A 72,089-nucleotide genomic window follows, 5' to 3' on the forward strand; every position below is an offset into this window, starting at 1 on the left:
AGCTTTTCATGAAGATGAAGCTGACTATAACATGAGGAATGGTTTTAAATAGAGGGATGAGAGTTCTGAGCTAGAACTCTGGAAAAAAATCCAAAAAAGTTAATGAAGCAGGACTAGATTTAATATGGGGGCATGGGAGATATAAATGCCACAGATGATTTCAAACTTATAAGTCTGAGTTACTGGAATAATGATAGTTTCATTGATAAAAATGGAAATTTTGTTCCCTAATATAAATTATTTCCATACCAGTTTTACCACTTAGAAAGAATACACTTGGTGAATGTCACTGCAACAGAAATATTTCTAAGTGACTTCCGAGTTAAGAAACTACAGAAGGTTTGCATAAATCCAAAGCCTACTATGCTCTCATCTATGCTCCTGGTCTAATAGCTTAAAAATAATAGTTCCAAAGGGTATAACTGACATATTCCCACATGCTTTCCAGTGCCCATATTCTCTGTTGGCTAATCAATCCAGGACAATTTTAGAGACTTAAGCCAGACCAGACAGTGCTGCATTATCTGATTGTAAAGATCCCAAACTCTCTCTTTCTTATCTTTTCACTCATTTATTGAAACTTAAATGTTTTGAGCTCCTTTTAGTAGCATTTACCAGCATTACGTCAGTGAGAAATAATCTTACATTGTAAGGAATTTCCAAAACTATAATGAAAAAAATGAATTATAACAGACGATCTATTTTAGAAAGGGCTCATGGTCAAATAAGTTTTGGAAATACTACATATTTTACCTTACACTTAGATTACTACAGGGTCTGAGAAGTCCCTAACTTGTTACATTTTATTTGAACTATTGTTTCCCAAGCTTATTTGTAATTTGTCATAGAATAACTGTTTACAGCTTGTGAATATAGTGTTCTAAATGACACTTTGAGAAATACAGGCTTGTTATGTTGCCTGCCGTCTTAGTCCCTTTTGTGCAGCTACAGAAGAATATCTGCTACTGGGTAATTAATAAACAACAGAAATTTTTTCCTCACAATTCTGGAAGCTGGAAAGTCCAAGATCAAAGTGCTGGCATCTGGTGAGAGCCCTCTTAATATGTTCTCACATGACAGAAGGAAGAAGGGCAAGAGAGGACAAACGTTGTGTCCTCACATGGCAGAAGAGCAAAAGAGAAAAAAAAAACAACTCGTGCAAGTCCTTTTTATAGTAGCATTAATCTCTTCATGAGGGCAGAGCCCTCATGACCTAAACACCACCCCGAAGGCCACATCTGTTGCACTAGGGATTAAGTTTCCAACATATACATTTTGTTTATTTAAAACAATTTCAACTTTTATTTGAAATTCAGAGGTTGCATGTGCAGGTTTGTTATATGGATATTGCATGATGCTGAGGTTTGAGGTCCAAATGATCACATCACTCAGGTAGTGACCATAGTACTATCAAGTAGGTCTTAAGCCCTTGAGCCCCTCCCTCTCTACTTTCTCCAGTAGTCTCCACTGTTTACTGCTCACATCTTCGTGTCTGTGTGTACCCAATATTTAGCTCCCACGTTCTAAGTGAGAGCATGTGATATTTGGTTTTCCATTCCTGTGTTAATTTGCTTAGGATAATGCCCTCCAGCTGCATCCAGGTTGCTGCAAAGGTAGGATTTCATTCTTTTTATGGCTGTGTAGTATTTCGTGATGTATATGTACCATATTTTCTTTATCCAATCCACCACTTATGGTCACCTAGGTTCATTCCACATCTTTGCTATTGCCAACATGAATTTTGGAGAGGACACATTCAAACCACAGCACCTGATAACACAGAGTTTTGTATTTTAACAAGGGACAATGCCTAATAAAATTGAATAAATCCTAATAGTATAGTTTATTATTACATATCATAAGCAGAAATCGTTTTGGTAGAAAACCACTCCATGTAGATAGTTGGCCAATTATTTTACTTACACATAAGGTTAGACATGCTAATTATTGTTAGCATGAGTACTACTCCACCAGAGCCCCGGGACTGATTCTTCTTGCACTTGTTAATAGTAGATATGTGTATATCCCTAATTTTGGCTTTTTGCCAGGTCCTAAGTCATTATTTCTAATTGTCTTCTGGACATTGCAACTTAGAATATAAGCTACTGCTTACAACAATAGATAAATTGTAGGAAAACATTTGATAAGTCTGTTACAAGGTTTGTAAGAACCTGTTATCTGTTTTCTACTAAAAAAAGTACAACTCTGTATTATAAATGAAGAATAAATTGTGGGTGATAGAGAATTGGTGTTGTGATGGGAAAGAAGCAAGAGAGAAGAGGATAATTTTTAGTATGTTTATGGCAGGGTAATACAGAAAGTTTTCCTTTTTGCTTTTGAATATAGTAAAAATTCAAAAAGATGAATGTATAAAATCACACAAATCTTGTTTCATTGAAACTAAGCCATAGCTATAAACTACATATCAAAACATGATGTCTGCATAACACAACTTAGATTGGTGCAGAGTTCCTGCATGTAAAGTACTACAATAAGTTGCCAGGGCTCAGTGAATAGAAGTCCAACAGCAGCATATCTTTGAAAACATTGGCAAGATATACATGCTCAGATGCTAATCAAAGGTCATAACTCTATCACTCTTGCTTACAAAAATTGCTGTCGGTTTGAGATGAAAGGGAGTGCCAAGAGGTCAGCTATGGTACAGAAGCCACATGGAGTGAGGTATCAATAAGACACAGAAAGTAGAGTAAAAGCACCCAGGGGTGGTCAGTATCAGAAAATGTCAAATAAAAGTACATTTCTGAATGCACTTCCTCCAATTAGGTGGGCTTGATTAATTCTAACACATTCTAAAATGAAAGTAAGTGATAGCATTAGTATAAATTAAGGAAAAAGGTGGAAAAAAGCAGTAGCACCTTGTGGAACCAGAACATTCACCAACAAATATTGCCGTGGAACACCAAATATTCTCCTTCATTAAATATACATGTCATATATGTCATACAGAACATATAATGTATATGACATATACATATGATGTATGATATATGTATGTGATAATATAAAAATGGTACCACTGTAAAACTTTGGAAATACATAAAATGAAGTCTAAATCTGTGAGGTCTAAAACTAGAAAGCTCTTAGAAGAAAACACAGGGGTAATTTTTTAGTAACTTGGGTTAGGCAGTGATTTATTGGATATAACACTAAAAGTAAAAACAACAAAAGAAACAAATAGCTAAACTGAACTAAATCAAAAAGTTTTTAAGATGGGCTACAAATTATACCATCAACAAAGTCAAAGTACAACCAACCCACACAATGGGAGAAATTATTTGAAAGTCATATATTTAAGAAGGGACTAGTATCCAGATTATAATAAAGACTAATAAACCAATAATAAAAGACGACTAAACCAATACAAAATATGCAAAGGATTTGAATAGACATTGCATATCTCCAAATAAGATACTCAAATAGCCAACAAGTACATGAAAAGACGTTCATCATTAGGCATTAGAAAAATACAAATCAAAACCACAGTGTAATATCACTTCATACCCACTAGGGTGGCCATAATTAAAACACAAAAACCAAATAGGAAATAGCAAGTGTTGGAGATGTGCAGAAATTATTGAATTCATACACTGCTGGTAAGGATATAAAATGGTGCATCCACTTTGGAAAACAGATTGACAATTCCTCAACATGGTTAAGCACAGAGTTACCATCTGACTCGGTAGTTTCACTCCTTATGTATCTAACTGAAAATATTGAGAACGTATGTTCATACAAAAACTTGTACACGAATAATCAGAGAAAGATAATTCATAATAGCCCCAAAGTGGAAACAACCCATATATCCATCCATTTATTTATTTATGTAAAAAGTATAAATTTATTGTTTATCCTATGACTAGATAAATAACATGTTCTATATCCATAAAATGGAGTATGATTTCATAATTAAAAAGTTAGGAAGTACTGATACAAGCTACAGCATCAATGGAACTCAAAAACATTATGCTAAGTGAAAGAAACTAGGTACAAAAGGTCATATATTATATAATCTCATTTATATAAATGTCCAGAATAAGCAAATTCGTAGAAACAGAAGCTAGATTAGAGGTTTCTAGAGGTTGGGATGGAGGAAGAGGGAGAAGGATTGCTAACAGGTACAATGTTTCTTTTTGGGATGATGAAGATGTTCTAAAATTAGACTTTAATAATATTTCTAGAACTCTAATATAATAAAAGCATTCAACTGTAAATTTTAATTGGGTAAGTTTTATGATAATGAATTATGTCTCAAAATGATAATGAAAAACAATGAGCAGTCAAAGTTGGAAAGAAGATGGGAAACAGAGTGTCTCAGAGTGTCTCACTGACTGACTTATCTAAAATAATTAGAAGTTACCATTGTGCAGTAATTGATTAAAGCATGTAACAGTAAAAAAGTAAATGCTAATAAAGAGAATAGTTTTGAGTATTGAGTGAAAAGAAGGAAAGAACGGAGAAATAAATTACTTATGTTGTTTTCATTTAGATATAGTCTAAATAAATAGAAAGCTAAGCATTGCACATAAAGTTATTATTATAAATTCAAACATCAGAAAACAATAAAACATTTCCTAAATAGCAGAAAAGCAAATACAAAACTGCACACATACACATAAACCCCAAAAGTAAAAGCAAAGCAAAGCAATTCAGTAAATATGACACCAGACTCTTATGTCCCAACACACACCAAAATTAATTATTGACAATACATATAACTAAATGCAAAACTAGTTTATTATAACATATATTATATTGTTATTATATTACTATATAGAATGTATATTATTATAGCATATTATATTTATTATATATAAAACTATATTATAAATCTTCTAGAAAAAGTAAACAAATGGGCCAAAGACCTTAACAGACACCTCACCAAAGAAGAAAGACAGATGGCAAATAAGCATATGAAATGATGCTCCATATCATATGCTATCAGGGAAATATAAATTAAAACAACAATAAGATACCACTACACACCTCTTAGAATGGCCAAAATCCAGAACACTGACATGGTGGCAAAGATATGGATATACAGGAACTATCATTCGTTGCTGGTGGAAATACAAAATGGTGCAGCCACTTTGGAAGATACATTAGCAGTTTCTTAGAAAACTTAACATACATTTATCATATGATCCAGCAGTCACACTCCTTGGTATTTACCCAAAGGAGGTGAAAATTTATGTCCACACAACAGCCTGCAAACAAATGCTTATAGCATTAATTAATAATGTGCAAAACTTGGCAACAATCAAGATATTCATCACCAGGTGACTGGATGAGTGAATTGTGGTATATCCAGACAATGAAATATTATTCAGTGCTAAAAAGAAATGAGCTACCAAGGAATGAAAAGACATGGAGAAATCTTAAATGCATATTACTAAGTGAAAGAAGCTAATCTGAGAAGATTATATATTGTGTGATTCCAACTATATGACGTTCTGGTGAAGGCAAAACTGTGGAAATAATTAAAAGGTTTGTGGTTGCCAGGGTTTAGGGGTGAGGGAGGAATCAATAGGTTGGAGCACAAAATTTTTTTTAATGGATCATGGAATTAAGCTAAAAGAAGCTGAAAAGAGAGATTTAGAGGAGGAAAAGGAGAAGAAAGAGAAGATAAAGAGGAAAAGACAAGTACACCCAGCAGCTATTACTCACAAAAGCTTTCTTGGAGAAATATTTTCACTACTTCACCTTTTTTTTCTTTTTTTTTTTATTATTATTATACTTTAAGTTTTAGAGTACATGTGCACAATGTGCAGGTTAGTTACATATGTATACATGTGCCATGCTGGTGTGCTGCACCCATTAACTCATCATTTAGCATTAGGTATATCTCCTAATGCTATCCCTCCCCCCTCCCCCCACCCCACAACAGTCCCCAGAGTGTGATGTTCCCCTTCCTGTGTCCATGTGTTCTCATTGTTCAATTCCCATCTATGAGTGAGAACATGCGGTGTTTGGTTTTCTGTCCTTGCGATAGTCTACTGAGAATGATGATTTCCAATTTCATCCATGTCCCTACAAAGGACATGAACTCATCATTTTTTATGGCTGCATAGTATTCCATGGTGTATATGTGCCACATTTTCTTAATCCAGTCTATCATTGTTGGACATTTGGGTTGGTTCCAAGTCTTTGCTATTGTGAATAGTGCCTCAATAAACATACGTGTGCATGTGTCTTTATAGCAGCATGATTTATAGTCCTTTGGGTATCCATCAGAGAAATGCAAATCAAAACCACAATGAGATACCATCTCACACCAGTTAGAATAGCAATCATTAAAAAGCCAGGAAACAACAGGTGCTGGAGAGGATGTGGAGAAATAGGAACACTTTTACACTGTTGGTGGGACTGTAAACTAGTTCAACCATTGTGGAAGTCAGTGTGGCGATTCCTCAGGGATCTAGAACTAGAAATACCATTTGACCCAGCCATCCCATTACTGGGTATATACCCAAAGGACTATTTCACCTTTTATGAAACTGTGGCAAAATCTCAGACTCACGTTGTATTTCCACATCTGCATACATGAGTGGAGATAATATCCCTCAAAGTTTGCCTTGGAGACCAGGTCAGAGAACATTAGTCCTGGCATAAAAGGAATGTGAAATCCAGAATACAGGCCACCGGAGGACATGAAAAAAGTCTACATTTGGAAGTACCTGCCTGAGTTTGCATCCTGGCGCCATCTCCTGTTAGTTGTTGACTGTGACAAAAATTACTTAGCCTTTCTGATTCTCCATACCCTCCTCCCTAAAGCACTGTTTGTTTTATAATATACTTTAATTTCAAAGCCTCAATTTTTAAGCGTTAGGTTCACAGCAAAACTGAGAAGAAGGTACAGACACAGAGGATTTTTAGGGCAGTGAAACTGCTTTGCATACTATAATGATGGATACATGGCATTATACATTTGCCCAAATCCATAGAATATACAACACCAAGAGTGAATCCTAATGTAAAATATGAACTTTAGGTGACAGTCATATGTCAGTTTAGGTGCATCAATTGTAATAAATGTACCATTGTGGTGTGGGATGTTGATAGTCCTGGAGACTATGCATGTTGCAGGGTGAAAGGGGAAATATAGGAAATCTCTATACTTTCCTCTTAATTTTACTGTGCACCTGAAACTACTTTAAAAAAAAAATCTATTTAAAAAACAAGTAAACAAAGGAGAATATTTTTGTGATGTTGGGATAGGCAATTTTTTTTTTTTTTTTGAGACGGAGTTTTGCTCCTGTTGCCCAGGCTGCAGTGCAGTGGCGCGGTCTTGGCTCACCGCAACCTGCGCCTCCCAGGTTCAAGCGATTCTCCTGCCTCAGCCTCCCGAGTAGCTGAGATTACAGGCATGTGCCACCATGCCCAGCTAATTTTGCATTTTTAGTAGAGACAAGGTTTCTCCATGTTGGTCAGGCTGGTCTCGAACTCCCGACCTCAGGTGATGTGCCCACCTCAGCCTCCTAAAGTGCTGGGATTACAGGCATGAGCTACCGCACCCGGCCAGGCAAAGTTTTTAGAACACAGAAGCACTAGCTAAAACAAAAGTAAATTTGATTTCATCAAACTAAAACTGAAATAAAAACCTTTATTTATTGAAAAACACCGTTAGTAAAATGAAAGAGGCAAGCCATATATGAGGGGAAAATATTTGCAATACATATATTTGATAAATAACATGTATGCATAATATGTAAAGAACTCCTAAACACCATAATGTACAAACAACCCAATAAAAATGGTGAAAGGCGTCTTGAAATGCATTTTTTAAAAAGACATACAAATGGCCAATAAGCACATGAAAAAGAGCTCAGTATCATTATACATAAGAGAAATGTAGATTAAAATCACAGTGAGATACCATTTCACAGTCACTAGAATGGCGAAAATTAAAAATACTTAAAATACTCAACATCAGCATGGAGGTAGAGCAATTGAAACTTTCGTACATTCCTAATGAAATTGTAAAATGCTATAATTACCTTAGAAAACTTATTTGACAATTTCTTAGAGTGTTGAATATATATCTGTTCTACAATCCACTCCTAAGGATTTACTGAACAGAAATGAAAACTTCACACAAACAAACACACAAAATGTGGTGAATGCAAAATTGTTCATAGCAGCTTTATTCGTGTAAACCCCAAACTGGACCAACTCAAATTGTATCAACAACTGAATGGAAAACAAACTATAATATATTCATACAGTGGAATACTATTCAATAATAAAAAGGAACTTTAATGACGTAAGCAGCAGCATATATAAAACTCAGAATCACTACATTGATTGATAGAAGTCAGGCACAAAATGTAATTATTTATAATTCCATTTATATGAAGTTTCAGAAGCAAAACTAATCTATTGTGGTAGAAATAAAAACAGCAGTTGCTTCTGCTACCATTTGAGAAGTGGGAGATTAATTGGCAGGAAAGAGACCCAAGCGAACTTTCTGAGGAGATAAAAATGTTTTATATATTGATTTTGTTGGTGGTTACAAGAGTGTTTATATATTTGTCAAAACTCATCAAACTGTATATTTAAAATCATGTTTGGTATTTTATGTAAATTATACCTTGAAACACCTCACAATGCATAACTAAAACAAACACACAGACACAAAGCATAAAGAAAAATTTCTTGCAAAAGAGCTCTCACTCAGGCAGACTCCTAATAGGAACATAGGGCAAGAGTACAAATGGAGACTCATATATCATATGCCCAAATATTTACAATCAAGCTTACAAAACTGCTGAATAAAATATGTTCTATCCTCCTACATTGACAAGTATACCTTTCTAATAATAAATCTAAAATATGTGTAAAGCTGTGATTTCCATATGACTGAATGTTGACAAAATCACAAAGATGACTAAATTTAGTTGTTATTGCGCATGTCTGCATGATCCCTTCATGGTCCAGGAACGTTGGTTGAGTCATAAGATGAACTTGTATAAAAATGATACATCTATATATTATTTATTTCATAAATTATTTTTTCTACTTTCACTTCAGCAAAATCATTAATTATGATTTTATAATCAAGTTTCTTACACAAGTTGGGTCCTATTGACTGTATTGAATCAAACGCTTAAAAATAAATATAGAAAGTCCTAACCAAAGCAATCAGACAAGAGAAAGAAATAAAAGGTATCTAAATAGGAAAAGAACAAATCAAACATCTCTCTTCAATGATGATATGATTCTATACCTAGAAAACCCTAAAAACTCTGCCAAAAAGCTCCTGGAACTGATAAATGACTTAGGTAAAATTTCAGGTTACAAACTCAATGTGAAAAATTCAGTAGCATTTCTATACATCAATAATGTTCAAGCTCAGAGCCAAATGAAGAATGCAATCTCATTTACAATATCCACACACAAAAATAAAATACCTGGAAATACATCTAACCAAGAAGGTGAAAGATCTCTACAAGGAGAACTATAAAACACTGCTGAAGGAAATCACAGATGAGACAAACAAATGGAAAAACATTCCATGCTCATAGATTGGAAGAATCAATATTAAAATGACCATACTGCTCAAAGCAATCTCCAGATTCAACACCATGCCTATCAAGCAACCATCATCATTTTTCATGGAACTAGAAAAAATTATTCTAAAATTTATATGAAACCCAAAAGGTACCTGAATGGCCAAAGTAATCCTAAGCAAAAAAGAACAAAGCCCAAGGTATCACATTACCCAACTTCAAACTACACTATAAGGATATGGTAATCAAAACAGCATAGCACTGGTACAAAAACAGACACATAGATCCATGGAACAGGTTAAAGAATCCAGAAATAACGCTGCACACCTACAACCATCTTATATTCGAGAAAGCTGACAAAAATAAGCAATGGGGAAGTGATTCTCTATTCAATAAATGATGCTGGGAGAGCTGGCTAGCCATATGGAGAATAATGAAACTGGACTCCTACCTTTCACCATATATAAAAATTAACAAAAGATAGATTAAATATTTAAATATAAGGCCTCTAACTATAAGAATCCTACAAGAAAACCTAGGAAACACCATTCTGGACATCAGCCTTGAGAAATAATTCATTACTAAGTCCTCAAAAACAATTGCAACAAAAGCAAAATTGGCAAGTGGGACCTAACTAAACTAATGAGTTTTTGTTTCTTTAAAAACTTTTATTTTAGGGTCAGGGGTACATGTGAAGGTTTGCTACATAGATAAACTCATGTCACAGATATTTGTTGTACAGATTATTTCAAAACCCAGGAATCAAGCCTGGTACCCAAGAGTTATCTTTTCTGCTCCTCTCCCTCCTCCCACCCTCCAACCTCAAGCAGACCCCAGCGTCTGCTGTTTCCTGCTTTGTTTTATAAGCTCTCATCATTTAGCTCCCACTTATAAGCAAGAACATGCAGTATTTGGTTTTCTTTTCATGCATTTGTTGGCTAAAGATAATAGCCTCCAGCTCCATCCGTGTTTCCCATAAAAGACATGGTACCATTTTTTTATGGCTGTGTAGTGGTATATATGTACCACATTTTCTTTATTCAATCTGTCATCAATGGACATTTAGGTTGATTCCATGTTTTTGCTATTGTGAATGGTATTGCAATGAACATTTGCATGCATGTGTCTTTATGGCAGAATGCTTTATATTCCTCTGGATATATGTCCAGTGATGGCATTGCTGGGTCAAATGGTATTTCCGCTTTTAGCATACTGCTTTCCACAATGGTTTAACTAATTTACACTCCCACCAACAGTGTATAAGTTTTCCCTTTTCTTGACAACCTCACCAGCATCTGTTATTTTTTGAGTTTTTAATAATAGCCATGCTGACTGGTGTGAGATGGTATCTCATCGTAGTTTTGATTTGCATTTCTTTCATGATCAGTGATGTTGAGCTTTTGTCATATGATTGTTGGCTGTATACATGTCCTCTTTTGCAAAGTGTCTGTTCAGGTCCTCTGCCCACTTTTTAATGGGTTTGTCTTTCTCTTGTAAATTTGTTTAAGTTTCTCACAGATGTTGGATATTAGACCTGTGTCAGATGGATAGATTGCAAAAATTTTCTCCCATTCTGTAGGTTATCTGTTTAATCTGTTGATAGTTTCTTTTGCTGTGCAGAAGCTCTTAAGGTTAATTAGATGTCAATTTTTGCTGTTGTCATGACTGATTTTGGCTTCTTTGCCATGAAATCTTTGCCTGTTCCTATGTCCATCATGCTATTGCCTAGGTTGTTTTCCAGGATTTTTATAGTTATGTGCTTTACATTTAATTCTCTAATCCATCTTGAGTTGATTTTTGTATATGGTGTAAGAAAGGGGTCCAGCTTCAGTCTTCTGCCTATGGCTTAGCCAGTTATGACAGCACCAGTTAACTGAATAGGGAGTCTTTTCCTCATTGCTAGTTTTTGTCAGCTTTGTTGAAGATCAGATGGTTGAAGGTGTGCAGCCTTATTTCTGGGCACTCTATTCTGTTCCATTGGTCTACGTGCCTGTTTATGTACCAGTACCATTCTGTTTTGATTACTGGGGCCCTGTAGTATAGTTTGAAGTTGGGTAAAGTGATGCCTCCAGCTTTGTTCTTTTTTGCTTAGAATTTCTTTGGCTATTTGGGCTCTTTTTTGGTTCCATATGAATTTTAAAATAGTTTTTTTCTAGTTCTGAGAAGAATGTCATTGGTAGTTTGATAGGAAATTACTTTGGGTAGCATGGCCATTTTAATGATATTGAGTCTTCCTATCCATGAACATGAGATGTTTTTTTCATTTTGTTTTTGTGCCATGTTTCATTTTGTTGAGCACTGTTTTGTAATTCTTATTGTAGAGAGATTTTTCACCTCCCTGTTTAGCTGTATTCATAGGTATTTTATTCTTTTCATGGCAATTGCGAATGGGAGTTCATTGGTAATTTGGCTCTTGGCTTGCCTGTTGTTGATGTATAGGAGTGCTACTGATTTTTGTGCATTAATTTGGCATCCTGAAACTTTGCTGAAGACATTTATCAAGGTTTTCCAGAAATAGAATTATGTCATCTGTAAACAGAGATATTTTGACTTCCTCTCTTCCTATTTGGATGCTGTTTATTTCTTTATCTTCCTTGATTGTTCTGGCTAGGACTTCCAATATTATGTTGAATAGGATTGGTGAGAGAGGACATCCTTGTCTCATGACAGTTTTCAAGCAGAATGCTTCCAGCTTTTGCCCATTCAGTATAATGTTGGCTGTAGGTTTATCATAGATGGCTCTTATTATTTTGAGGTTTGTTCCTCCAAACCTAGTTTATTGAGAGTTCTTAACATGAAGCTGTGTTGAATTTTATTGAAAGCATTTTATGCATCTATTGAGATAATCGTGTTGTTTTTGTCTTTAGTTATGTTTATGTAATAAGTCACATTTACTGATTTGCGTATGTTGAACCAACTTTGCATCCCAGGGATAAAGCCTACTTGATCGTGGTGAACTAGCTTTTTGATGTGCTGCTGGATTTAGTTTGTAAGTATTTTGGTGAGTATTTTTGCATCAATGTTCATCAAATATATTGGTCTAGAGTTTTCTTTTTTTGTTGTGTCTCCACCACGTTTGGTATCAGGATGATGCTGGCCTCACAGAATGAGTTGGGGAGGACGCCCTTCTCCTCAATTTTTTGGAATAGTTTCTGTAAGAATAGTACTAGCTCTTCTTTGTACATCTGGTAGAATTCAGCTACGAATCCATCAGGTCCTGGGCTTTTTGTTGTTGTTGATGGCGGTGGTGGCAGGCTATTTGTTACTGATTCAATTTCGGAGCTCATTATTGGTCTGTTCAGCAAATCAATTTATTTCTGGTTCAGTCTTGGGAGGGTGTATGTGTCCAGGAATGTATCCATCTCTTCTAGGTTTTCTAGTTTGTGAGCATAGAGGTGTTTGTAGTAGTTTCTAATGGTTATTTTTATTTCTGTGGGGTTAGTGGTAACATTCCCCTTGTCATTTCTAATTGCGTTTATTTGGATCTTCTCTCTTTTCTTCTTTATTAGTCTAGCTCATAGCCTATCTTAATATTTTTTTCAAAAAACCAATTCCTGGATTCATTAGTCTTTTGAATTTTTTTGTGTATTTTGATTTCCTTCAGTTCAGCTCTGGTTTTGGTTATTTATTGTCTTCTGCCAGCTTTGGGGTTGATTTGTTCTTGCTTCTCAAATTCTTTCATTTTTGATGTTACATTGTTAATTTGAGATCTTTCAAACTTTTTGATGTAAGCATTTAGTGCTACAGATTTTCCAGTTAGCACTGTCTTAGCTGTGTCCCAGGGATTCTGGTATGTTGTGTCTTTGTTCTCATTAGTTTCAAGGAACTTCTTGATATCTTCATTAATTTCATCATTTACCTAAAAGTCATTCTGGAGCATGTTGTTTAATTTCCATGTAATTGCATCATTTTGAGCAATTTTCTTAGTCTTGACTTCTATTTTTATTAAGCTGTGGTGTGAGAGCGTGTTTGTTATTATTTTAGCTTTTTTGCGTTTGCTGAGAATTTGTTTATGTCAATTATCTGGTCAATTTTAGAGTATGTGCTATGTGTTGATGAGAAGAATATATAATCTGGATTTGTGGGGGGTGGAGAGTTCTGTAGAGGTCTATCAGATCCATTTGGTCCAATACTGAGTTTAGGTCCTGAATATCTTTGTTAACTTTCTGCCTCGTTGATCTGTCTAATTCTGTCAGTGGAGTGTTGAAGTCTCCCACTGTTTTTGTGTAGGAGTCTATGTCTCTTTGCAGGTCTCTAAGAACTTGCTTTACAAATCTGAGTGCTCCTGTTTTGGATGCATTTATATGTAGAATAGTTATATATTCTTGTTGAACTGAATCATTTTTCATTACGTAATGTCCTTCTTTGTCTTTTTTTTTATCTTTGCTGATTTGAAGTCTGTTTTGGCTGCAGTTAGGATTGTAACCCCTGATTTTTTCTGTTTTCCAATTGCTTGGTAGACGTTCCTCCATCCCTTTATTTTGAGCCTATGTATGTAATTACATGTGAGATGCATCTCTTGAAGACACATACCATTGGCTCTTGCTTTTTTATCCAGCTTGCCACTCTGTGCCTTCACTTAGGAAGCTTAGTTTTGGCAGGACATGAAATTCTAGGCTGAATTTTTTTTTTTTTTTTTGAGTATGTTGACTATTGGCCTCCAGTCTCTTCTGTCTTGTAGGGTTTCGGCTGAGCGGTCTGCTGTTAGCCTAGTGGGGTTCCATTTGCGGGTGACCTGCCCTTTTTCTCTAGCTGCCTTTAAAAATTTTTCTTTCATTTTGAACCTTGGAAAATCTGACAACTATGTGTCTTGGGGATGATCTTGTGTAGTTCTCTGTGTTTCCCGAGTTTGACTGTTGGCCTCTCTAGCAAGGTTGGGGAGGTTTTCATGGATGATATCTTGAAATATGTTTTCCAAGTTGCTTGCTTTCTCCCCTTCCCTTTCAGGGATACCAGTGATTTGTAGATTTTACCTCTTTACATAATCTCATACTTCTCAGATATTTTGTTCATTCCTTTTTATTCTTTTTTTCTTTATTTTTGTCTGACTGTCTTACTTCAGAGAACCAGCCTTCAAATTATGAGATTCTTTCCTCAGCTTGGTTTAGTCTACTGTTAATACTTGTGATTGCATTGTGTAATTCTTGTGTTGTGTTATTCAGCTGTGTCAGACCAGTTAGGTTCTTTTTTATATTGGCTATTTCATCTTTCAGCACCTGTATTGCTTTATTGTGATTCTTAGTTTCCTTGGATTGGGTTTTGCCATCCTCCTGAATCTCAATAATCTTTGCTCATATCCATAGTCTGAATTTGTCTTTTCAGCCAGTTCAGCCTGGTTAAGAACTCTTGTTGGAGAACTGGTGCCATTATTTGGAGGACATGTGACAATCTGGCCATTTGAGTTACCAGAGTTCTTGCACTGTTTCTTTCTCATCTCTGCATGTAGGTGTTCCTTAAACTGCAGTGTAGTTTGAGTACAGTCAATAGACTTCTTTTCTGGATGTTTTCATCAGACTGAGGCTTTGTGCAGGGCTTTTATTTGACACTGAATTCTTTTATGTTTGTTTTGTTTTTTATTTGTTTTGCTTTGTTTCGTTTTGGTTTTTGAGACAGTCTCATTCTGTCAACCAGACTGGAGTGGAGTGGTGCAATCTCGGCCCACCGCAACCTCCGCTTCCAGGATTCAAGCAATTCTCATGCCTCAGCCTCCTGAGTAGCTGGGATTACAGACATGTGCCACCATGCCCAGCTAATTTCCTTTTTGTATTTTTAGTAGAGACAGGGTTTCACCATGTTGGTCAGGCTGGCCTCAAACACCTGACCTCAGGTGATCCCCCCACCTCAGCCTTCAAAAGTGTGGGGATTACAGGTGTGAGCCACCGTGCCCAGCGATGCTGACTTCTTATCTCTGGTTTCAGATGGACATATGTTAGGAAGGAATTTTTGGGTGTTGAAGCTTTGGGGTATGATCCAGTAGGTGGCACTTAGGCTTATTGGTCAGTTGGTAGACTTGCTTGGTTGTGTGGCTCCCCTATGTTTCCTCACAGTTGCAGCCATGTTCCCTCTCAATGCTCTGAAAGTGTGGGTTCCTCTCCCTCTTGAATGTTGGCTTTAGATCACGGCTCAGCACTCCTGGGCTGCCCGCTGCAGCTCTGGGGCAATCTCAGTGTTAATGCTCCTTCCCCGACTTGGAGGCAGCAGAGGAAGGGGACCTTAGTAGTGGTTGTGGCCAGGGGTCTTTTGCTTGTCTCCTGGGGGCTCCACCCCAGAGAGATGCAGGTCAGCAATCGTTTAATGGAATCAGCCCAGGATGGAGGGTTTGTGCTGTGGGCCCAAGCCGGGGTTCTCTGTCTGGTGACAAACAGTGGGGTTTTTGTGGGCCTGATAGGAAATGGAGTGGACTCCTCTTCTTGAGTTGACTGCAGCTTGTTGGAGGTGTGGATAAAGCACTTAGTGTCTTTGCTCCTTCATTAGTCCATTGGTAGCAAGGGCAGTTCCACTGCAGAAGCAGTGACAAAGGAGCTTTCAATTGTCCCTGGAGGCTCTGTCCAGGGAATTGCTGAGTTGCTACTGGCTTGATAGCTCTGGCGGGGGATGGCTGGAGGCTCAGACCTAGAGGATCTGCACAGTGAGAAGATATGGAAACAGGCACCCACATAACAGTCTGACCACTTTTCCATAGGGCTGCTGTGATATGCTGGGGGCCCGTTTCGATCTGTAGTCACCTTGGATTTTCCAGTACCTGGAGGTATCACCATTGAAGGCTGTGATATACCAAAGATGGCAGACTGCTCCTCCTTCTGGAAGCTCCATCCCAGGGAGATACAGACCTGTGGCCAGCCCTAACACACCTGTAGGAGGTGGCTGGAGATCCTAGTTGAAAAGGCTCACCCAGTGAGGAGGAACAGGATTGGGGATCCACTTAAAAAAGCAGTCTGGCCGTGTGTTTGCAAAGCAGCTGTACTGTCCTGGAGGTCTGCTTCAGCCCCCTGTTGCCTTAGACACTTCAAAGGCCAACGACTGAAACAGCTAAGTCACCCAAACAGCAAAGATGGCAGCCCACCCCTCCCTCTGGGAGCTTCATCCCAAGAAAATTTGAAACTTCTCCCAGCTGGAGAACACTGGTGCAGGTAGCTGGAGACCCCAGTTGGGAGGCCCCACTTTAAAAAAGCAGTCTGGTCACATTTTCATAAGAGCAGCTGTGCTGTGCTTGCAGTTCACTTCAGCCCCTGGTCACTCTGGACTCTCCAAAGCCTAAAGGCCAAAATAGCAAATCCACACAAACAACAAAGATGGTAGCCCACCCCTCCCTCTGAGAGCTCTGTTCCAGGAGGCTTCAAATCCCTGTGGGCTGGAGAGCACTGGCGGGGGTGGCTGAAGACTCCAGTTGCCCAGTGAGGAGGTGCTGGATCCAGGACCAGCTTTAAAAAGCAGTCTGGTGACATTTATGCAGAGCAGCTGTGCTGTGCTTGGGGACTGCCTCTGCCTCTCAATCAGCTTGGAGTCTCCAAAGCCTGACAGCTGGAATGCCTAGTCACCCAAACAGCAAATATGGCAGCCTGCCCCTCCCTCTGAGAGCTCTGTACCAGACAAGTTTCAAGACCCTGTCAACTGGAGAACACCAGCAGGGGTGGCTGAAGGTCCTGGCTGGAAGGTCACACCCAGTGAAGAGGAACAGGTTTGTGGACCCACTTAAAACAGGTGCCATCATTTGGAGGACATGTAACAGTCTGGCCAAGTTTTCATAGAGCAGCTCTGCTGTGCTGGAGTGCTGCTTCAACCCCCAGTCAGCTTGGACTTGCCAAAGCCCAAAGGCTGGAATGGCTAAGTCACCTAAACAACAAAGATGAAGGCCTGACCCTCATCCTGGGAGCTCCAGCCAAGGAGGTGCAATACTGCTACTGGTAGCTGGCTGGAATTCCAAGCCAGTGGGTCTTATCTTGTGAGGTGCCCTGGAAGTGGGACATGCAGACTGTCACTGCCCAGCCCTCTGAATTTAGCCTCTTTCTTAGGGATCTAACCTCCCACTTTGCAGGAGTTGCAGTTACTTTTGCTGAGAAGCCCTGAGAGCCTAGTATCTAAGACTCCAGGGTCTCCACATGTGCTTGGGCAGCTTCTCTATTGAGATTCTGTGTAGTTCCGTGTGTCACAGGTACTGGTGGAGTGGGTTCACAAGGGGATCTCCTGACCCAAGGGTAAGAAAGATCCATGTTAGAAACATGGGTTCCTTGGGTCTCACATTCACTTGCCACTTCTCTGGGTGGGGGAGATTCTACTGGCTCTGTGCTGCTCCCCACTGGGCCATCGTTCTTCCTTGCATTTTTCCATTCTCCATGGGTCGAGCTGTTTCCTTGATTAGTCCCAATGCGAGTACTTGGATGCTTCCATTGAAGGTGCTATATATAATCACCCCTTTTGTTCCTCTTTGTGAAAGCCATGCACAGTACCTGTTCCTAGTTGGCCATCTTGGTCACCTGTTTAAAGAGTTTCTGCACAGCAAAAGAAACTATCAACAGAGTAAACAGACAACCTACCAAATAGGAGAAAATGTGTATAAACTATGCATCTGACAAAGGTCTAGTATCTAAAATTTATAAGAAAATTAAACAATTGAACAAGCAGAAAACAAATAACCCCATTAATATGGGCAAAAGACACAAAGACACTTTTCAAAAGAAGACATTGTGAACTCTGAAAGGCTGAGTCAGGTCTCAGTTAATTTAGAAAGTTTATTTTGCCAAAGTTGAGGACACACGCCTTTGACAGAGCCTCAGGATGTCCTGATGTCATGTTCTCAAGGTAGTCAGCACAGTTTGGTTTTACACATTCTATGGAGATGGGAGACATCAATCAACATATCCAAGATGAACATTGCCTCAGTCTGGAAAGGCATGACAACTTGAAGCAAAGGCAGGAAGACTCAAAGTGGGGAGGAGACTTCCAGGTCACAGATAGATAAGAGACAAATGGTTGCATTCTTTTGAGTTTCTGATTAGTCTCTCCAAAGGAGGCAATCAGATATGGATTTATCTCAATGAGCAGAGGGGTGACTTTGAGTAGAATGGGAGGCAAGTTGGCCCTAAGCAGTTCACAGCTTGATTTTTCCCTTTAGCTTAGTGATTTGGTGGCTCCAAGATTTATTTTCCTTTTACGACATACAAACAGCCAACAAACATATGGAAAAATGCTCAACATAACTAATCATCACAGAAATGTAAATAATGAGGCTTTGGAGAAAAGGGAATGCTTATACACTCTTGGTGGGAATGTAAATTAGTTCAGCCACTGTGGAAAGCAGTTTGGAGACTTCTTGAAGTATTTAAAATAGAAGTACTATTTGACCCAGAAATCCCATTTTTGGATATATATCCAAAAGAAAATAAATTGTTCTACCAAAAAGGCACATGCACTCATATGTTCATCATAGCACTATTCACAATAGTAAAGACATGGAATCAACCTAGGTGCCCATCAGTGGTAGAATGGATAAAGAAAATGTGGTATATATACACCATGGAATACATTACAGCCATAAAAATGAATGAACTCATGTTATTTTCAACAACATGGATGGAGCTGGAGGCCATCATCCTAGGCAAATTAATGCAGGAACAGAAGACCAAATACCACATGTTCTCACTTATAAGTGGGAGTTAAACATTGGGTACTCATGGACATAAAGATTGTAACAATAGACACTGGGGACTAGTGGGGATTACAGGGAGAAGGGAGAGATGGGTACAAGGATTGAAAAACTATTAGGTAATATGCTCAGTAGTGGGGTAATAAGATCAATTGTACCCCCAAAATCAGCATCATACAATATATCCATGTAACAAACATGCACATGTACCTCCTGAATCTAAACTAAAAGGTGAAATTATTTTAAAAGAATATATATGTTATATATATACTATATATGTGATCACATTAAATGTGCATAGTATTTGAATTATTTTCACCAATAAATATATAGATAAAATATTTTAAGTAATTATAATATATATTTTCAAAGCTATTTTTCTATTAAATTGCTAGATATTATTTAAAATTCATGAATTTAAAAATAATTCAAAGCTATTTAAATAAAGCTATAATTCTTATTATCAAAAATTGAACTAAATATATTAGTATGCACAAACAAAACTAATGTCTGTCTAATTGCCAATGTATACAACTGGTATCAATGATTCATGCATTATATGTCTAAGTCTACCAATATATACTTTGAAGAGTATAAATTGTTAGATAGTGCAAGACGTTCTTCAACTACAATGTGCAACTCTTATGAATACCATACAAATGCATGAGTTCCTTTGGAATCATGAATAGGAACATGAAAAGAATTGAGTAAGCGTCTTCAAGGCACTACTGGGGAATAATATCTCATTTGGGGAAGAAATCAGTCATTCATGCCACCTAGAGAAAGGATTTGAATAGTCTTTTCTGTTACCTAACCAGTTCTGTGGCTCAGATCTCCATTGTAGGTTGCAGCACAGTCAAAACTCCTTTGCATATGGCATCACTTTTTTTTTAAGGAATAGGGCAAGAAATGTAGCAAATCATTTCCCTGGAATTGAAATATGTTGGGCATGGAAGGAGATGTTCAGCACTGAGTACTAGACCCCAAGTGCTACAGTTAACCCTGTGTTCCTTAATATACTTATCCTTTGGGTTTCTAATATGCAGTTGTTCTCTAAAGCGCTAGGCTCAGGGCTGCATGCCCTCCTTCATGGTCTGAGGATGAGGGTAGAACCGTGGAAGCCTCCTTGCTTTCAGTTTCTCCCTTCCCCATGATCCCACACATCACTATGTGATTTTCTTAAATCATGTTACTCTCCTGCTCAAAAGCCTTCCATGGATTTCTATCAGCTACAGAATCAAGCCCAAATTTGTCAGCCTTGCATTTAAGAATATCTGAAATCTCACTTGACCTTTCTTTTCCAGCCCCCTTTTCTGTTGTATAATGGATATGTATGCCTATATGCCTGAAAAAAAATAAAATTAAAAAATAAAGATATAAAAAGATTTTACTTTTTGTCCTCCTAAACGCAGTCCTACCTTCCTACTTTTGGAGCTTGCATGGTCGTTTTAATCCCTTCTATCTTGCTTACCACTAGGAATTCTTCCAGATTGAGTCCAAATCCTACTTTTATAGGGAAACTTTCCTTGCAAATTAAGCCTACCAAGATTCTTTCTCTTCTGTGAATCTTAAACAATTATTGCCTATGCATATTAATTCATTATTTACTAAATTATATTCTGTCTTCTCCAAAATATGTTACACCTTGCCTGAGGTCAGGGGCTATGTTTTATGCCTCTTTGTTCCTCTTTGTGCCTTGCACATAATAGCTAATTAATTAGTTCTTGCTGATAGCATGCTTACGTGATAGTGTAGCTTACCGGGCAGTAAAGATTTAAAGTGCGAGGTCCTCTTACATCCCAAGGGATTGAGTCATACTTTGGCAACATTTTTATCTCAGGGTAATCTTTTAGTCTTACTACAAGTAATTAATATTAACCAAACTGTTTGGTGTTAAGATGCCCAGGAAATGCCTACCTTCAAATTCTACATGCAATTTTAAAATAATTGATATTAGATAATTATAAATAAGAAAGATAATGTAGAGAAATAAGCCAAACAAACATTACACTGTTATGAATATGTCCAGTGAAAGATGCCATGGAAAGCTGAATGGGCTGTTGTCATAGCCTTAAATGTTTTCTTTGTGAGTTCATTTTTCTTTAATTGCATTTCTGAGCAGCATCTAAGTTTACAGTAGGAGATAAAAGTATGGAAGAAAATAGTATAGTGTTATGACTGTTTTTACAGCCATCCTTTATTGGTTGTTCACAATAAAAAGCACAGCATATTCAGCATGCATTAGTAAAAAATGGAGACTATAAAAGCTATTAAAATAGAATGTACATTATGTTCACTGAGAACACTATAGGATTGAGGTGCCATTTTTTTCCTCACAAAATAAGGTGTAAAGTGTTCAGAACCCAGAAACTCAAAACCAAACTTTAATTCATGCTCCCTGTCATCAATATCAGATGATGACCACAAACCTTGGAAAGAAAGCCCCCCCCCCACCTTATGCCACTACGATGTGAGTTCATATGGGCATTTCATAAAAGATCAGTTTATTTAGCAAGACTTACCATATGTTAGGTGTCAGTATGTGTGGCCAGGGGAATTCAAGGATTCATCAAATATACTAGTTCATTTTCCCAAATAGGTAATAACAAGGAATTTCTACTTCCAACAAACAACAAAAATATAATAATATAATAATCAGAATTGTGAAGCTCCTGTTCTATCAGGGTTTCTATACAGAAGAATTATTTTTTATCAAGATGGCATACCCATGTGGTGAATACTTTGTATACATTTTATATCAACTTCCCTTGCATGGGCTTCCCACAGAGACATCAAAAATCTCTGGTGATTTTTAAATTGCATTATATGTTTCTGAAACCAAATAATTAAACATTTTTTATAGCTTTTGTCCTTACAAATTCTTTCCAAACAGGTGAAGGACAGGAAATGAGTCAACCAACTAAGGGACTTGTTCATAGAAACTGACACAGACAGAAGTAACAGCCAATTCTTTTTCTTGGAACTAAGTTCTCAACATTGCGTTTTGGAGATATTCCAAAGGGTCTTATGTCTGGAATTTGGCCTTCATGTCCAAGGATGATCCCATTTTAAATTCAAAAGTGAAATCAAAGTAATATAGTTTGCCTTTACATGTTTGCAAACTTTCACAGACCTTACCTGATTTATTGAGGAAAGGGAATTTGGAAGCACATGAAAGTTTACCCAAGGCTTTCTTTGCAATATAAAGGCACTTTCATGGTTGTTTTAGATTTACTCTTGAAACTCTATAATAGATTATAAAACTTTCCCAGGTAAAGCATTCCAGGCTGGAAGAGAATTTATTTGAAAAGTTTCAATGTTTTTCTAGCTGGGAGTGAGGCTGGGAAAAGGCACTACAATGATCAATCTTTTTATTGGGAACTTTGTATTACACTATAGGGGGGATTTTAAAACAAACAAACAAACAGAAAAATCTAGAGAGTTCCCAGGGAACAAAAGATTCCCAGACTTCAGAGAGACGACTTACTGCAGAGAAGTCTTCCAGCTGATATCATCATTCCCATCCTGAGTGCTGACGCAAACTTGTTCAAAATTAATACATCTTAAATGTTTGGATAATTCCCCCTCTCTCAGTATTGGGGAAATCATCACAATAAGACAAATATATCAACAAGCATAAAACCCAATAGAGGTGCTATACTCAGACTATTTATAACAAAATGAATTATAAACTCTCTGGGTCTCCATGGTTTCTGGGTTACTGCCTAGTGAAAAGCACTCTGCAGGAATTCAAAGACATTGTATGTTTAGGTACCTTTGTAACTTTTTTACTTTGATTAAATTACAAACTAATAGAAAAGTTGCAAGACTAGTATAAAGAACTTCCCTTCTTCCAGAGCCACTAATTGTCAACATTCACTATATTTGTTTTATCATGTTGGGCTCCTGTTGAACAGCATCCATGGCTTTATTAAGTGCCTAAAGTTATAATTTATTATAACATATTACTTAATTATGAGGGACAGAGCTGATCTATATAGAATGATAATAGTAATGACAATAATGGCAATAATAATATTAGTAATTTGCATATTAAGTAATCACAAGAACTTTATAAGGTATGTATTATCATGTTCAGGTTATCAGTGACTAATCTGTGGTCACAGAGCTAGGAAGTGGCATAGCCAGCATTCAAATTCAGATCTATCTGACCCTAAAGCTAGGGCTTACAAACATTATTGAATACTGCCTCTTATCAAATATGGCAAGGAGACTCATTTTCCTCAGTCTATCTAATCCCCAGTGGGTTAGCCTTTCACTTGGGAATTCCACTCATATTCTTTAGGGCTATACAATGTAATAAGGGAACATTAGTCAGAAGCCAGAACGCAGCTCTGACAATTATCTCAAAATATAAAGTTTAATTGAAAATAATGTAGCTCTGGTTGAAGAAAATTCCAATATTTGTCCTTAAGGTTATCCTTTTTAATCTGCAAAATTGAAATATTCACATTTTTCTGTTTGGGAAGAACCAGTATGATTGCAATCCTTTTTCAATTTGTAATTGCCTATTCTCAGAGTAAGCTTATTTGAATAAGCAATTCTTAGAGAGGGGCTTCTATCTACCTAGTACCATGCCATTTCCTATGCTAGTAACAGTTTCACTTTTGCTACTGTAGAGATCGTTGAGGAGGAGGCCAAAGTAATGAGAGCGAAATAAAATAGTTTACTTCAGTGACTCAACCTGGAAGTTCAAACTACTAAAGCATTGGAATATTCTGAGTCTCTGCCAGATTGCTTGATGACTGTTGAAAACATTAAGTAACTCCAGCAGGAGTTGTCAGTCTGTGTGTGAATGTGAGTGTGTGTGTGAGTGTGTTTGTGCACACATCTTTGAATAAATGTGTAAGCAGGTATTGAGTACGTGTGTCTGTTTTTAACAAGATCTTGGCCTCCTTTGATTCTAAACTCTATTCTCCAACAAGACTTTATTTCTAAGAAATAAGAACACTCTTTGTAAAGTTGAACAATTGATTTTTCATTTTCCATTCTCAGTCTTTTTGCTTTGACCAGGTGTTTCATAGCAGGTTATCAAAGAACCTTCTTTATTTCCATTAGACAATAGGAAAAGATCAAGAACTGCAAAAGCTCCTGAATACACACCAAGGCCATGACAGGACCGCAGAATTTTGGAAGTTTTAGTCATTTTCTCTGGAGAAGTAAGTTCTAAAATTGTTTCTTAATGTGTTAGAGAAATAATGGAATCTATGACTAATTTTCTAGATTTTGAGCCAAGATCGTTCAATTTAATTGCTTAACAGCAGTAATTCTAAGGTTTCCATTTTGTGAAAATTTAAAAGCTTGAAAAAATTTATACATATCTTATCTAGTGAGCCTTAGACTAATTAATTCAATAAAATATATTGAAAGCCTGCTATGCTAGGCATAAAGAATACAAAAATAATAATAATATTTTATTAATAAAATTAATAATAATGGAAAATACTATTTATGGAATGCTAACTAGTGAGAGTTAGTGTACTAAGTGTTTTATATAAATTTATATATACGTATATATATACACACACATATATATATCTCTTACAGAAACACTGTAAGGTAGAGATTATTACTATCTTCTTTTTTATTGAGAGAGTCTCGCTCTGTTGCCCAGGCAGGAGTGCAGTGGCACGATCGGCTCACTGCAAACTCTGCCTTTCTAGTTCAAGTGATTCTCCTGCCTCAGCCTCCCTAGTAGCTGGGATTACAGGCACATACCACCACGCCTCACTAATTCTCGAATTACTGACCTCAGGTGATCCGCCTGGCTCCACCTCCCAAAGTGTTGGGATTACAGGCATGAGCTACCGTGCCCAGCCAACTGTCTTCATTTTAAATATGAAGAGAGTTAAGAGACGTTAAGAAATTTGTCAACTGACAGATCTGGAATCACAACCCAGGTCAGTTTGACTGAAAACTTTGTGCATTGTTATGCCGTATTTTAGAGGGACATATATTTTCTCAATAAATTCCCTAAAGCTTTATGAATGGTATAATAGAAGTATGTCCAGTGGGGCATAAGAGGGCATTTAAAAAATGACTCTTGGGGAGTTAGAGAGATAGTAAGGGACTGGAACAGAATTTTTTTTTGTAGGAAGCCTTATTAGGATTAAATCAGTAGACCTCATCCAATTGAACTAACAAGCTCAAACTGACATCTGAGAAAAAGTTCATCTTTGGAGTCATCTAAAAGACAAGCTTCAGAAAGAATACAATAGATTCAAACTCACAAAGCAGTTCAGGATGAGCATGAACTAGACCTGTGCTATCCAATATAGTAGCCACTAGCTATTAATATATATGGCTGGTATGCACTTGAAACGTGGCTAGTGGAAATACAGGTGTTTGGTAAGTGTAAAATACACATAGGGTTTCAAAGATAGTACAAGAAAAAAGAACACAAAATATTTCATTAATAATTGATATCAATTATATGTTGAAATTATAATATTCCGGTATTATGAGAAACAAAAATATTATTTAAATGAGTGTATCTAGTTTGTTTTTACTTTATTTAATGTGACTACTAGAATATTTAAAATTACACATATGTAATTGCATTTATGGCTTATGTTATATTTCTTGAATAATGCTAGATTAGTTTCTTTTCCTGACCTCTAAAACCAACAGCAGTTTAGATTTGTATCCCTAATTTTAATCCAGAAAGAAAACAGCATTTGGGCATGCCTTTTCAGCATTCACTAGCTACTTTGTTCAGTAGCTAGCAAATCATCGACATTCTTTAATCATCACTATACTAAATCTAAACTCCTTCAGGATAGGTATTGGGTCTTAATTTTCATCAGAAGTGCTTGACCCAATGCCTTACACATAGTACCATGCAATTAATGTTGAGTGAATGACTTAAAACACTTTAGCTCAGCCATGGAGTATGATTTCTTTATCGACAAACATTGTGGAACAACTTAATTATTTTAACAAATTTTGCCATCTTTTAAAAGAATCATCATAGTAAGCTCTACATTTACTACAACGAACAATACTTCTGCTGTTTATGACCATTTTGAATCTCCTATTGTGGACCTGCTCTCTCAATCTGTTGGAGTATTATCATGGATATTCTCAATAGCAGCACAACTTTGAACTTGAAGGCTAGATTAGCAGAGTAACAGAGCTTTTAAAGGCCAAGGCTCTTAAAAAAGTGAAAGACTCTTTCCTCTTTCCTGAGCATCATTTCTCTCATAGCAAGTTTCCTTCTACTTTTTACAAATCTGTAATAACTTATTTTGACAGACAAGTCAAAACCAAAAAAGGAATGGACCCAGTCAGTTTTCTATGTCAAATTACCTACATGGCAATTCAGTGAATCCTCATCTTTTGCTCTTACTTTAAGCATGGATTCTAGTTTTGAAAATTAACAAGTATGGCACTGATATTGAATCATCGGAATAGTCCCTAGAATCGTTTCTGTAAGCCGGAATGGCTGTACCTGTGCTTGGCTCCAAGTATAACCAAAACAAACAAAAAATAGTATTTTCTACGTTTAATATTTTTTAAACCTTTGGTGCCACTCTTTTGTATTTGTCCTTATATATGAGCATTTCCTCCAATTTAGAAAAAATATTTTTTAAAATAGAAGCTCATTGTAAGTTTTTCTGCATAGGCACATAACTTCCTTCTTTTCTTCTTTACTAGGATCAATAGCAAAAGTGTTGTATTTTATGGCTGTCTTGAAGAGAATTTCTGGACACCTGTTCTGGCACACTTCCACCCATCTTTAAAGAATGTGATTCTTAGTTTGAACTGGTTAAAACTTTGAAGTTAGCAGGCAGCTGGGGACAGTGACTTTGTCCACAACAAATCCTATATATTAGTCAGCTCAGGCCACCATAACAAGATACCACAGACTAGGTGGTTTATACAACAAACTTTATTTTCTCTCAGTTCTGGAGGCTGGAAGTCCAAGATCGAAATTCCCTAGTGTTACTTTCCAGTAAGACCTTGCTCTTTCTGGCTTTCAGATGGCTGTTTTCACATTGTTTTCATTTGTGTGTACAGAGAGAGAGAGAGAGAGACAGATCCTTGATCTCTGGTGTTTCTTCCCCTTCTTATAAGAATACCAGACCTACTGGATCAAGACTTCACTCTTATAATCTCATTTAAGCTCAGTTACCTCCTTAATGGTCCTATCTCCAAATACAGTCACATTGGGGGTTAAGACTTAAACATGAATTTGGGGTAGGAAGGACACATTGCAGCCTATAACATTCTGGATGGGAGCATCATGACTGTTGTGATAGGTGCTTCCTGGCATTATGCTAAAATATTGACACACTGCTTTCCTCACTGCAACATTCCTTTTTTAACCAAAGTAAAAACTTTTCTAGAAAACAGAAATCTGCACCCACCTTCCCCTCCAGAAGGAAACCAAGTTATCAACTATCTACAGAGAAAAAACACCTCCATAAGAACTAAATATTAGGTGAGCACTCACTGTATCTGGTGTTAACTTCATATCACTGAAAGGCACTGAAGAGACAGAAAAAACAGTCCTGAATCACCGACGCTACCCCTCCCCTACCACAGGTAGGGGAGACATAGTGTGGAGAGTATCTTTGGGTGCTGGAGAAGAAAGAACACAGCAATTGTGAGGTATCAAACTCCGTGCTGTTCTGTTAGAGCAGAAAGGAAAACCAGACCAAACTCAGCTGATGCCCATCCACAGAAGGAGCATTTAAGCCAGCCCTAGCCAGGAAATCCCTGATTCCAGTCAGCAGAACTTGAGTGCATGCAAATCTTGCCACTGAGGGCCAAAGTGCTCTCAGTCCCTAAGTAAATTTGACAGGCAATGTAGGCCATAAGTACTGTAACTTTTAGGTGAGTCCCAGGGCTAAACTAGGACCAGGGACAGTGGACTAGGGAGGCAAGTGACATACTGAAATACCAGATGGGGCAGCCAATGTAGTTCTGGCATCACTCATCCCCTAATCCAACGCTTCACAGCTCACAGCTCCAAAAAAGGCCCCTTCCTTCCACTTAAGGAGAGGAGAGAGTGGGGAGGAATTTGTCTGGTATCTTGGATACCAGCTCAGCCACAGCAGGATAGGGCACCTGTCAGACTCACAAGTTCCTGATTCCAAACCCTAGCTCCCAGACAACATTTCTAGACACACCCTGGGCCAGAAAGGAACCCATTGCCTTAAAGGGAAGAACCCAGCATTCTGCCAGCATTCATCACCTGCTAACTGGAGAGCCTTTGGGCTCTGAATAACCAGCAGCAATACCCAGGTACTACACAGAGGGCCTTGGTAAGCCTCTGAGACATGCAGGATTCAGGTGAGACTCAGCACCCTACCAGCTGTCGGGGCTATAGAGAAAAATTCCTTCTGTATCAGAAAAGCAGAGAGAAAAGTAAAGGGGACTTTATCATGCACCTTAGATACCAACACCACCACAGGAAGACAGAGCACCAAGTGGAGTGCCTGATTCCAGGACTTGACTCTTGGATGGTATTTCCAGACCTGCACTGGGCCAGAGAGGAGCCCACTACCCTGAAGAGTGAGTCCCAAGCCAGGCAACATTTAGCACAAGCTGACTTAAGAGACCTTGAGCCTTAAGAAAATGTCATTGATAGTCTGGCAGCACACCTCATGGTCAGAGGTGGCAGTGGCTACAAAATGAGGCATCTCTGCTTTTGGAAACAGGAGGGATGAGTAGAAAGGACTATATCTTGTGGTTTGAGTGCCAGCTCAGCCGCAACAAAATGGAACACCAGGTAGACTTCTAAGGTTTTGACTCTAGACCCTGACTCCCAGACAGCACTTCTGGACCCACCCAGGGCCTGGGGGACCTTGTCATCCTGAAGGGAAGGACATAGGCCTGGATGGCTTTGCCACCTGCTGAATGTACAGCCCCAGGGCCTCGAGCAAACATAGGCGGTAGCCAGGAAGTGATTACTGCAGGCCTTGGGCAAGACCCAGTGCTGTGATAGCTTAAGGTCTGACCCAGCAGAGTCATAGTGGTGGTGAACTCAAGGGTGGTTGTGCCATTCCACCCCCAGCTTTAGGTGGCTTAGAACAGAGAGAGAGACTCTGTATGTTTTGAAGAAAGTAAGAAAAGAGAACAAAGGTTTCTGCCTGGTAATCTAGATAATTCTCCTGGATCTTGTCCAAGACCATGAAGGTGGTACCTCTGTGAGCCACAAGAACCACAGCACTGGGCTTCGGGTGCCCGCTAAAGCAGAAATAGATTAAATCACACTATCAAGTTCTTTCAAATATCTGGAAAGCCTTCCCAAGAAAGATGGCTACAAATAAGATCAGAGAGTGAAGACTAGAATAAATACCTAACTCTTCAATGCACAGATACCAAAGAACATCTACTAGCATCAACACCATCCAGGAAAACATTACCTCATCAAATGAACTAAATAAGCCACCAGAGATGAATCCTGGAGAAACAGATATGTGAGCTTTCAGACAGAGAATTCAAAATAGATGTGTTAAGGAAACAAAAAATTTCAAAGGCAACACAGAGAAGGAATTCAGAATTTATAATTAAAATTAAAAAGAATCAAGTAGAAATTTTTGAGCTGGAAAATGCAATTGGCATACTGAAGAATGCATCATAGTCCTTTAGTAGCAGAATGCACCAAGCAGAAGAAATAATTAGTAAGCTTGGAGAAAGGCTATTTGAAAATACACAGAGAAGACAAAAGAAAAAGTAATGAGAATCAATGAAGCACACTTACAGAATCTATAAAATAAACTCGAAAGGGCAAATCTAAAAGATATTGGCCTATAAGAAGAGGTAGAGAAAGATATAGGGTTAGAAAGTTTATTCAAAAGCATAGTAACAGAGATCTTTCCAAACCCAGAAAAAGATATCAATATCCAAGTACAAGAAAGTTATAGAACACCAAGAAGATATCTCAAAGCATTTAATAATCAAACTCCCAAAGGTCAAGAATAAAGAAAGGACTCTAAAAGCAGCAAGAGAAAAGAAACAAATGACACACAATGGAGCTTCAATACACCTGGCAGCAGGCTTTTCTGTGCAAACATTACAGGCCAGGAGAAAAAGGCATGACATGTTTAAACTGCCAAAAGGAAAAAAATAAACTTTTACCCTAGAATTGTATATCTGGCAAAAATGTCCTTCAGACACGAAGGAGAAATATAGACTTTCCCAGACAAACAAAAGCTAAGGGATCTCATCAATACCAGAGCAGTCCTACAAGAAGTGCTAAAGAAAGTACATCAGTCAGAAAGAAAAGTACATTGATGAGTAATAAATAATCACCTGAAAGTATAAAACTTACTGGTAATAGTAAGTACAGAGAAAAATAAAGAATATTATAACACTGTAATTGTGGTATATAAATTACTCTTATCCTAAGTAGAAAGACTAAAGGAAAAACCAGTAAAAAATAATGAATACAACAACTTTTCAAGACACAGTCAGAACAATCAGATACAAGTAGGAACAACAGAAAGGTAAAAAGCAGGGAGATGAGGTTAAGAAGAGTTTTTATTTTTTTCTTTTTGCTTGCTTACTTACTTGTTTGTTTATGCAGTGTTAAGTTTTTATCAAGTTAAAATAATGGGTTATAAGATATTATTTTCAGGACTCGCAGTAACTTCAAACCAAATAATATACAACAGATACACAAAAATAAAAAGAAAGCAACTAAATAATATTACCAGAGAAAATAATTTTCATTAAAACAATGGAAGGAAGGAAAGAAAAAAGGAAGAGAAGGCCACAAAGCAACCAGAAAACAAATAACAAAGTGGCATGAGTAAGTTCTTATTAACAATAATAGTATTCAATGTAAAAAACTAAATTCCCTAATCAAAAGACATACACTGGCTGAATAAATGAAAAAACAAGACCCATTGATCTATTGCCTACAAGAAACACACTTCACCTATGAAGACCCACATAGACTGAAAATAAAGAAATAGAAAAAGATAGTCCATGCCAATGGAAAGCAAAAACGGGCAGGAGTCACTGTATTTATATCAGACAAAATAAATTTCAAGACAAAAACTATAACAGGAGACAAACAAGGTCACTATACAATGATAAAAGGGTCAGTTCAGTAAGAGGACATAAAAATTTTAATATATATCCACTCAACACTGAAGCACCCAGATATAAAAAGGAAATATTAGAGCTAAACAGAGAGTTAGGCCCCAATACATTAATAGCTGGAGACCTTGACACTCTACTTTCAGCATTGGACAGATCTTCCAGACAGAGAATCAACACAGAAACATCAGATTTGGTCTGCACTACAAACCAAATGGGACTAATACATGTTTACAAAACATTTCATCCAGTGGGTGCAGAATACACATTCTTTTCCTCAGCACATGGATCATTCTCAAGGACAGAGCATATGTTAGGTCACAAAACAAATCTTAAAACATTCAAAGCATTGAAATAATATCAAGCATATTCTCTGCTTACAATGGAATAAAACTAGAGATCAGCAACAAGAGGAATTTTAGAAACGATACAAATACATGGAAATTAAACAATATGCTCCTTAACGACCAGTGGATCAATGAAGAAATTATGAAGAAAATTGAAAAATTTCTAGAGACAAATGATAATGGAAACATAACATACCAAAACCTATGGGAAACAGAAAAAGCACCACTAAGAGGGGAGTTTATAGGTATAAGGGACATCAAAAAAACAGGAAAAAATTTCAAATATACAATCTAACGATGCATCTTAAAGAACTAGAAAAGAAAGAGCATGCCAAATCCAAAATTAGTAGAAGAAAAGAAATAATAAAGATCAGAGCAGAAAGGAAATTGAAATAAAAAAATACAAAAGATCAATAAAGCAAAAAGTCAGTTTTTTGAAAAGTTAATATTGACAAAGCTTTAGCCAGATTATTTAAGAAAAAAAAACAAAAGATCCAAATAAATAAAATCAGAAATGAGAAGGGAGACATTACAAATGAAACTGTAGAAATTCAAGGTTCATTAGTGGCTACCATGAGTAACTATATGCTGATTAATTGGAAAAATAGAGGAGAAATGGATAAATTCCTAGATACACACAACCTACCAGGACTGAACCAGGAAGAAATCCAAACCTGAACAGACAAATAACAGGTAATGACATCAAAGCCATAATAAAAAGCCTTTTAGTAAAGAAAAGTTTAGGACCTAATGGCTTCACTGCTGAATTCTACAAAACATTTAAAGAAGAACTAATACCACTCCTACTCAAAGTATTCAGAAAAATAAAGGAGGAGGGAATACTTACAAACTCATTATACATGGCCAGTATTACCATACTACCAAAACCAGACAAAGACAAATTAAAAAAAAAACAAACTACAGGCCAATGTTTACGATGAATACTGATGGAAAAGTCCTCAACAAAATACTGGCAAACTGAATTCAACAATACATTAGAAAGTTCATTCATCATGACCAAGTGGGATTTATCCCTGGGATGAAAGGATGATTCAACATATACAAATCAATCAATGTAATACATTATACCAAAGAATGAAGGATAAAAACCACATGATCATTTCAACTGATGCTTAAAACAATTTGACAAAATTCAACATTCTTCCATGACAAAATCCCTCAAAAAACTGAGGATAGAAGGAACATACTTGAACATAATAAAAGCCATATATGACAGACACACAGCTAATATCATACTAAATGGGGAAAAACTGAAATCCTTTCCTCTAATATCTGGAAGATGACCAGGATGCCCACTGCTGTCACTGTAATACAACACAGTACTGGAAGTTCTAGCTAGAGTAACCAGACAAGAGAACGTGCATCCACATTAGAAAGGAAGAAGTCAAATTACCCATGTCTGCAGATGATATGATTTTGTATTTGGAAAAAGCTAAAGGCTCCACAAGAACTGATAAACAAATTCAGAGAAGTTGCAGGATGCAAAATCAATATACACAATTTAGTAGCATTTCTATATGCCAAAGAGTGAACAATCTCAAAAAGAAATTAAAAAGTAATCTCATTTACAATAGTCACACATAAAATTAAATATCTAAGAATAAATCAACCTATTTCTCCACATCCTCTCCAGCACCTGTTGTTTCCTGACTTTTTAATGATCGCCATTCTAACTGGTGTGAGATGGTATCTCATTGTGGTTTTGATTTGCATTTATCTGATGGCCAGTGATGATGAGCATTTTTTCATGTGTCTTTTGGCTGCATAAATGTCTTCTTTTGAGAAGTGTCTGTTCATATCCTTCGCACTTTTACACTGTTCATGGGACTGCAAACTAGTTCAACCATTGTGGAAGTCAGTGTGGTGATTCCTCAGGGATCTAGAACTAGAAATACCATTTGACCCAGCCATCCCATTACTGGGTATATACCCAAAGGATTATAAATCATGCTGCTATAAAGGCACATGCACACATATGTTTATTGTGGCACTATTCACAATAACAAAGACTTGGAACCAACCCAAATGTCCAACAATGATAAACTGGATTAAGAAAATGTGGCACATATACACCATGGAATACTATGCAGCATAAAAAATGATGAGTTCATGTCCTTTGTAGGGACATGGATGAAGCTGGAAACCATCATTCTCAGCAAACTATCGCAAGGACAAAAAACCAAACACCGCATGTTCTCACTCATAGGTGGGAATTGAACAATGAGAACACATGGACACAGGAAGGAGAACATCACACACTGGGGCCTGTCGTGGGGTGGGGGGAGGAAGGAGGGATAGCATTAGGAGATATACCTAATGTTAAATGACGAGTTAATGGATGCAGCACACCAACATGGCACATGTATATATATGTAACTAACCTGCACATTGTGCACATGTACCCTAAAACTTAAAGTATAATAAAAAAAAAGAATAAATCAACCGAAGAAGTGAAAGATCTCTAAAATGAAAACTACAAAACACTAATGAAATCAATTGAACGGGACACCAAAAAATGGGAAAATATTTTATGCTCATGAATTGGAAGAATCAATATTGTTCAAATGTCCATACTTCCCAAAGCAATCTACAGATTCAATGCAATCCCTATCAAAATGCCAATGAAATTCTTCACAGAAATAAAATAAAACAGTCCTATAATTTATGTGGAACCACAAAAGACCCAAGATTGCCAAAGCTACCCTAAGCCAAAAGAACAAAACTGGAAGAATCACATTACCTGACTTTAAATTATACTACAGAGCTATAGTAAAGAAAACAGCATGGTACTGGCATAGAAACAGAAACTTGCACCAGTGGAACAGAACAGAGAACCCGGAAACAAATCCATACACCTAAAGTGAACTCATTTTTGACAAAGATGCCGAGAACATACACTGGGTAAGATACAGTTTCCTCAATGAACGGTGCTGGGAAACTGGATATCCACATGCAGAAGAATGAAACTAGACCCCTATCTCTTGCCATATAAAAAATCAAATCAAAATGGATTAAAGACTTAAATGTAAGACCTCAAACTATGAAATGACTACAAGAAAACATTAGGGAAACTCTCCAGGACATTGGTTTGGACAAAGATTTATTCAGCAATACTCCACTAGCACAGGCAACCAAAACAAAAATGGACAAATAGGATCACATTAAGTTCAAAAGCTTCTACACAGCAAAGGAGACAATCAACAAACTCAAGAGACAACCCACAGAATGGGAGAAGATATTTAAAACTACCCATCTTAGAAGGGATTAATAACCACAGTATAAAATAATTTCAAACAACTCTATAGGAAAAAAATCTAATAATCCCATCTAATAAAAATAGGCAAGTAACTTGAATAGACATTTCTCAAAAGAAGACAATACAAATGGGAAACAGGCATATAAAAAAAGTGCTCAATATCATTGATTATCAGAGAAATGCAAATCAAAACTACAATGAAATATCATCTTGCCCCAGTTAAAAGGGCTTGTATCCAAATGACCGGCAATAACAAACGCTGGCAAGGATGTGGAGAAAAGGGAACCCTAGTACGCTGCTTGTGGGCATGTAAATTAGTACAGCCACTATGAAGAACAGTTTGGAGGTTCCTCAAAAAACTAAAAACAAACAATCCCCCTGCTGTGTATGTTTCCAAATGAAAGAAAATCAGTATATCAAAGAGACACCTGCACTCCTATGTTTGTTGCAGCACTGTTTACAATAGCTAAGACTGAAAGGAAACTAAGTGTCCATCAACAAATGAATGGATAAAGAAATGCACATGTAGACAATGGAGTACTATTCAGCTATAAAAACGAATGTGATCCAGTTATTTGCAACAACAACATAGATAGAACTGGAGATCATTATGTTAAGTGAAACAAGCCAGGCACAGAAAGACAAACATCACATGTTCCCACTTACTTGTGGGATCTAAAAATCAAAACAATGAAACTCATGGACATAGAGAAGAGAAGCATGGTTACCAAAGCTGGCAAGAGTAGTGGGGGCAGCGGGAGAGGTGGGGATGGTTAATGGGTACAAAAAATAGAACAAATGAATAAGACTTACTATTTGATAACACAACAGGGTGACCGTAATCAATAATATCTTAATTGTACATTTTAAAATTTAAAATTGTACATTTAAAAATTTTAAATGTACAATTTAAAATTTAAAATTGTACAACTGATTTGAGTTGTAAATCAGTTTGCAACTCAATGGATAAATTTTTGAGGGAATGGATACCCCATTCTTCATGATGTGCTTATTTCACATTGTATGCTTCTATCAAAACATGTCATGTATTCCATAAATATATACACCTACTTTGTAACCACAAAAATTAAAAATTAAAATAATGTAATTCATTTTCTCAAAAGCACAAGCATTTTGACAGTAGAGACTTTGACATGAGTAATGCATACAAGACTTATGATAATTTAAATAAAAATATGTAGTTATTGTGTTATAAGTGCTATCATGATAAGAGATTATAAGGAGAATTTTAATAAAACCCCATAGGGACCAGGTTACAATATTAAATTATTCCAATATAGTATGTCTCCATGATAATGAAGAAAATAACCAAAAATCAAAACCCCAAACAATAAAATACTAAGTGTTGAACTTAATTACACTACAAGTTGGGGTTTCTGAAGATGCATATTAAAGAGCTTTGAAAAATGCCATATAGGCTCTCCTATTTTCAAAGAAGAAATATTGATCATTTAGAAACAAATGTTATCATTGTGGTTGAGTTTGCTTTTACCATCATTGTCACATTTATTAAGTGTTCTAATGTTCAAAGCACTGTCAGATGCTTTACAGGACATTGCCTATGACCCCAAAATAATGTACCATGGCACAGTCAATTCAGTGTTTTGCCCATTTTAACAATCAAACTGGATCAAAGCACATTCAATCTGATGGATTGCCACGCAATCACTAAGATAGTCCAAACTACCAAATTGACAGTGTCATGGCCAATTGAGTAACTTTGTACAGACTTGGACGTAGAGAAGGCAAAGCCTCTGATCTTGAGGCAATTACTTTCTAAATCACTAAAACATCATTGTCATAACACCAAATCAAATTGATGATGCATAATGGCACTCAATATTTCTGGCTCTAGTGGAATGCAAGTATTGTCATATCTCATAAAGCATGGCCAGAAGTGGCCAAGTGTTGAAGGCCCAAACCACAATTAGTTGCTTCAGAAGTTTAAGCTACAATAGAAATAGCCTTACAGATATGCTTGTAGAAATAGTTTTGACCTAAGAGTCAGACAACTTGGAGTAAGGTCACACTCAGTCATTCACTCAATAGATACACAGTGAGTGCTTACTATGTACCCAGGTACAGATCTTGCACGAGTCACTTAATCTCTCAATCCTTGTTTCATTGTATCTAGAACACATATAATAATTTTAATAATACCCATCTCACTGTACTATTGGAAGTATCATATGAGGCAATTTATGTGAAACTTAATTAATGCTTTGCTTTCTGATTAGTTTTCAAACAAACAATCAATTGATCAATAAAATGATGCAAATCCCCACTCCAAAAAACAACTGTTGTTAATATTTTGGTATACTTCCTTCCAGTGTTTTATTTACACTTTTACATGATAGCTTGCTGACCTTTTAAAATTTTTTAGATAATAAATACTCTGGAGGGCATTTTTCCCACCATTAAAAATTTGAAAAATGTGATTTTCATAACTAGAAAATATAGATCTACCATAATTTATTTCACCAAACCCTTGTTGTCAAATATTTAAATAGTGTAATTTTTTGTAGTTTGAATAATGCTGTTATGAACGACTCTGTATATAAATCATTGTCTCCAGTTCTTATTATTTCCTTAGGCTATATTCTTAGAAGTGGAATATATAACCACTAGGTTAAGTGATATAAACCCTTTTGAAAATCTTGATACATACATATTTTCAGTTTACACTCTCACTACTATCCTCAGTACCACTGAGCACTAATATGAGACAAAAAAATCTAATTTGATAGGTCAAAAAATGACACCTAACTATTTCAATTTATATCTTTTCAACACTTCTAGTAAGGTGGAATGTAATTTCTCATGTTAACTGGTCATTTTTTTATTTCTGTGAATTATCTATTTGTATTTATTACCTACTTTTCTATGGGTGTTACAGGTTTTTTTCCTTAAATTGTATGAGCTTTGTCTATGTTATAGATATTAACCCTTCATCTGTCTCTGTTGTATTCCTAATTTGTCTTTTGCCTTTTGAGTTAATTTGCGCTGTTTTGATGTTCAGATATTTGTAATATTTTACATAGTGCACTCTATCAATCATTCTGTTTAGAATTTTTTCTTGGGTTTTATGCTAAAAGTTCTTATCCATTCTAAACTAACCTATGTTTAATTAATTTTTAAAATGTTAGATTCTTTTGGAATCTGTTTGAATGCAATATGTGGTAAAGGTGAAGATCTCACTAGATTTATCTTTTTGGCCAAATACGTGGCCAAATTTTCACTCTTGACTAACCTTACTAGTAGTTTATGATATTTCTTCTATCCTATGTTAAATTCTTGTCTATTATGACAAGAATCTGGTCTATCATGACAATGACTCTCTATTACAGGGTCATTGGGTCATTTATTATAGTCTATTTAACTGTAGACTGTGGCATTATCATGCCACCATTTTAATTATTGTAATTTAATAAAGGGTTATATTACGTGGTAAGATAGATGACTCTCTATACACTTATTTTTCAAAATTCCTTTAGGTATCCTTCCCTGTTTCTTCTTCAAGATTATCCTTAGAACAATTTTAGAGATTGTGTTAATTCTATAAATCTTATAAATCAATTTGTTTATTATACTAAATCTTCCTGCCAAAGAACATGGCAAATTTCTTTTTCTCAAATCATTTTTTTCTCTAAATGTATCTTAGTTAAGTATTGTCATATTTTTTCGTTTATTTATTGTGTTTGGTCTATTCGTAGGCATGCTATGCTTTTGACATTTTTGTGAATATGGGATTATTCCCACTAGAATTACTATCTATTTTCGGCATACAGGAAAGATATTGATTTCTGTTTATATATTTTATAATGGACCAATTTACTGAAATATCTTATTCTCAATTTCATGGATTAGTAGGTGTATAATTACATTTCCTACAAATAATGCTATGTTTTCTCCTTTCTGCCAGTTATATTTCTTATCCTTGATATGATTCTTTTTTTAAGCAAATGAAAGACACTCATCACAAAAACCATTTTTAGTTCCATGAGCACATACTTCCCCCAACCCTTTAATTTCCCCACCCAGAGACTTAGTTCTGTCTTTTCTTCAAAATAAAGCTTTACCATCAGACACCATTTATCTTTTCCCAGCCTTTTCATGGTCCTATAATTGTATATTCTCAGCATAAGTTTCAGTTACCTTTCCAATTATAATTCCAATATCTCAGTACCTGGGCTTTAGAAATCTGTAGGGTATTCACTCAACTATTGTAGGTATAAAAATCTACCTCTCCTCACACTGTACACCCTAGAATGTAAAGAGAAAGAGTAAACTCTTGGTTTGTGTCTGTGTGTATGTCTGTATTGGAAGACCAAGGGTAGGGAGATTCAAGAAATGGAATAATGAAACTTTGCCCTTCTCTCTAGTTCCTTTTTCTCAGATTCTCAATTATATAACAACTCCCATTTCCTGTAGCCCACAAATCAACTTTCCTTCTCATAACCCTGTACTGAAACACCACTCTGCACAAAAAAAAAAAAAAAAAAAAATCACCAAATGCTCATGGCAAAGCTTCCTAGATTTTTCCAAAAGGTCAGAAATCTCACTCTTTGTATTTACCACTGAATGTACAACATTTAGCAAAGTCCCTGTTACAAAGTATATACCATGTAACATTTATTCAATATTTTTAGATAAACTAAATCATTCCACTTCTCCTACAGCTACTATTTGGTAACGATTGATGATCACGTTGATTAAATTGTTACGACCCCATAATCCTGAGATCTATCTAGGAAGTAATGTTGAAGCACCTGATGCAGTCAATAATACAGTCACTCCATTCATTCAATAAATACTAACTGAGCACCTATAATACGTGAAGCCCTCTGCTAAGTATGAAAGATAAAGCATTAAACAAGAGATGCATAGTGCTTGCCCTTATGGAGTTGACGTTATAGTGAATGGAACACACAGAAACAAGAAAGCATTGTTAGAGTGTTTAACTAAAATTGTTGTAAAGTTGTGAGGGATATGAAAAAGAGGGCTAAATTGGGGAATAAGAGGGAAAAGTACTTGAAATTGGGTGGTTTAAGAAGGCATGCTAAGATTTGGGATAGAGGATTTTGGCTGATGATTGCATACATGCAGTGAGGGTTGTTAGTACAAATGTTCTAAAACAGGCAAAAACTTGGCATTTTTCGTGAACAAAAAGAAGGCTACTGTGACCAGAATATAGTCAGTAAGTGGAATCATGGTGGATAGGTCAGAGAGGCAGTCAGAGGCCAGACTGTGGAGGTTCTTTTAAGCCACATTAAAGACTACAACATCTATTATAAGTTCAATGTGAAGCCATTGGAGAGTTTTAAAGCAGAGGCATGGTGCGATTTCATTAAAAATTTCAAGAAGAATTCTCTGGCTTCTCTGCATAGAATAAACTACAGGTGTATAAAAGTTGAAGCAGAGGGACCATTAGATGGCTGTCAGAATAGTACAGGTAGGAGATGTTATTGCTCTGAACTTGTATGGTGATATGTAAATGTAAATAATTGGGTATAAATGGACTGAAAGTATATTCTGAAAGAAGACTATATTGTACTTAGGGAAAGATTGTATATGTGTAAAGGGAATGGAGCAATTAAAAACAGTCTAGTGTCTGCCTTGTGCAACTGGGTAGACACAGATTTACTGGTTGGAGAGATAAGCTTAAAGAGAAAAAGAAGAATTCTATTTTGGACGAAGCAAATTTGAGATATTTGCAAGATGTGCAAGTGGAAACGTCAATAGGCAGCTGAATATATGGCTGGAACTCAGACACTAGATCTGAGTAGAGTATATGCATCCAGCACAATATTTAAATAATAAGTAAGAATTAGTAAGATCAACTTATGGGAGAATATGGATAGAGAAAGGACCCAGGGCAATTCCCTAAGTTATTCTGACACTTAGAGGTTGGGTAGAGGAGTATAATACAGCAAAAAGACTGAATATAAGATTTAGAATATGATCATGACAAAAGGCAACTGCAATTGAAAGTAGGAAAAGTTCACTGAGTGTGAGTAGAGATCAACGAACAGAGTTGCCAAGGCATTACATTATTTAATTATTCACAAATATGGTTAAATCACAAGGAATCGTAGAAGCACTAGGGATAAAAAGGAAGAAAGTGGGCAGGTTTCTGCAAGTATCCATTAATTAGGGAGTTTGATAAGGATGTCAACAGATGATAATGACAAAAAGAATGAGTAGGTGACAGTCCAATGGCATGAAAATAAAAAGAATACAGAGGGTATCAAGCAGGAGGAAGGATAAGTAATGGTCTAGAAATGGGAACAGGCATCAAAGAATACACTTACTGTGTCCTGTCCCTGTGTTTTATACTGCATAATAACAGTTTCTGTCCATTTAAGAATACTGAAGAGAAGATCTAGGTTTCAGTTAAAACAAGGAAGTGAAAGAAATGTTTCAAGATAAGAGGAATTTTTTTTGCTCGTAAAAAGGGGAGTATCAGTTTTCACTACTGCCTAACAAAACATCCCAAAACTTAATAGCTTAAAATAATTATTTTATATATTTATGATGCTGTAGGATGGACTCAGTTAAGCAATTGTGCTAGTCTCTACCACAGCCATGCATATGGCTGAAATTGTCTGTTGGCTCAACTGGGGATGAATCATTCAATATGGTAGTTGATACAATGTGGAAAAGTGGACCACTTTTTCCATATGGTCTCTCATCATCAAAAAGACCATCCCCTAAATACTTGAGGAGATGGATACCCCATTCTCCATGATGTGATTATTTCACATTGCACGTCTGTACTCCATAAATATATACACCTACTATGTAGCCACAAAAATTAAAAATGAAAATATTTTGAAAAAAATATAGACCATACCATCTTTAAATAAATAAAAAGATTATTAACACAAAAGTCTCAGGGAGAACTATGGTGAGAGGAGAAACTCATGGATAATCGGGTCCTACCCATATCTATTAAAGAAATTGAATCAATAATGAGTAATTTTCCAAAGAGAAAGCACCAAACACAGACAGACAGTTCCACTAGGGATTTCTATCAAACCCCTAAGGAAAACAATGAAACCAATTCTGTACAATCTCCTCCAGAAAACAGAAGAACAGTGAATATTTCCTAAATCATTCTATGAAGCCATTACTACTCTGGTTAATACTGATAAAAAATATCACAAGTAAGGAAAACTACAGACCAATATCTCTCATGAACACATAGATGCAAAAATTCTCAATAAATTTTAGCAAATTAAATCCACAAACATACAAAAAGAATTATACACTATGGCAAAAAGAGATTTATTCCATGTGTACAAGGCTGGTTCCTCACTTGAATTTCAAATAATGTAATCCATCACATCAACATGATATGAAAGAAAAATAATACAATTCTATCAGTAGATTTTAAAAAGCATGTGACAAAAACTAACACCCATTTATGATTAAAAACTCTCAGCACACTAGAAATAGAGGTGGGTTTCCTCAACTTAATTAAAAAGTCTACAAGAAACATACAACTAACATTATACATAATGGTGAAAAACTACATGCTTTCTCATTAAGATCAGGAACAAAGCAGGAACATTGTTTTGGAAGTCCTAGCTAATGTAATAAGATGAGAAAAGTAAATGGGAGACATACAGAGTGAGAAGGAAAAAATAAAACTGTTCACAGATGGCTTGATTGTCTGTGTAGAAAATCCCAAAGAAGCTATTTTAAAATGCACAGAATTAATAAAGGATTATAGTAAAGTTTCAGGATACATGGCTAATATATAAATTAAGTCAATTGCTTTCTTATATACTAGCAATGAACAATTGGAATTTCATATTAAAAACACATTACCATTTACATTAGCATCCAAAATTGAAGTACTTAGGAATAAATCTAACAAAATACACCCAAAATTTCTAAGGAAAACTACAAATTCTGTTAAAAGAAATCAAAGAAGATTTAAATGCATGGAGAGATTTTTGTGTTCATGGATGAAAAGACTCAATACTATTAAAATATTAATTATTCCCTATATGATCTATTGATTCAAAGTGATCCTGAACAAAATCTCAGTCATTTATTTTGTCAATATCAACAAACTGATTCTAAAATTGATATAGAAGCCACAAAACCCAGATAGCCAACACAATACTGAAGAAGAACAAAATTAAAGAATTGACACTATCCAACTTCAAGATTTACTATAAAGCTACAATAATCAAGAGAATGTGGTATTGGTGAAGTAACAGACAAATAAACAGAAGAAAACAGAAAACCCAGAAATAGGTTTCCACAAATACAGACAACTGATCTTTAACAAAGAAGAAAAGGCAATTCAATGGAGAAAACAAATGTCTTTTCCCAACCTTTTTTTTTTTTTTTTTTAATTAGAGACAGGGTCTCACTATGTTGCCCAGGCTGGTCTTAAACTCCTGACCTCAAGTGATCCTCCCACATCAGCATCTCAAAGTGCTCGAATTACAGGCATAAGCCACTGTGCCCAGTCAGAAATAATAGTCTTTTCAAGAAATGATGCTGCTTAGTTGTGTTGTTGTTGTTTGTCTTTCCAAGATGGCAGATTAGAAGCATTGCTAGCATACCTCTCCCAATTGGAAGGACAAAATAGCCTCTAGAGATTCACACTGTGAACTTTTTTTCCAAGAAGCAATGCAGTAACTGAACAGGAAAACTGAAAAAAATCTACAGATCCTTTGAAAGAAGCAGGAGGCTGCAGTCTACACTGTAAGTCAGGCAAAGGGCTGCTAGTCTCCAGAGTGTGAGAGGAGAATTTGCCTCTGGGATACACACCCCAACCAGACCCTGAAAGTCCAGACCAAGGGGGAAGGCTCGAACCCAACCCAGTACAGGAACCAACTTGAGGGTCACGGAAGGTAAAAATAGGAGAAGAAGTTGGAAGACCATTATATGCACTCCCAAATTCCCAAATCCCAGTGCGGATGGAGGGCAGCCATTCCTCACTGTTCCTCACAGGGAACACAGAGAGAAGTCAAAAAGTTCACATGGTGATTGCAGGTTGAAAGAAGCTCCCAGTGAGTTTTCACAATATAACCTCGGATGGGAACGAATTCCCTTGGCCAGGGTTGGGGCAGGAGAGGGTAAAAAGTGGGCGGTGAGTGCAGGAGTCACGGGTAATATCACAAAACAGGGCGCTATAACACCCCCAGAAGATCACACTAGCTCTCCAACGATGGACTCAAAGCAAGATAAAATCTTTGACATAGCAGGTAAGGAAGTCAGAAGGTTGATTATTAATCTTCTTGAGGAGACATCAGAGAAAGGTGAAAACCATCATAAAGAAATTTAAAAAGCAGTTCAGTATATGAATGGAACATTTTCTTGAGAGATAGATATCATCAAGAAAAAACAATCAGAACATCTGGAAATAAAAGACACATTGAGGAAATTACAAAATGTTGTGGAGAGTTTTAACAATAGAATGAAACAAGTAGAATAAACAATTTCATAGCTTGAAGACAAGGCTTTTGAATTAACCCAATTAGACGAAAATTTAAAAAAAAATCAAAAGAAATAAACAGTCTCCAAGAAATATGGGATTATGTAAAACAGACAAACCCAAGAATAATTGTGTTCCTGAGAGAGAAGAGAAAATAATAAGTCTGGAAAACTTATTTGAAAGAATAATTGAGAAAAAAATTCCATGGCCTGGCTATAAATCTAGATATCCAAATCCAAGAAACTCAAAGAACTCCTGGGAAATAAATTGCCAAAAGATCTTCACCAAGGCACAGCACATAGTCATCAGACTATCTAAAGTTGGGATGAAGAAAAAAATTCTAAGAGCAGTAAGAAAAAATAAATAAATAAAGGAAAACCTAATAGACTAACAGCAGACTTCTCAGCACAACCCTTACAAGCCAGAAGGGATTGGGGCTCTATCTTCAGCCTCCTTAAACAGAACAACTGTCAGCCAAAAATTTTGTGTCCTGCAAAATAAAGTTCCATAAATGAAGGAGAAATAAAGACATTTTCAGACAAACAAATGCTTAAGGAATTTTTCACTACTAAACCAGCACTACAAGAAATGCTAAAAGGAGTTCTAAACTTTGAAACAGAAGCCTGATATGCACCAAAATTGAATTTCTCTAAAGCTTAAAAATGACAAGGCCTATAAAACAATAATAGAACAAAAAAGCTACTTAGTTAACAATTAACATGATGAAGATAACAGTATCTCACATCTCAATATTAATGTTGAACGTAAATGGCCTAAACCACCCACTTAATGGCAGAGTGTATAAATATAAAAAAATCACAATCCAAATACCTTCTGTCTTAAGAGACACATCTAACACGGAAGGACTCATACAAACTCAAGGTAAAAGGGTGAGAAAAGGTATTCCATGCAAATGGAAACCAAGAGTGAGCAGGGGTAGCTATTCTTATATCAGAAAAGCAGACTTCAAAGCAGCAATAGAAAAAAAAATCCCAGTACATAATGATAAAAGGATCAATTCAACAAGAAAATAATTTATATGCACCAAACACTTGAGCTCCTAGCTTCTCAAAACCATTATTGCTAGACCTAAGAAATGAGATAGACAGCAAAAAAATAATAGTGGGAGAATTCAATACAGCACTGACAGTACTAGAGAGATCGTCAAGATAGAAAATAAAAAGAGAAACAATGGACTTAAATGACACATGATAATAGACAGACTTAATGAATATTTACAGACTATTCTAACCAAAATCTTCAGCATATACATTCTTCTCATCAGTGCATGTAACATTCTCTAAGAGAGACCATATGATAGGCCACACAACAAGTATCAGTAAATTTTAAAAATTAAAATCATATCAAGTATCTTGTTATACTATACCAGAATAAAACAGGAAATCAACTTCAAAAGGAAGCCTCAAAACTATGCAAATACATGGAAATTAAAGAATATTCTCTGGAATGATATCTGGATTAACCATGAAATCAAATAGAAATTTAATAATTATTTTATTTATTATTTTAATTAAACAGTAATGATGAGACAAGTTATCAGAACCTCTGAGATACAGCAAAAGCAGTGCTGAGGAAAGTTTTTAGCACTAAATGCCTACATCAAAAAGTCTGAAAGAACAAAAAGTGACAATGTAATGTCACACCTTGAGACACTGGAGAAATAAAACCAAACTAAACCCAAAGCTAGAAGAAGAAAAGAAGTAACAAAGAGCAGAACTAAATGAAATTCAAACAAAAAACAATACGAAAAATCAATATAACAAAAAGCTGGGATTTTTTGTAAAAACAAACAAAATGAAGAGACCATTAGCTAGACTAATCAAGAAAAGAAGAGACAAGACCCAAATAAGCTCAATTAGAAATGAAGCTGAAGACATTACAACAAACATCACAGAAAAACAAAAGATCATTCAAGACTATTATGAACAATGAATATCTTTTATCGAGACTACCACAAACCAGAAAACCTGGAGAAAATGAATGAATTTCTGGAAACATAAAACCCTTTTAGATTAAATCCAGAAAAAAAACAGAAAGCTTGAACAGAGCCACACGGTGCGGGGGAGCCCTCTCCCCCAAGCCAAAGGAGGCAGTGAGTGAGTGTGCCACCCAGCCAGGGAAACTGTGCTTTTTCCATGGAACAATGCAGTCCACAGATTGGAAGATCCTACCTGCGAACCCACACCATGGGGCCTAGCGTTCCAACCCTGGAATGTGCAGACTCTTAACAGTCTCTCAGTTGGAATCTGCTTAAGCCCACCAAACTCCCGATGGGAAGGGCTACCAGCACCATGGCTGGCTGTGGCTGCCATGTGCAGCCATATAGGGTGTCTGACAACTCTATTGATGTCTAATGATGTCTAAGCTGTTAGAGCTCCTTGGGGGAGTGGCAGCAGCCAGCACTGGGACTCACAACTGCCTAACACAATAAGCTGCCTGGGTTGGGGAAGGGTGGCACCCATCTCTATAGCCCCAGGCTGTGCTTTTCCCCTGCTGGAGCCAGGGAAGCTGGATGGATTGGTCCCAAGACTTGCCCTTCACAGCCCAACACACCAGCTGTGGCAGTCTGCAGCCAGAGTGCCTCTTCAGGACTAACCCTGACCCATCCTTCCTCACTGGGTGAGGGCTTCCCTGCAGGAACTCCAATAACTCGAGCCAGAGGCTCAGAGACAGAACCTGGATCCCCTTGGGCCTGAGCCCCTAGGGGGAGGGGTGGCCACAGTCTCTACAGACCAGCAGACTTAGCCTTTCCTCCTGGTAGTTCCGAGGAATCTGGGTAGCCCAGACAAGTGGGTTTTCCCCCAGTGAGGCACACCCCCTCCACTAAGAGACAAAGTGCTTCATTAAACAGGTCCTGTTTCCGTGCCAACAAACTGGGTGAGACCCTCCAACAAGAGTTGTCAGACACCTTATACGGGAGTGATCCTACTGGCATCAGGTTGGTGCTCCTCGAGGTCAGAGGTCCCAGAAGAAGGAGCAGGCACCTATCTTTGCTGTACTCCAGCCACCTAGAGTGACATCTCCAGGCACAGGAGCAAATCAGATGAATAAGGCTTGAAGTGAACCCCCAGCAAACTTCAGCAGCCCTATAGAAGGGGGACCTGACCATTGAAAGAAAAGCAAACAAGTAGAAAGCAACAATAACAGCATCATCATCAACAACAACAACAACAAAACCCCCACAAAAACTCCATGCAAGGGCCAGCAGCCTCAAAGACTGAAACTAGATTAACTCATGAAGATGAGAAAGAATCAATGAAAAATGCTGAAAACCCAAAAGGCCAGAGTGCCTCTTCTCCAGATGATCACAATGTCTCTCCATCAAGGGCACAGAACTGCATGTAGGATCAGATGGATGAATTGACAGAAGTAGGCTTCAAAAGATGGGTAACAAAAAACTACATTGAGCTAAAGGACATGTTCTAACCCAATGCAAAGAAGTTAAGAACCTTGATAAAAGGTTAGAGGAATTGCTAAAAACCAGTTTAGAGAGGAACATAAAAAACCTGATGGAGCTGAAAAACACAGCACGAGGACTTCGTGAAGCACACACAAGTACCAATAGCCGAATCAACCAAGCAGAAAGGATATCAGCATTTGAAGACCACCTTGCTGAAATAAGGCATGCAGACAAGACTAGAGAAAAAAGAATGAAAATAAATGAACAAAGCCTCCAAGAAATATGGGACTTCATAAAAAGACCAAACCTATGATTGATTGGAGTACTAGGAGGAGATGGGGAGAATGGAAATAAGCTGAAAAACACACTTCAGGATATTATCCAGAAGAACTTCCCCAACCTAGCAAGACAAGCCAACATGCAAATTCAGGAAATACAGAGAACACCATTAAAATACTCCACAAGATCAACCCAAAGACAAATAATCATCAGATTATCCAAGGTCAAAATGAAGGAAAAATTGTTAAGGGCAGCCAGAGAGAAAGGCCAGGTCACCTACAAAGAGAAGCCCACCAGACTAACAGTGGACCTCTCACCAGAAACTCTACAAGCCAGAAGAGATTTGGGGCCAATATACAACACTCTTAAAGAAAAAATTTTCAACCCAGAATTTCATATCCAGCCAAACTAAGTTTCATAAGCAAAGGGGAAATAAAATCCTTTCCAGACAAGCAAATGCTGAGGGATTTCATTACCACCAGGCCTGCCCTGTGAGAGCTCCTGAAAGAAACACTAAATATGGAAAAGAAAAGCCAGTACCAGCCATTGAAAAAACACACCAAAATATAAAGACCAATGACACTACGAAGAAACTGAATCAACTAGTGTGCAAAATAACCAAACAGCAGCTTGATGACAGGATCAAATTCACACATAACAATACTAACCTTAAATGTAAATGGGCTAAATCCCCCAATTAAAAGACACAGATGGGCAACTTGGATAAAGAGTCAAGACCCATCGGTGTGCTGTATTCAGGAGACCCATCTCATGTGCAAAAATACACATAGGCTCAAAATAAAGGAATGGAGGAAAATGTGTCAAGCAAATGGAAAGAAAAAAAAAGGAGGGGTTGCAATGCTAGTCTCTAATGATGCAGACTTTAAACCAACAAAGATAAAAAAAGACATAGAAGCATTACATAATGGTAAAGCATTACATAATGGTAAAGGGATCAATTCAACAAGTAGAGCTAACTATTCTAAATATATATGTACCCAATACAGGAGCACCCAGATTCATAAAACAAGTTCTTAGAGACCTACAAAGAGACTTAGACTCCCATACAATAATAGTGAGAGGCTTTATCACCCCACTGTCACTATTAGACAGATCAACAAGATAGAAAATTAAGAAGAATATTCAGGATTTGAACTCAGCTCTGGATCAAGTGGACCTAGTAGACATCTATAGAACTCTCTACCCCAAATCAACAGAATATACATTCTTCTCAGTGCCACATGGCACTTATTCTAAAATCGACCAGATAATTGGAAGTAAAACACTCCTCAGCAAATGCAAAAGAACTTACATCATAACAAATGGTCTCTCAGACCACAGTGCAATCAACTTAGAACTCAGGATTGAGAAACTCACTCAAAACCACACGATTACATGGAAATTGAACAAGGTGCTCCTGAATAACTCCTGGATAAATAATGAATTTAAGGCAGAAATCAAGAAGTTCTTTGAAACCAATGAGAACAAAGAGACAACATACAAGAATCTCTGGAAGATAGCCAAAGCAGTGTTAAAGGGAAATTTATATCACTAAATGCACACATCAGAAAGCTTGAAACATCTCAAATCGATACACTAACACAATTTAAAAAGCTAGAGAGTCGAGAACCAAATCAATCCAAAAGCTAGCAGAAGACAAGAAATAACTAAAATCAGAGAAGAATTGAAGGAGATAGAGAAACAAAAAACCCTCTAAAACATCAATGAATTTGAGAGCTGGTTTTTTGAAAAAATTAACGAAATAGATAGACCACTAGCTAGACTAATAAAGAATAGAGGGAAGAATCAAATAGACACAATAAAAAATGATAAAGGAGATATCACCACTGACCCCACAGAAATACAAACTACCATCAGAGAATACTATAAACACCTCTATGCAAATAGACTAGAAAATCCAGAAGAAATGGATAAATTCCTGGATGCATACACTCTCCCAAGACTAACCAGGAAGAAGTCAAATCCCTGAATAGACCAATAACAAGTTTTGAAATTGAGGCAGTAGTTAATATCTTACTAACAAAGAAAAGCCCAGGACCAGAAGAATTCACAGCTGAATTCTATGAGGAATTGGTACCATCCGTTTTGAGACTATTACAAACAATTGAAAAGGAGGGACTCCTCCCTAACTCATTTTATGAAGCCAGAATCATCCTGATACCAAAACCAGAAAGACACACACACACAAAACTTTCAGGCCAATATTCCTGATGAATATGGATGTGAAAATCCTCAATAAAATACTGGCAAGCCAAATCCAGCAGCACATCAAAAAACTTACCCACCACGATTAAGTCAGCTTCATCCCTGGGATGCAAGGCTGGTTCAACATATGTGAATCAATAAACATAATCCATCACATAAACAGAACCAAAGACAAAAACTACACGATGATCTCAATAGATGCAGAAAAGGCCTTTGATAAAATTCAACATCCCTTCATGTTAAAAACTCTCAATAAATTAGGTATTGATGGAACATATCTCAAAATAATAAGAGCTATTTATGACAAACCCACAGCCAATATCATACTGAATGGGCAAAAGCGGGAAGCATTCCCTTTGAAAACTGATACAAGATGAGGATGCCCTCTCTCACCACTCTTATACAACATAGTATTGGAAGTTCTGGCCAGAGCAATCAGACAAGATAAGGAAATAAAGGGCATTCAAATAGGAAGACAGGAAGTCAAACTGTCTCTGTTTGCAGATGACATGATTTCATATTTAGAAAAAACCATCATCTCATCTCCCAAACTCCTAAAACTGATAAGCAACTTCAGCAAAGTCTCAGGATACAAAATCAATGTGCAAAAATCACAGGCATTCCTTTACACCAACAATAGACAAGCAGAAAGCCAAATCATGAATGAACTCACATTCACAATCGCTACAAAGATAATAAAATACCTAGGAATATGGCTAACAAGGAATGTGAAGGACCTCTTTAAGGAGAACTACAAATCACTGCTCAAAGAAAAAAGAGAGGATGCAAACAAATGGAAAAACATTCCATCATCATGAATAGGAAGAATCAATATCATGAAAATGGCCATACTGCCCAAAGTAATTTATAGATTCAATGCTATTCCCATCAAACTACCATTGACATTCTTCACAGAATTAGAAAAAACTATTTTAAATTTCATACGGAATCAAAGAAGACATCATATAGCCAAGACAATCCTAAGCAAAAAGAACAAAGCTGGAGGCATCATGCTACCTGACCTCAAACTATACTACAAGGCTACAATAACCATAACAGCATGGTACCAGAACAGACATATACACCAATGGAGGAGAACAGAGACCTCTGAAATAACACCACACATCTACAACCATATGATCTTTGGCAAACCTGCCAAAAACAAGCAATGGGGAAAGGATCTCCTATTCACTAAATGGTGTTGGGAAAACTAGCTAGCCAGATGCAGGAAATTGAAACTGGACCCCTTCCTTACACCTTATGAGAAAATTAACTCGAGATGGATTAAAGACTTAATGTAAAACCCAAAACCATAAAAACCCAAGAAGAAAACCTAGTCAATACCAATCTGGACATAGGCACGGGCAAAGATTTCACGACAAAAATGCCAAAAGCAATCGCAACAAAAGCCAAAATTGACAAATGCGATCTAATTAAACTGAAGAGCTTCTGCACAGCAAAAGGAACTATCATCAGAGTGAACAGGCAACCTAGAGAATGGGAGAAAATTTTTGCAATTGACCCATCTGACAAAGGTCTAATGTCTAGAATTTACAAAGAACATAAACAAATTTACAAGAAAAAAACAACCCCATCAAAAAGTTGGCAAAGGATATGAACAGACACTTCTCAAAAGAAGACATTTATGCAGCCAACAAACATGAAAAAAGTCAACATCACTGTTTGTCAGAAAAATACAAATCAAAACCACAACGGGATACCATCTCATGCCAGTCACAATGGTGATTATTAAAAAGTCAGAAAACAATAGATGCTGGCAAGGCCATGGAGAAATAGGAACACTTTTACACTGTTGATGGGAATGTAAATTAATTCAACCTTGTGGAAGACAGTACAGTGATTCCTCAGGGATCTAGAGCCAGAAATACCATTTGACCCAGCAATCCCATTACTGGGTATATACTCAAAGGAATATAAATCATTCTACTGTAAAGACACATGCACACATATGTTTACTGCAGCACTATTTACAATAGCAAAGGCATGGAACCAACCCAAATGCCCATCAATGATAGACTGGATAAACAAAATGTGGTACATATACACTGTGGAATACTATGCAGCCATAAAAAGGAATAAGATCATGTCCTTTGCAGGGACATGGAAGAAACTGGAAGCCATCATCCTCAGCAAACTAACACAAGAACAGAAAAGCAAATATTGCATGTTCTCGCTTATAAGTGGGAGTAGAACAATGAGAACACACATGGACACAGAGAGGGGAACAGCACACACTGGGGCTTGCTGGGAGGTGTGGGTTGAGGGAAGGGAACTCAGAAGATGGGTTGGCAGGTGCAGCAAACCACCATGGCACACGTATACCTATGTAAAAAACCTGCACATTCTGCACATGTATCACGTTTTTTTTTTTAGAAGAAATAAAAAAATTATAGAAGACAACATTGGAAAAACTCTTCTAGACATTTGCCTAGGCAAAGGATTTATGACTAAGACTCCAAAAGCAAGTGCAAGAAAAATAGAAATAAATGGGACCTAATTAAACTAAAAAGCTTCTGCACAGCAAAACAAGTAATTGACAGAGTAAAAAGATAACCCATAGAGTGGGAGAAAATATTTGCAAACTATATATCCAACAAAGGACTAGTATCCAGAATCTATAAGGAACTCAAACAAATCACCAAGAAAAAAAAAAAACAATTAATCACATTAAAAAATGGGCAAAAGGACATGAATAGACATTTCTTAAAAGTACATCAACAAATGGCCAACAAACATAAGAAAAAAATGGTCAACATCAGTAATCATCAGGGAAATGCAAATTAAAACCACAATGAGATACCACCTTACTTCTGCAAGAATGTCCATTATTAAAAATAAAAAAAAAATAGATGTTTGCCTGAATGTGGGGAAAAGGAAATGCTTATACACTGCTGGCAGGAATGTAAATTAGTATAACCTCTTTGGAAAACAGTACGGAGATTCCCAAAAGAGCTAAAAGTGGATCTACCGTTAGATCCAGCAATCCCACTACTGCATATCTACCTAAAGGAAAAGACACACACACACGTATGTTTATAGCAGCACAATCTACAATGGCGAGGCTATGGAACCAAACTAAGTGCCCATCAACTAATGAGTGGATAAATAAAATGTAGTTATATACACCATGGAATACTACTCAGCCATTAAAAGGAACAAAATAATGTCTTCTGCAGCAATTTGGATGGAGCTGGAGGCCATTATTCTAAGTGAGTAACACAGGAGTGGAAAACCAAAAACCATATATTCTCATTTACAAGTGGGAGCTAAGCTATGAGTAAGCAAAGGCATATAGAGTGATCTAATGGAATTTAGAGTCTCAGAAGGGAGAGGGTGGGAGGTGGTCCAGGGATAAAAAAACATACATTAGGTACAATGTCCACTACTCAGGTGACAGGTGTGCTAAAATCTCAGAATTTACTACTATACAATTCATCCACGTAACCAAAAACTACATGTGCCCAAAAACTACTGAAAGTTTTTTAAAAAAGATTTCTTCACTTAAAAAAAATAATTCTGAAACAATGGTATATCTACATGCAAAAAAAAAATCTAGACACACGTCACACCTTTCACACACACACACAAAAAAAACCAAAATAAATAATAAGCCTACATGTAAATTGTAAAACTATAAAGCTCCTAGAAGATAACAGAAGAAAATCTAGGTGACTTTGGTTTGGCTATAATTTTTTAGATAAAACACCTTAAAACATCATGAAAGAAAAAAACTAACGAATGGACTTCATTAAAATTAAAGATATGTGCTCTGCAAAAGACACTGTTAAGAGAATGAACTCATGCCTGTAATCCCAGCACTTTGGGAGGCTGAACCAGGCTGATCACTTGAGCGCAGGAGTTTGAGATCAGCCTGGGCAACATGCCAAAACTCCATCTCTACACAAAATATAAAAAATTTGCCAGGTGTGGTGGCATGCCCCTGTGGTCACAGCTAGTCGGGAGGTGAGGCAGGAGAATCGATTGAGCCTGGGAGATTGAGGCTGTAGTGACCCATGATAGCCACTGCACTCCAACCTGGGCGATAGAAGGAGACCTTGTCTCAAAAAAAATAAAAATAAAAATAAAAAACCTGAGAGAGTGAGAGAGAGAGAGAGAAAGAGAGAGAGAGAATGAAAAGACAATCAACAGACTGAAGAAAATATTTGCAAAACACATTGATAAAGAACTTATATCCAAAATGTACAAAGAACATTTAAAACTCAGCAATAAGAAAACAAACAACCCAATTAAAAAGTGGACAAAAGCAGATACTTCCCTAAATAAGACAATATGAATAAACAAATGAATGCATGCTCAATATCACATGACATTAGAGAATTGTAAATTAAAGCAATGACATTACCACTACACATCTATTAGAATGGTGAAAATCCAAAAAGCAGACAATACCAAATGCTAGTGGAGATGTGGATCAACAGATACTCTTATTCATTGCTGGTCGGTGTGCGAAAGCTAAACCAACTTCATCTTAGCAGCTAATCTGTCATGTTGGTTTCTGATTAACTCCTGTTCCAGGAAGGCCTCTAAGATTTCCAGTTCATTGTTCCTTGTGTAAGAGCAGGTACTTATCGTAAATCCTGCCCTTAGGTCAGACAATCTTGATGTTATCATACCGCAATTGTGCTACACATTCATTCTCAACCATCCCTCCTGATGATACATAAGCCCTGGGTCTGGAGGGTAACTGCAGTGATCCACTATCTTGTCTTGCCTCCACCCAAGACACAGACATGACTTCTGTTTGTAAGTTCTCATTAAATGTTTCTTTCTAAGGAACTAGGTCTATCAGGCTCTTTCTTCATTCTCTCAGCTTCCTTGGACTTTGAGGTAGATTTGCAAGGAAGTGCCCACCACGAAGCCCAGTGAGAATGCACAAATGACACAGACACTTTGGAAGATAGTTTGGCAGTTTCTTACAAGCCTAAATATAGTCTTACCAAATGATCCAGTAATCACATTCCTAGGTAATTAGCCAATTGAGTTGAAAATGTATGGCCGTGCAAAAACTTGCAAACAAATATTTATAGCAGCTTTATTTATAATTGCCAAAAACTGGAAAGAGCCAAGATGCCCTTCAAAAAGTGAATGGATAAACTGTGCTGTAATGAAACATTATTTAGTGATAAAAAGAAATGAAGCATCAGCCTATGAAAAGACATGCATATTACTAAATGCATATTGCTAGGTGAAAGAAGAAAATGTGTAAAGGCTACCTACTATATTATTTTCATATAACATCCTGGAATAGGCAAAACTATAGAGACAGTAAAAACGGTCAGTTGTTGGCAGCAGTTTGTAGGTGGGAGTGAGGAGCAGAATTTATACGTGAAGCACAGAGGATTTTAGGCTACTGAAAATGTTCTATATGATACTCTAATAGTAGGCACATGAAGTTATACATTTGTCAGACCCATACAATGTACAACACACAGAGAAGATCCTAATGTAAGCTATGAATTTTAGTTAATAATGGTATATCAATGTTGATTAATCAGTCATAGTAAATAATTGTATTAGTATTACAACAAATTAATAATTGTATTAGTTTGCTAGGGCTGACAAAACAAAGTCTACTATGGGCTGGGTGGCATAAACAACAGAAATTTATTTTCTCACATTTCTGGAGGCTAGAAGTCTGAGATCAAGATGTCCACAAGCTCTGGCTACTATTACAAAATACCAAAAACTGGGTGACTTAAACAGCAGACATTTATTTCTTACAGTTCTGGAGGCTGGGGTGTCCAAGATCAGGATGACAGCATGATCGAGTTCTGTTAAGGGCTCTCTTCCTGGCTTGCAGACTGCCATCTTCTTGCTGTGTCCTCACAGAGAGAAGAGAGAGAGTTCTAGAGTCTCTTCTTATACGAGCATTAATCCTATTATGAAGGTTCTATCCTCATGAACTCATCTAAACCTAATCACCTCCCAAAAGTTACACCTTCAAATATCATCACACTGGGGGCTAGGGTTTCAACATATTAATTTTGGGGTAGGGGCGGGAGAGTGACACAGCTGAGGCCAAAGCAATTTTTTTTTCAGTTCTTTCTTTCTTTTCTTTTTCTTTCTTCCTTCCTTCCTTTCTTTCTTTCTCTCTTTCTTTCTTTCTCTCTCTTTCTTCTTTCTTCTTTCTCTCTCTTTCTCTCTCTTTCTTTCTCCCTCTTTCTCTCTCTCTTTCTTTCTTTTTCTTTTTTCAGATGGAGTTTCACTCTTGTCACGCAATGACGTGATCTCAGCTCACTGCAACCTCTGCCTCCCAGGTTCGAGCGATTCTCCTGCCTCAGCCTCCTAAGTAGCTGGGATTACAAGCATGCGCCACCACACCTGGCTAATTTTTTGTATTTTTAGGAGAGACGGGGTTTCACCATGTTGGCCAGGCTGGTCTCAAACTCCTGACCTTAGGTGATCCCTCCGCCTCGGGCTCCCAAAGTGCTGGGATTACTAAAGACCTGAGTCACCGCGCCTGGCCAGCAATTGGTTTCTTATGAAGCTTTTCTTCTTGACTTATAGATGACCATATTCTCCCTGTGTATTCATAACATCGTCTTCCTGTACCTGTCTATGTCCAAAGTTCCCCTTCTTATAAGGACACAAATCATAACAAATTAAGAACCACTCTAATAACCTCATTTTAATTTAATTACCTCTTCAAATATCCTATTTACAAATATCATCATATTCTGATGTAATAGGGGCTAGGACTTCAACATATGAATTTAGGGGAAATACAACTCAGTCCATGATAGTAAATAATGCAAGATATTAATAACAAGGAGAACTATAAGTGGTAGAGAGAGGTAGTGTGTGGAAATTCTCTGTACTGTCTGCTCAATTTTCTGTAAATCTAAAACTACTGCACAATTTATCCATGTAACAAAAGTGCACTTGTATCCCTTAAATGTATAAACATAAAAAAATTGTGTTAATTTTAAATAATGGCATGCAACAGGAATGGAAAGAAGCCATCTTTAGCAACCATCTACCATATAACATTAGATTTATTGCTCATTGGTTGAATCACGGTACCCAGTTACTGCCTAATAATGAATCATTGTCAATGTAAAAGGGAAACCCTGATGGTATTCTTCACTTCTGACTCAAGTCCTGCCGGTGCCAACATTTTTGTTGACTTGTATTAAGGACGCTTTTTACATGTCTATCAGAGACAAAACAAATACAAATATTGGAAGAATGATAAATCTGATTAGGCCAAAATAGGAACCGAATGCACTAAGTGAAATTTTAACTGGAAGAAAAGTAAAGCCCAATACTCAAACGTTATATACTGCTTAGGCAGGCAAAGAAATACTTGGGAATCTGAACTCTGCATTCATGGTAATAGTTACATATGGAGCAAATAGGAGGGGGACGTAAAGGGGCAGGAGTGCACAGGGAATTCTTCCATGAGAACGTGGTTGCTTATGAAATATTTTTTTGTAGTTTTTGGTACATCTTAAATATTTCAAAATACAATAAAATGTTAAAGACCACTGTAGTAGGCAGAATGGTGAGCCCTATAAAATTTCCGGGCCCTAATCTTTAAAACCTGTGAATACGTCACTATACATGGCAAAAACGACTTTGTAGATGTGATTAAAGTTGGGGACTTTGATACAGAGAGATTATCCTGTAGTATCTGGGTAGGCTTTATGTAATCAAATGGGTTCATAAAAGTGGAATTGGAAGGTAAAAGGCTCAGTCATAGATAAGCAATGAAAGAATAAAAAGAGCCTATTCTCACCACGTGAGAGAGTTGTCTCATCTTTCCTGGCTTTGAAGATGCAAAAAGGGTCCACAAGCCATACAGTACACAGGTAACCTTTAGAAGTTGGAAACGCCCTTCAGCAGACAACCAGCAAAAAAAGAGAGTCCTCAGTTCTACAGCTAGAGTCTGCAAACAACCTAAATAAGGAAACGGATTCTCCCCTGGGTTTCCCACAAAGGAATGTGGCCTTGTTGACACCTTGATTTTAACCCTGTGAGACCTGTGTCAAATTTACAAAACTATAGATAATAAATTTGTGTTGTTTAAGTTGCCAGGTTTATAGTAGTTTGTTATCAAAGCAATAGAAAACTAATATAACCACAATTTATGTGTAACAATGAAATTTTAAAATGTGTAAGTAAAGGATAGGGCAAGATATTATGTTTGACCTGAGCATAAGAGTAAAGACTAGATATTTTGACTGATCAAGTAAGAATCAACATGAGATGTGGATGGAGTTTTTGAATGCATGGTAAGAGGTGGAAAAGAAACAAGTTTGAAGTAACTGTTCTGTGTTTCTTGACAGTGTTGGCGTGAAGGCAAAATAACATAGTAACGTAGATTGGGTCAACTAAACCTCCAATAGAAAACCTGCCATTTTTCTGCCCTAAGCAAATGGATAACAGAGTTTGGGGCAACCTCAACTGCAGGAAAGTGAATAGTGAATCCTGGGAGGGAGAAAGGAAAAGGAAAAGGAGTTCCAATTCTGTGTATAACATCTTCCTGTCTTTGACTGACTCTGAACCATGCATGTGTAGTGTAGGGCAGACTCAAACCAGCTTTCAGTTAAGCCTAAGAGCTGAAGTAAGATTTTTTTCAACTGATGTTTTCTTATTAACAAATTAAGTTTATTTGACAAATTAAAAAATGTATATATGCAAGGTGTACAATGTGATGCTTTGATATACATATAAATTGTGTAATGATTACCATGATGAAATTAACACATTACCACCTACAGTTACTCTGTGTGTATGTGTGTGTGTGTGTGTATGTGTGTATGTGTGTGTGTATGAGGGCATTTAGAATCTGCCCTCTTATTGAATTTTAAGTAAATAATAGAATGTATTAACTATAGTCACCATCCTATATGATAGATCCCCAGACCTTATTCATCTTATAACTGAAAGTTTGTACACGTTGACCAACATCTCCCCACTTCTCCCACCCCAGAAGCTGGCAACCATTGCTATACTCTCTGCTTTGAGGAATTCAACTTTTATAGATTCCACATATAAGTGAGATTATACAATATGTGTCTTTCTGTGTCTGATTTATTTCACTTAGCATAATGCCCTCCGGATTCATCCATGTTGTGACAAATGGCAGAATTTCCTTCATTTTTGAGGCTGAATAATATTTCATTATATATACATTATATGTAAAATGTATGCATACACATACACACACACCACCACTACCAGCACATTTTCTTCATCTGTACATCCATTAACAGACACTTAGGTTATTTCTATATCTTGGCTATTGTGAATAATGCTTCAATGAATGTAGGGGTGCAGATATCTCTTCAAGAAACTGATTTCATTTTTTTTTTGGATATATGCCCAAAAGACGGATTAGTGGACCATAGGGTTGTTCTATTCTAAATTTTTTGAGGAAATGTCACACTGTTCTCCATAATGACTTCACCAATTTACATTCCTGCCAAAAATGTAATCTTCTTTTCTCCATACCCTCACCAGCACTTCTTATCTCCTTTTTGATAACAGCCATTGTGACAGGTATGAGGTGGTGTGTAGCTGTGGTTTTGATTTGCATTTCCCTACAGATTTGTGATGCTGAGCACCTTTTCATATATCTGTTGGCCTTTTTTATGTCCTCTTTGGAAAAATATTCATTCAGGTCCTTTGCCCATTTTTTAATTGGGTTATTTGTTTGTTTTTTTTTTTTGTTATTGAGTTTTGTGAGCTCCTTGTATATTTTATATTTGGCAATTACTCAAAAAATTGAACACAGATCTACTATATAATCTGGTCATTCCATTACTTGATATTTGTCCAAGAGAAATAAAAACATATGTCCACAAAAACGTTTGTACATGAGTGTTTAGAGCAGCTCTACTCATAATGCTTAAAACTGGAAAGAACTCAAATACCCATCAATAAGTGAATAGATAAACAATGTTAGTACTTACTCATCAGTAAAAATAATGAATTATTGGAATATGCAAAAATATGCATAAATTTCAAAATAACTAGGCTGATTGACAGAAGCCAGACACAAAAGAATATGTACTGCATGATTCCATTAATATAAAACTCTAGAAGATGCAAACTAATCTATAATGACAGAAAGCAGATCTGGCACCTAGGGCCAGCGGCAGAAGGAGGAGCGCAATGCAAAATGGCATGATGAAACTTTGGGGGTGTTAGAAATGTTTCCTATCTTGATTGTCATGGTGGCTTTACAGATGTAAACATATGTGAATCCACCAAATTGCACATTTTAAATAAATGAATTTTATTGTACATAAATCATCTCAATAATGTTGATACAAACAAACTTGGAAGCAGCATGTATTCTATTTTCTTTTTTTTTTTTTTGAGATGGAGTCTCACTCTGTCGCCCAGGCTGGAGAGCAGTGGCGTGATCTTGGCTCACTGCAACCTCCATCTCCTGGGTTCAAGTGATTCTTGTGCCTCAGCCTCCCTGGTAGCTGGGATTACAGGAGTGTCCCACCACCCCAACTACTTTTTGTATTTTCAGTAGAGACAGGGTTTCACCATGTTGGCCAGGCTGGTCTTGAACTCCTGACCTCAAATGATCCGCCCCCTTTGGCTTCTCAAAATGCTGGGATTGCAGGTGTGAGCCACTGCACCCAACTAAAAACAGCAAATTTTCCACACAGAACATAGATCTTTCATTTGCGGGCTAAAGCCAATCTAATGGGAAAACCGAGTGGGATATGCTTTAAGTGGCATTGAGATATCTGCTTTCCAACAATAGCTCTCCCGCAGGCCTGCATCAGTTTCCTGGAGAATCTATCCAAAGAGCTTCAAGAAAAAATTAATGAGTAAATTTAAACCTAAAATTCTCACCAGTAATTAGACTCACTGTCTTGGCATATTGTACCATGACAAATTTCCTGGAGAAGTAGGCAGAATATAAATTATCAATAGGCAAATGACTTCAGTCATTGTGCTTCTGGAAGGCACATTCTAAAATTCAAAAATACTACTCAAAAAAGTGATAGTAGTATAATTCTGTCACCTTTTAATTCTCATAGCATGATCCTAAGTTTGACAAAAGTTTATTTTAGAAGCAGGTTGAGCAGATATTCATAACTCCGGAAGTGAAAAGATTCATAGGAAGGATTGCTCAGCAGTATAAAAGTACTGGGAAAAAGCAGCACAGAAGAATAGGAGAGGACTTCACTGTCAAATCAAATCATTTGCTTGGTTGTTAAAGCTCTTGATTGAGGAAATGTCATTGAATATTACATAAGATTTTACTATGAGAAAATTGTTGTCACTCATTTGAGATGTCAGAATTCTTGGCAAAAGAGTAATTCCCTTACTCTACTTTGCTATTCCCTCCTGCTACTGTCCTCTCTCCTTTGTTTCATGTTGATTTCAGAACTTACACCAAATGCTGTGATACTTGCCTACACAGAGTTTCTCATTCAATACCATAATAGTTAGAGTTACTTTCATTAGCCTTATTACATAGATTGGAGCACAGAGAGATTAATAGGTTGCTTATATTCACACAGCTTGTAAGGAGCAAAACCAGGGTTGAAACCCAGGACTCGATGGCTCCAGACACCTGATACTCATCATAAAATTATTTGAAAGGAGAAATTTTGTGTCTGTTTCTTCATATCTATCCCAATCTTCAGTCTCTTGCAATCTGCTGTTCACCCTCAGCATTTCATTGAACCTGTTGTATAAAGTAACCAAGGACTGGCAGCAAAATCTAAGTCTCTTATCCACACTTTAAGACCCAATTCAAGTGTCATCTCAGCCCCAGTATCTTTCCTGGCATTCCTACCACTCTATTCTCCAAGTTGGAAATAATCTTTTCTTCTTCTACTTCCCTATATCCACTGCTATACGGTTGACTAGACTTTTTTCCATTCCTACACTTACGCATTTATTCATATAACCACTCACATATTCACTATTCATTTATTGGGAAATTATCTGTCGTTCCTTTTGCTGAGTCATGAGAGTATAGAGATGATTAAAACATAATCTCTTTCCTTCCAGAGAACACAGTGTAGCCAGGGGAAAATATTGGTAAACAATAATTACAAATCAATGTGATTAGCTGCATAACAGTGGTACATGTTAGACACAAAAAATATTTGTGGGCTAAATGCATTGTTCTTCTATTTTCAAAAATTAGGGAGAAGCATATATTTAAAGATCAGTCATTCAGGTAACCATGCTAATTGTTACCATTTTTCTGGGCTTGGAAATACTATGAGTAGACTGTTTTAGTCAAATTTTATACAATAATTACGTTAAAACTTTTGGGGAGGCAGGTACAGACGCCCAATGGAAAGCATAGATTTGGACAGTAAACATGTAATTTAGAATATTCCATATATCCACCCTCTCCTCCAACCCTATATCCAAATTCACTCACCTGGCATATGAAAGCAGATTTTCTTTTCTACATACAGTACAGATAGCTATAGGCATTAATAAAATATTTGTATAGAAATCTTATCCAGATCTGAGATAAGTACAATCTTGATGTCATTAATTCTTCAGACAGTTCTGAAACAATCATAATAAGAAAGGTTTTCAAGTATAGCCATTTTGTGAAATGAAACATTTAATGATCATACACACCTTGGCTGATTTTGTATTGAGAGTATATACTAGTAAACATCTCATCTGTGGCCCATTTTTTCATTTATTATACTCATAAACCTTGACAACATTTAATATCTGCTTGCTATTTAATAACATATAAAATTTTTCATGATATTAAACCTGTAATCTGGATTCTCCGGCCCTGACATCTGAAACCTAAGTGCTTAGATACCTGGTGTTATATGGATACAGTAAAAAATTGAACACAGCTTCTTGAAAGATCTATCAAAAAAGAATTCATTTTGAAATAAGTAGTTATGCCATGGCAGATAGGAAGAACATCAACTTTTGCCTCTTTAATCTTGGCATGAAATAATATAATTAAAGTGATAAAGTACAAAATGTAATTCTCTTGCTTTCTTTAAAAGTATTATTTTTGTTGGAAACATCACAAAACAAATGTTTATAAGATAATTATGTGTTCACCAAATGTTCATACGCTCATTAAATATCTGCCTCTGTGGAGGAGTATAAACATGTGCCGTTCTCATGGATAACTGCCCATTTTAGCCCTCACTTGGCCAACAGAACACAAACAAAGTGTTTCATGCTTAGCACGCAAAACAAAAAAGAACAGAAAGTTATATAGGCCTACAAGCAATGGATTTAACCTTTTAGTTTAAATAGCCTTACACTTCCCTCTTTCAAAAAACAAAGGTTTGATCACAAGGAAAAACTGATGGATAGACAGATACCACAGCACCTGAAATTCATTTTGCGTGCATAGACTTTCTTCTCTTCAATGATTCTATTCTACCCAAATTGGGACAAACATTCCGTTAAGACAAACCACGCTCTTATAGAAATTATCTACACTAGTTGACTTGATGGGCCAAAAATGTTCAGCTCATGTACAAAAGAGTTTTACAATTTGCTTCTACTTGAACTTCACACACATAAAAAGAAAACCAAAATGAGGAAGATTGAAATCTGTACCTTAAATGTTTTACTTATTTTAATGTATGAATTTTTAAAAAGGTAACATTCCTTTCAGCAACAATATAGTTGAATTTGAGTAAAGCAAGAATATGAAAGTAGATGCATTCTATATGTACAACCATCTTTTTTGCATTTTTTGCATTTTTAAATTTGAATGTCCCAAAAGGCATGGCTAACTAATAATACTATCAATCTCATTTTACCCATTTCATTTGACACTATATATAGCAGACATTGTCCATTTATCTCCTTTGTGGGCCTCTTTCTCTTTCTAAATTCATTCCACACTCAAGGACAATGATATACAGCTGTTTCCCTCCCACATATAATTACCACGCCCCATGAGGCTACGCTGACAGAGCCAAGAAAAGCAGAGGGCTGTGTACTCATTGAGTTAAATGAATGACATCACACTATCAATCAAGACAATTCAGGCAAGGGCAAAGTGTTGGGATTTTCCAAAACCAACAAAAAGTGTGCAACTGTTCTATAAACAAGGCTGGGCAGAGTTCAAAAGTTGAATTGTGCTGGCAATGATTACTGTAATCACAAGGCATTCCTCAGCACTCGTCATAGAAATAAACCATAACAGTCACAGCATCTAATGTCTCTGGCCATCATCTAGTGAAAGATTTCACTTGCCGTAGGTGCAGAAGCAGAAAACCCATCAAATGAGTGACCAGGAAGCTGGGCCCGTAACTTCAATTTTCTCTATTTCTTTGAACCACATGCTCCCAAAAGTTCCTGACTGGTGACAGAGTTAGACAATTAGTTGTAGAGTATCTACTCTGACACTAATATCTTATACATTATTGAGAGCTGATTATTAAAAGGGTACTGATTCTGAGTTTCAAGCTATTTTCCATTGACCAGAGTTAGGCAGTCAATTCAGACAGAACTATGGGCAGGTTCTCATAATTTTAATGCAGCACCTATTTAAAGGTATCAAATTTATTCTACTCTATCACAACAATAAAGCCAAATTAATTTTGCTCACTGATTAATCACTTAACAGTCATGCTCTGTTTCACCACAAACACAGACACATAAAATACGTTCATATCATCACAAAAGTGTAATGGCACAAAGGGAAAGAGTACATATTATAGCTGTTAACAATATGACTTTGAATTTACTCCCAGCTCCTCCCACATGTAACCTTGAGCAAGATATTTACTATCTCCAAGCATCATTTTCTGCATTTTAAAATGGGTACAATGCCTCTGCCTCTGTGAAGTAAAAACATGTGTTGTTCTCGTGGATTACTGCCCATTTTAGCCTTCACTTGATAAACAATACAAAGTGTTTCATGCTTAGCAGTCAAAAAAAATGACGGAAAGTTATACAGGCCTACAAACAATGAATTTAATCTTTCAGTTTAAATAGCTTTAAACTTTCCTCTTTCAAGAAACAAAGGTTTGATCAAGAGGAAAAAGTGATGGACAATAGATACCACAGCATCTTAAGTTCATTTTGCATGCATTGGCTTTTTTCTCCTCAATGATTTTATTCTAGGAATTTTTCTGTCTAAATTGGGACAGATATTTGTTGGGGATTAAATGATACAATGCAATATAGTACCTACTAAATTGGAATGTACTAAACACTCAAAAAATGCCACCTAGTAGTAGTGGTGGTAATATATGTGGTGCTCTACATATACTATGATACTCCGCTCACCAAAATGTGGAAATTGATCTTTCTTTCCTTGAATATGCATGAGCCTTACTGATTCGCTTTTGTCAAATAGTATATGGTAGCAATGATGCTATGAGATTTCTGATGTTATAAGAGGCAAATACAGCTTCTACTTTGCTCTCTCTCTCTCTTTCTTTATCTCTCTCTCTCTGTCTCTCTCTCTTTTACTGCATGTCCTTGGAATGTACACACTGCCTTATATATATACATGTTCCAGCTGACAGCCCCATCTAAGGTTTCAACCTACAGCCAACATTGACTGCCAGACATGTGAATGAGACATCATATGATTCTAGCCTTCATTCAGCGTTTAAACTTCCCTTAGCTGACACCAAGTAGAGCAGAAATGAGTTGTTCTAAGTCCGTCCAAATTGCAGATTCATGAGAAAAATAATGTTGTTGCTGAGGTTAAGCCACTAAATTTGAGAATTGTTTGTTAAATAGCAAAAAACAAGTGGAACATCATCTAAACAGCATGGGGACTTAATCATATCTCACTTGATGCCTATAACAACTCTAAAAGACAGATATGATCAGTAACTCCTTTAATAGATTTGGACAACTGAAATTCAGAGGCACTAACTACTTTATACCACATCACTCAACTAATAAGTGACGGAGCGAAATTTGGACTTAATTGTCCTATGTGACAATACATAGGATTCCCCTGAGATTTTATTTTCTTTCCTAAGACAAGTTAATATCATATTTGGTGATCACATCTATAGGACTCCTTTACTTTTCTTCCCAAAATATTTATTGACACTCTGCAGAGAGTTTGGGATACAGAAAAAGATCTACTCCATCAAATAGTTAATTATCTAATAATAAAGATGGTTAGAAACATGATTAATTGAAAGCCATAGTTAGCAAAAAATGGCAATGACACAACACAAACCAATAGCAAATATTACTCTTGGAGAATCACTAAAGAACTGGCAATAATAGTACAGCTACATTGTAGAAGTGTTTGTCAGGCATGAGGAGAGTTGCTTGGAGCAGATCACGGGTCAAAGGATGAAATACTAAAAAAAGAGCTTTCATTACTTCTATCCCTGGGCAATGGGAACAGTATAGAATGGACAATTTTCACCTATACAATGGGAAACAAATGGCCATCCATGGGAATAAATAGACATTTTATAATTGGGGGTAGTAAATAAAGTAATATTAATAATTCAGGAAACTACAGGCAGTGGAAAAGACATAGCGGGCAAAGACCAGAAACTTATCTAAAATCCTACTAATATACTAAATACACGCATAGCAGTATAATATTTTTTGAATATGAACTACTGCTTTCTTTTTTGCCTCTCCCTCCTCCCATCAGGTTTTTGACCTTATGCAGTTTTGACCCAATGAAACAGTGAGAGTTAATAAAAGTAGCTATCCTTTATGGAGAACAAACTATTAAGCAGGCACATCCCTAGTGGAGTTTACATTCATTATTTTATTTAACCCCAATAACAGTGTTCTGATAGAGGTATTGCTAGTGTCCTCATTTTACAGATGAGGGAACTTAGCCACAAAGGTTCAGAACATTGCCAAGGTCAAACTGCCCTTGGTACTTGGTGGAGATGGGATTGGAACCCAGGCTGTCAGTCTCTAAAGGACATCCTCTTAATCTCTAATTTATATTGTATTATATAAAGTATTTAGTCTAGTGTTAATATCATTAGAGGACATCACGAAAGAAATATTTTTTAATATTCTTCTAGATATTTTATGGAAATCATGCCAGAAATTCTTTATATTCTTTCTCAGAGTGAGCATGGATTATGTCCATGTCTTTTTTTTTTTTTTTTTTTTTGAAGCGGAGTCTGGCTCTCTGGCCCAGGCTGGAATGTAGTGGTGTGATCTGGGCTCACCGCAAGCTCCGCTTCCCGGGTTCATGCCATTCTCCTGCCTCAGCCTCCCTAGTAGCTGGGACTGCAGGCGCCCACCACCACACCCGGCTAATTTTTTTGTATTTTTCTAGTAGAGGCGGGGTTTCACCGTGTTAGCCAGGATGGTCTCAATCTCCTGACCTCGTGATCCGCCCGCCCCGGCCTCCCAAAGTGCTGGTATTACAGGCGTGAGCCACCGCGACCAGCCATGTCCATGTCATTTTATCTGTACTTTGCTGAGCGTATAATCTCAGGCACCTGGTATTTGAAAAGTACACTTTCATAGTGATAAATGGATGTTAGCTATAATCAATACTGCTAATCTAGGGTATCTTGTTGTATAATTAGCAATCTATTTATGTGTAAAATAGTTTCTTTATATCTCTACTGTTAGAATACATAAATATGAAAATAATAAGCAGGAGGTAATTTTAAGTCATACTACATCAATCCTGGGAATATTTTCTTTAGGGAAATGTTGCATTTTGCCCATTGAAAGCCAAATGACTTTGTGTTGTCAGTACAGTACAAAGAGTTATTCTTATTTTGTATCTTTTCTCAATATGTTATCAAGCATAGGAGTGCTTATAAGGCAGAGATTTCCAGAGCTCATTGTCAGCTGGATTTAAGCTTATATGTCAACTGGATGCATTTTTATCACTCTAGTGTCTATATAGTTGATAGTTGTAGTCAGATAACAGTAGAAAAGTAATAGCGCTGGCAGGCATATGATCAAGCTAGGGAAGTTATATCTATCTAATGAGAAAGAATTGTCCTCTGTGAAGTACTTAAAACATTAAACCCAAAACAATGAGTTTTGTTAGTTTGAAAACCAAGCCAGCACTGCAGCAGAGTGGCTTCACAAAAACAACCCACAAAACAGAGTCTCAAACCTTCGACCTACCTAGAATAACTCACTCTGCACCTCTGCCAATATAGGGCTAGCTAGGGTGATGTCAGGCAGGGTGGTAACTATCCCTTAGTCATAAAGGCTATAGCAAATGGATAGCTCCTTTTCTACTATATTTTTCAATGTCTATTACACATTATATATTAAAATGCTTTCATTTAAAAAAATAAACTTTATGCTGCATTTTTCTTTCAGTCTCAACCAAGATTCAGCCTTTTACATTCCCAAACATTATCTATATCATTGCATCTGGTGATTACATTTTATTAATCAGACTTTTTTCTTTTTACATTTCTGTCCTACCAGATCAGCTCATGTTATTTCAAATGACAGGTTTCAGCATTGCCGGTACCAGTGACATCATGGTTACCATAGAAATAAAAATCTAGCAACACTAATACTAGGTTTCTTTCTTTATCAGCCATGCTGCATTGCTGGTGTTCAAATCTTCCACCCAGGGGTAAAAGCTCAGAAGCTCCCTGTCATTACATGACCTGTACTGTTCCAAACACTTTCAGAGTTTAAAAGGGAGAAGGAAAAAAGCAGAATATGGGGTTATTTATATCAAATCTGTCAACTTACGTAATTAGTCACAGGTACTTCAAAGCTCTAAATGAAGATAAGATAAACCAAACATACACTTGAAACCTAGAGACAAATAAAATCTCCATTACATGGTATACATGACAAAAATCAAATACTGTATCATAAATTAAATGAAAAATTACAAGATTCCTAGGCATGAAGGCTTTCTGCCTTTTACAAACTAGTTATAGATTCCTTTTTCTATGATTTTAATTAATGTCAGAAAATGGGACTACACCTTTAGAAATTTCCATCTTGAAAGCAAGAAAAGAGCTTTCTCTGGGCTGTTTTTCACTTGCTGCTTGAATTCTTATGGCAAACCATCTGCTTTTAGACTGAATAGCTAGGTGTTTTCTGTCAGCTAGATTTGAGAGACTAAAGATTACTGTCAGAAACCAATTACTCAACCTGACTGTCGCCTGGTAATAGTCAGGTTGCTGCTGACCTTGAAATAACCACATATTAATACATACTCTTCACCGTACTCTGTTTAACAAAATGCAACATAAAATCATTTTCGAAATTTTAAAATTCTAATTTATTTTTTCACTGTCTCCTTCCCCATCTCCCTTGCTCTTTCCCTCCCTCTTATCCTCACTCTCTCTTTCTCTCTCTTTCCAAGAAAAGTTGTGGCTAGGATTAAGAATGATTTTGAAATAAGTTTTAAACTTGCCAAAATCTCCAACCAGCTTCCATAAATTAATGACTCTTTTAGTAATCAATAACAAGACATGATTTACCACTGAATTCCAACACTTTTGATCAATCTTCGGTTGCCACTATCTCTACAACTTAGTGTTGCAAAGATTTATGGCAGTGGCAAAACTGCTTTATTGAAATACAACATGAACTTAATGGAGTACAATCCTGTGCAAATTACAAAGGTATGTAATGCTATAATTAATGTAATTAGAGGGAAAAATTGATTGTCATTATAAATACAATCAGAGACACTTACATTATTATATTCACCACACTGATGGGTTTGTTGTTTATCAAATAAGTGCCCATTTTAACAGCAAAATTGGCCAAAAATAACAATGAAGCAAAACAAACAATAAACAGGGTGTTGTTTGAATGATTATGACAAACTCTAGGTAGCAACAAACATATTATATCATTGTCAATCCATTAATTTCAGCCATTTTCCTGATTAATTCTGATCATCACAACTGGATCAATCAAGTAGTGATCATCATTGATCACTGAGGCATTATAAAATGAATGAATTGTTATTTCCATAGACCATTTATTTCGTGCATATTGACAGAATAATACTCCCTCCGATCCTCTGGATACGCAAGGCTAGCAAACAAATGGTTTGCCATTCAAAACACCATTTTACTTTGTCAAAGCCAGACAGATCAGTTGCCACATTAGTATAACCATATTAAAAAATCTCAGACTATATCTATAAAATAGCAAGCCTGGCTGTGAAAAAAAATGAAAATTTTACTCCTGATTCTAGTCTGACATCATGTAGAAAAATCCAAAGCATTTTTCTTAATTCAGGCAAAAGCAGTGGTTGGTTTAGGAGTTGTCTGTATCTGGAAGCCAGGAAATATACATACTTGAATGGAGGGTTAGAAAAGACAGCTCATAGATAAATGGACTCTAGCACACATGGTGCAGATGAGACAAACCTGAATGATTTCGAGGCATGGATATTGAAAATGAATAAATCATCAAATAGTCTACTAAATTTTCTCATTAAAATGAAAGTAACTGAAGACCAAAGTAGCTTGAGGTATGCTATGTGTATCTGCACCAACATCATGTTGAAGAGGCCTCAAAGGAATAAAGAAATACCACAGGATCCTTAGGAGGGTCACAAACTCTACTGGAACTGTGGGTTTGGACTGGAAACTTCAGAGTAACCACAACCACCTAGTTTGTCTGTGTGTGTGTGTGTGTGTGTGTGTGTGTATGTGTGTGTTGGGGGAGGAAGGCGGGATCTATTTCTGCTTCAGGTATGCTCCTAAAGTTGGAAAGTACCAGATGTCCTAAAGTACTCCTAGAGATTCAAATTTAACTAGATTCTTGTTGTTTATTTGTTTCCAAGATAAACAGCTTTTCTAGAAAGATGATGTGAAACTTATCAATATACTCAGATATATAACTCTTACGTATGAATTAATTAAAAGATAATAAATTTAGAGCACTCAATATGAGAGCATTTTGATATTTTCAGTACCTTGAAAAGAAAATTCATAATTCATCTTAACATGTTAATACCAGTGGTTTTCAGCCCCTTTCAAATTAGGAGAAACTGCATCACCATTTATTCCGACAAAATTAGAAAGGGTAGACAATGGCCTTTAATCTATCCCTAAATCAGAGGACTTCAAACTTTTTTTTTTAACTTCAACATACAGGAAGAAATATGTTTCACACTGTGATCTAGAACGTGTGTGTGTGTGCGCACACGTAAAACTAAGTTTCATAAATTAATATTTTCCCTAAGTATATGTGATGCATACTGATGTTTTCTATTCTATCCTATTTTACTCTTTAAATATGGTAGTTGTGATGCACTAAATTGATTATATAACCCACTAATAGTCTTCAACTGCAGTTTGAAAAGCATTAATCCAGATCATAGTGGTTGTTAAGTTTCCAAAAGCCTTAGCTGCCACTGCCACCCAGTTGCAACATCCGTGGTTTCTTATCTCTTCCCCAGGAAGAACTACAACCTTATGTAAAAAACAAAAACAAAGAACACACACAGTAACTGATCCTTAGAGATGACAAATGTCCTCAATCACTTCAGCTAAGTTTCAAGTGTTAAACTATGGTAGCTGCTTTGCTTTTGTTGTCCCATCACTGTAATTTCTCAAGATACTTTCCCTCACACCTCAAGTTATTATTGAGGTGCTGCTAAATCTCAGATGACGCACCAAATAATTTTTAACAGCAACCTTACTTATTGCATACAGTGGGATTCTTCTATTTCCACCATTTATTTTCTTCCTTGGTTTAATTAAAATGTGAATCATTTAATCTTTTGCTCCTATAAATATAGTCATAGATTCAAGAGGGCTATTTTGCTTATGAGTTCAGACACAGGTAGTGTTAAATACTGGCAGATGGAAAACTTGATGGTAGCCAGGGAAACACACTTACAGATGGCTCCCAACTAGCCTACCAAAA

Source organism: Pongo abelii, chromosome X, assembly GCF_028885655.2.
Source record: "Pongo abelii isolate AG06213 chromosome X, NHGRI_mPonAbe1-v2.0_pri, whole genome shotgun sequence".
Taxonomy (NCBI): Eukaryota; Metazoa; Chordata; class Mammalia; order Primates; family Hominidae; genus Pongo; species Pongo abelii.